This window comes from Barbus barbus (assembly GCF_936440315.1).
Source record: "Barbus barbus genome assembly, chromosome: 18".
Lineage (NCBI taxonomy): Eukaryota > Metazoa > Chordata > Actinopteri > Cypriniformes > Cyprinidae > Barbus > Barbus barbus.
In genome coordinates this window covers 28,758,326-28,819,859 of record NC_136746.1, presented here as the reverse complement: position 1 = coordinate 28,819,859, position 61,534 = coordinate 28,758,326, and the positions used below count along the sequence as shown (strand labels likewise).

At 35.1% G+C, this 61,534-nt stretch overlaps 1 protein-coding gene across 2 annotated transcripts; it reads left to right on the top strand.

The window, feature by feature from the left end:
- Positions 1-1,802: 1,802 nt before the first annotated feature.
- Positions 1,803-59,035, top strand: disc1 (DISC1 scaffold protein). Of its 2 annotated transcripts, none has more exons than XM_079439341.1 (14): positions 1,803-2,310; positions 9,840-10,657; positions 12,807-12,876; positions 15,663-15,816; positions 17,340-17,436; positions 17,616-17,818; positions 20,481-20,535; positions 25,776-25,878; positions 27,191-27,379; positions 38,006-38,066; positions 42,761-43,001; positions 46,563-46,607; positions 51,419-51,536; positions 57,316-59,035. In XM_079439341.1, exons 1-14 carry the CDS (start codon positions 2,223-2,225, stop codon positions 57,486-57,488), a joined length of 2,415 nt encoding a protein of 804 aa, XP_079295467.1. In that variant the 5' UTR covers positions 1,803-2,222; the 3' UTR covers positions 57,489-59,035. The 2 variants fall into 2 exon arrangements, with proteins under 2 accessions (XP_079295467.1, XP_079295468.1); XM_079439342.1 differs by lacking the exon at positions 1,803-2,310 and adding an exon at positions 5,070-5,272.
- The last annotated feature ends 2,499 nt before the right edge of the window (positions 59,036-61,534 follow it).

Here is a 61,534-nt window from a genome sequence, read left to right as displayed (position 1 = left end):
GAGACACACACAGGCCTCGAATGAGACTTTCCAGAGCACAACACACAGAGCGGCTCCGTTCGTCCGCTCTCTGCTGCTTCCTGCGACTGAACGAGACAGAAAGACACATCTCTCAGTTTAATGTTTATGTAAACGATACACTATACGTTTATTAAGAGTATAGGCAAAACCAACCAGTTACAAAACAGCTTCAACCCAGATAACACAACCAGAACTGCTAAAATCTGCTTTAAAGCTTAAAATATGATAACCAACATAACCCAGATAACAGGAAATGTTCTCAGAACTTTGGCAAGTGTTCTGCAACATTCTTAATAGAACATTCGTTCAAAGTTATCTAATACTAATTTATACATTATTTATGGAACATTGAAACATTGTACAGAAGTTGGAATTCAAATGTAACATTCCCGTAATGTTCGCAAAATAATCAAATGTTACCCAAACACCGTGTCCTAACTACACGTCTTTAACATTCACATAACCAGAGAAATGTTTTGTAAACATTTTTAAAACATTCTGGAATAATGTTTTCATAAAGGGAATTAGCTAAACGTTCTTAGAATATATTTAGTTTTATTTATTTTATGGGAATGTCTTTTGATATGTTACTATTGTTGCTGTAAATGTTTTATTACTTTATTGTATTGTTGAATATATAGCATAGATTTTACATTTATTGTCTTATCTAAAATAATTTTTCAATGTGTGTCATACAGTTACGGTTACCAACTAGCAGGTTTCTCTGAAACTGGTTCACAAAATGTTTTAAAAAATACATAAAAATCAAGTCGTATCTGTGTGTCTCAATTGCTGCAGGATGTGTCTTTTTACTTAATTATTTTAGCTCAATGTCTTTGATCAGCTGGCGTTTTGGTGGATAAATGAAGTCAGTCTCCTCAAGTTCACACATGGGTGTCCTAGCAAAGCAACCACAGGTGCATTTCAGATTTCATTTTCAACACAATATTTCACACAATGTTTTGTTTGCATCTTTATAATCATAGATACAAACTACTCACTCAATTTTTTGAGCTCAAAATTGGTCACCTATTAGATTTGCTTAGATCCAATGAGAAAGTGTTTTTATGAGGAGGGTACTTGTGATCTTACAAGGATAAATAAAGAACTGGGGCCGGTTGCAGACTGGACATACATTTTTATATTCAGTTATGAAAAGGTAGACTGCTCTTATTTGTATTGGAACAGTAAGAGTGATAACCACTTGGCAACTGCTAGTAAGTTTTTGTATAGTATTTTCTTTACTCTTTAACAAGCTATGTCTAAAAAGGGTAATATTTGAGGACTGAGATGTGGCAAAAGCGAAAAGAGAGAGAGGGCAAACATTTAGCATTTTAGGTCAGCATTGCCATCTAATCAGCCAATATTGTCTTAAATAGCCTGCATAGCACTTCATCTTTTATAACATGGGATTTTGTCCAAATATGTTAAATGTTGATTTTTTTTTATTTATTTTTTTTGTAAATGTTGCAACCAGGTGTGTGTGTGTGTGTGAGAGAGAGAGAAATTACAGTTTTGGACATATAAGGTAATAAAAAAATAAATAAATAGTAACTACAAATAAGCGTGTAAAACAAATATCTTAAAAAAGAATTCCATGTGGAGCATGCCTCCGGTTCTCACAACCTGTTTGCGTCTCTGTTACAATAAATGGCACTTGGTTTGGTATTTTGTCATGACTTTCAGACACTTTAAGATAAGTGGCATAAGTGTCCAAGTCCGTGCAGTGGATGAAGTTGATGGGAGTTTTGCTTTGGTGTGAATCAGAGTCAAATTCCAGCAGACGTCACAGAAACTCCTCTCGACACATAACTGGACAAAGTGCGTGTGATCCGGCTCTCTTCTGCTTTCTGACAACCCTGTGCTGTGGCTTCATTTTCCCAGAGGATAACGGAAATAAAACTAAGATCTTAGAAATATTTTCTCTGAATTAAACAGAGGAGCGCAAGCGCGAGCACATTGTTTCCTTCTCACAGGAAACTCGCCCTTCTCGTCGCAGAGTTGGATTTTTTGTGGATCTGTTTTATTCAAACGTCGATTAAGATCATATATCAGACAACCCAGCTATCTGCGGACTGTTAAGTGGAAACAAACAATGCATATTTCTGAAGGAAAGTGAACGGCGTTCGGTGCATCGGAGAATGGCGTTTAATTGACCCCGAATAACTATATTTGAGTGGATTGAGGGGTTTTAAACAGTCATGATGTTCGCAGGAATGATCAGGGTGGAAAACAACTCAAAAACTGCCACCGACTCCACGTGTCACTGGTGCACTGCTGTGAGGACAGGTAAGAGAATATCATCATGTACCTTATCACTGCATGGTTGGTCTGATGATAGATTTTTACTGCTGTCATAAATTGAAACACTAGCAATGAATTATCAAGATACCACGGTATTACTGTGTTTTATTGGACATGATAAGTACTGTTTATTGACGGTTGTACCATGGTATTCTTTAAAGTTGCTTAGCTTGTGAATACCATAGTAGTCTATTCCTTGATGTAGCTTGGCATTGCATTAAAATAGTTTAGTATACGTTACTGTAAACATTACTTTTCGAAGTTTTTCAAGAAAATACTATTTTAGTCTTTCTACCTCAAAATACTAATTCCAATTAGGATATGTGTGAAATTTACTTGAAAATGAAAGGCTATTTTAGTAGGTATATATGCTAAAAAGTCATCTAATTTCATGTTTGTATCATATACCCTAATGAATTGAGACGCTAACAAAAAAAGTAGGCCTGTTAAAGGTACCATGATGTTACTATGCTATATTGGACATGATATGATGCAAGTACCATGGTATTTTTTAAGGTAGCATGTGAATACCATGGTAAATATGGTAGTCATTAAACACCATTGTGTATATCAATGTCTTATGATAATGTTACCTTGTTTTTGTCCATATTATTGCCGTTTGATTAAGTACCATGTATTCAAAATCCCATGCTGTTATCATCACTCTGCCACCACAGTATTTTTTACTGTGACTAATGGGATGTTTTCTGAACATTAAGCCTCATGTTTTGATTTCTAATGTGTAATATGATCTTTGGGAATGCAGTACTTTCCTTTTTTCCTTTCGCTGCATTCTCTTCCCACATCAAAGCTCAGCAAACAGTGTCAGAATACATGAGGACAGAGCATCTGGTGGTTTAGCGGTTTAATTATTTTTAGACATCCATCAGAAGGTTAGATAAGTTTTCACTGAGTTTAACAAACCTTTCCAGTCATAACAGCCCTTTGCAATTCAGATCTGGCTTTCAGACATAATATTGTTGGTGCCCACAGGCAAGCAGCTCATGGAGAAACGTGAAACCCATGTAAACGCACTCGAGATTTAGTCCAAAAATGCTGCCTTGTCACAATCTATCTACATGTAGTAAAATAGTTATAGGACAGCTTTGCGAGCCTTGTTAGCAGTTGGCATGCAGCTAATTGGCATGACAGAGATTAGGGAAGACAGGCATCATGATTAGAGTCAGTATGAAGTTTCTTAGATGGGTGCATCTGTGTTGTCAATCTGTCACTATTCTGTTTTTACATCCATGATTCAGGTGTTAAGGCCAGTTTGAGCATCTTTATCTGTTTTTCAATGTGGAACGGCATGTAGTGCATGAAAGAGTTGTAAAGAAAAGTTCATCCAGAAATTAAAATACTGTCGTTATTGATTTATTCACCCTCACCTTGTTCCAAACTTGTATGTCTTTCTTTCTTGTGAAACACAAAAGTAGATATTTATCAGAAGTTCACACTGTTCTTTTCCATATTTTGAAAGCAAAAAAGGTCTAATTCTTGCTGAAAATGTTGTTTGACATTTATGTCAAACATATGTGTTTGGGACAACATGAGGGTGAGTGATGACAGAATTGTCCTTTTTGGGAGAACTATTTCTATTACAATGTGTTATTTTGATTCACAATGAAATGAAGGTTCTTGTTCTGTTTTGTCGTCAGATTTGTTGATGTTCAAAGCTGTTGATGTTCAAACAGTTTCCTCAGTTCACATGGTTTAGAGTGTGTGTGTGTGTGTGTGTGTGTGTGTGTGTCAAGTGATTTTCAGCTGTTTGTGTCTTCTGTGAACGAACAGGAAGTGCGTCGAGACTTTTGCCAGAACTTCAGCAGAAGTGCAGCTGCTAAATTTAAATACAGTACGGAGAGTCCTTAACAAAGTAGACCAGAAAATGATCCTGATCTTTGAGAAGTGGATGATTCATTAGTAGAGCTGGCACTTTAAGTTTTTAATTTGGTATAATTTGTTGTTAACATAACAAAGTTTATGCTTCAATCTCTATCTGTCTGTCTGTCTGTCTGTCTGCCTATCTATCATTCCATCTATGGTTCAATTGATCATTCTATGTAATTTTAATTACTTATTTTTATATTTTCAGTTTTAATTTTAATTTCAGTTTAGTTTAGTAATTTTATGTGCTTTTTAAAAAAAAAAAATTATAAGTCTAAATTTACAAAATGTCTTCATGGAACATGATCTTAATATCCTAATGATTTTTGGCATAAAAGAAAAATGTATCATTTTGACCCATACAATGTATTGTTGGCTCTTGCCAAAATATATTTGTAATACCCCGGCGACTTAAGACTGGTTTTGCAGTCCAGAGTCACATTTTACATTTATTCATTTAGTAGACACTTTTATCCAAAGCGACTCACAATTGGGGACTTGCAATATTAAAAAAAAATAGATTTCTAAATAGTTTTATTTTTATTTCAGTTAGGAATTTTAGAACTTCAACTTTCAGATATTTAAGTTAGTTGCAACATTTCATCCAACATTTCTTTTGTTTAGTTTTTAATCTAATATTTTATTTTATTTTGGTGAACACAGATGTTTTGGCTTTAGTTAACAGTAAAACACTGCTGTGAACATCGTGTTTTGGTTGTTGTGGGCACACAGAGAGCTGAGCTTGGTCTCACTGTCGACTTGACTGTATTTGTGTTAAAAAGGAAGGAGGAAAAGACTTGCATAAAATGACCATCGAACTCTCACTTCCTCAAACGCTGCCGTCACTGGACGAGTCACAGTATACATGCATGAGTAAGTGTGGTGAATCGGCTCAAATGGTGAAACCTTTCTGAAACAGATTGGCGTTTTCTCCTCTACATTCCCTTTTCCTCTTCATGATCTCCTCCGCATACCATCGTGTGTGTGAAACGCTCATGAGCAGCCAATGGGAGGCCAAGTAAAGCAGAAGTGTGTTTGGAGAGGGCCTCTCTAATCGACTAAGGTAAACACACATGCTTCTCTCACTGGAAAACCATGGCTTTTCAATGCATGTCAATATTGATTGAAGCTTGCGTGGTGTGTCTGTTAGTGGTTAATTAAACTGTTGATCAATAATTAGTGGTGTTTGTGAAGTCAAACATCTATTTCTCTTGCACATACTAGGTGTTTTCATATACTTTGAGGATGTGATTAAACCTCTTAGTGCTCTGGACGTAAATGATTTCTCAAATCATGCGTGTTGATGAGAAAAGCACCATTTTGACCTGTTGGACATAAAATATCCCACAAATGCACAATAAAGGAGGAATTGAATTCAGCTGAAAAATTGGACAGAACTAAGCTGAATATTGACACGTTCTGTAGAGCTGCTTTACAGCTCAATTGGTTTCCAAATTGATGAATGTCACTTTTCAATTTATTAATGTGAAGCTGCTTTGAAACTATATGTAGTGTATAAAGTGCTAGAAATAAATGCATCTTTGACCAGAATTGGCCATAATGTGGATTCTTTTCACTTGAGACTAGGGATGGCTCCATACCATAATTTTGGCTTCGGTACGATACCAGAATGTAATACCTCCGTATCGATACGTGACAAATAACCAGCTTCAAAAGATAAGTGAATTGAAAACAATTTGATTAAAATAATAATAAAAACGGATTCATATGTTAAAACTACAACAAAAAAACAACAGGGAACATAGGTTACATTTTGATGTTGGAGAAAAAAATATATATAACTGAAGTAATACAATGAAAATATATTCAAATCTTCTTATCTTTTCAGTGCAAACACATAGTGCAAACAAAATGTAACAAAAAAACCTACCGGGAACATAAGTTACATTAGTTTGAAGGAAAAAAAAATACAACTGAAGTAACGCAATTAACGCAACAAATGTTGCTTTATTGTAAAGCGTTATTCTAATAGTCAAAGTAATATTGACGTTATTATTTCTCTCTCAGATTGCTTTCAGATTTTAGACTCAGATAGCCAAAGAAAAAGCATTAAATATAAATCTCGCTCTCTTGGCTGCATGGCAGAAACATTCCCTTCATATTATTGATACTAAAATTAACATAACAAAACGCTTGCTTAATTCAAATTCAATTAATATTCGATCGTATGAAATGCAAGTGCATATATTACGTGACCAAAGCTTCACTGGTTCTAGTGTGTCACACATGCATGTTTGAGTTTACTGTATTACATCTGTATGTGCGTTGATCAGTTGTAAATAAGTTAAAATTAAAACTGAATTTATGAATGATGCACTCACCTGTTGATCTCTTAATTCTCTGAAATTATCAGGATGAGCAAGCGACAAGTGCTTAAAAAAGGTTTGATGAGTTGCCTCCTGTGGTGATTTATAGCAAAGCTTGCATAGGCCTACAGGTGCAGTAAAGTCAATTCATTCACCTTTGTCATCTGTTTTGTATGCAAAGTAATGCCATATTTCACTTCTACTGTTCTCTTTATTTATTAATTTCAAGCGCGTTGATAGAGTTTCATCCATCGCGTTGTTCTGTTGTCAAATTTACAATTTGGGAAGCACAGCCACCTACAGGGGCACTTCACAACAGCAGTGTATGAAATACCGTATTGAGCAAATTACGATATCATACCGTTTGGAATATAATATATACCGGTATTTTTCCAGTACTGGTATACCCCGTATCCCTACTTGAGGCTGTAAGAAATCACCTAACAGCCACCTAGCAACCATCTAGGTCTCCTTAGCAACCACATAAGTAATGCCCTTTTACTTTTGCATGGGTACCACTCATATATTTGTTGTTTTTTAGCATAGACACTTTTATAAAACAAACCACTCAGATATTTCCTGTATAGGCTACTTCTACTTTCTGCGTTTGATGTTTTTTTTAAAGTGGGTTTCTTTTGGGGAATCGTGACAAGCATGTGTCTTTACAGAGACTTGTGAGTGTTTCCTTCCCTTTTGAGGGGAAGCAGTCCTTTAGTGTGCTCAATGGTGTGGTGTCTACTAGTGATCTAAAGCTGAACTAGACAGTGTCTGTGACAGATGGAGGATGATGGTGTGTCTCAGTTGTGGTTGTAACGGGAGTGCAGGTGTTCACAGTGAAGGGCTGGGGTTTGTATGCTCATGCAAAGATGATCTACACGGTGTATTCTTCAAAATATCTTCCTTATAATGTTCCACAGAAGGAAAAAAATAACCAAAAGTTGTTTTGTGTAGGTCATAGCAAACAGTCGTTTTGGGTGAAGTACAGGGTTTTCCAAACTGAGGAACTGCAAGGGGTTTGATTTGATAAAAAGCTTGTGATTAATTTAATGATATAAATAAAAGTAACAATATAAAATTAAAATTAAATACAAAATCAGTCAAAATAAAACGTTTTATGCATGCATAAAACATGCATACTTATTGGTTTAAAAGACAATTAATATTTAGTCATATTTATTTAACTGGACTGACATAAGATGAGAACAAAATTTGAACTGAATTGTGTTGAATAATGAACTTTGCATCTACAATACATAACATCTACAGTGTTATTGAACTGAATTGAATCCAAATTGATTCAACATTGACACTAACACTATTGATTTCTGTAGAGCTGCTTTATAGCAGAAATGCATTTTTTCATAATTAATCAAATTTACAGCATAAACAATCTCAAACATAAATAGAAGTGACTTTAAATATGACTTACAAAAAAAAAAGTCATGTGACTATTAGCATCAGAGATCTGTAAGCATGCAAGTGTGTTAAATTAAATTATTGAAATATTAACTTCAATTTGCAATTTTATGTAAAAAGGGGTCGGGTAGCAAAGGTTTGGGTCGACTGCTCAATAGCCTCCTTTTGTTCAAGTCTTCAGAGGATGTGTCTCTCGCTCAAGCAGCTCTTCATTCAAACATTCTTTAGCAGTGACTTCATCTGCTCTTCATTAGCTCTGTGCCAATTATGGTGAAAGACTGCAATGCCAGGATATAAAAAGAGATTCTTTAGCATCATTTTTCCTGTCTTACATATTTAAGACTTATTTTGAGGGGAAACTATTTGCACACCATTTGACACTGTAGAAATCAGTCCTGCAGAGTTTAGCTCTAACCCTAATCAAACACACCTGAGCATGCTAGTCTTCAAGATCATTAGAAAATGACAGATATAGGGGAGTTTGATCAGGGTTGGAGCTAAACTCTGCAGCAGATTGGCCCTCCAGGGAAAGATTCTCTCGGGTCTCACAGTCGTGTGAATGGACTTTCTGTTATTTCTCACATGTGAGTGAGTTTGTGTGTTTTTGTTTGAAAGATCCGAACTGCAGCTGTTCTCTCGCTGCATTCGCTGCAGTGAGGGATTGTGGGAAATGCGTTTAAAGAGCCAATCACGGCTGCAGACAAAGAGACCGTTTGAGAGTTTTTCCACTGATCCCTCCCTTTCCCTCAGAACAACAGACCAATGTGTTTTGTGGACTATAGGGATGTGGAGGTTTTGGTTTCAGACTTGTTTTGGAGTTCATCATTTTGTGATGGGTTGTTGTCTATGCATTTGAACGTATGCATTTTGGCTCATTTTACTCGCCCAGAGGAAAGTTTTATTGCTCAGATCATGTTGCTTTCATAGTTTGGTAAGGTTGATCTCAATAAAGTATCAAATTAGTCACAATATTGTATAATTTACTATAAAACAACTCTTTAGGCTTCCTGCAAACACTATTTATTTTAATTTATTTAATGCATTTTAATATTTAATATGAATTTTAAAGTGAAGCATTTGTCATTTTCATTTAAATTTAACTTGACATAATAAAATAACAGACTAAAACTGAAATAAAAACTATATAGGCATAAAAAAGCAAACTAATAAAAATTACAAAAACACAACAATAACTAAAACTTTAACTAAAATGGAATATATAAAAAATAATGAAATTATAAAAACTAATTCAAAGTATTAATACACTATAATGGTATCTCAATTATGCTAAATGATACTGGTTCATATTGCTTATAGATTATAGATTACATATAATCGCTCTGTCGCTATATTTGTATAAATCTGAGAATCGTTTGCAAAAATTTCAGTCAGCGCATATAAAATGCATTGAAGTAAATTAATTTAAAATATTAAAATGTACAAAAATGTACAAAAAATTAAGTGTACAAATGTGCAAAAATATATATTTAAATGTAAAAATATTTTTTTTAAACAGAAAATGTACATTTTTAAATGTAAAAGAAACTTTATAAAAGTATAATATTTAATGATGACCATGTTATTAAAATGTCCATATTTTTTATATTTAAATGATATCTTTACACTGTTATTAAACTCTAGTTGTTTTTACTGTGCATTTCCTAAAGTGCCCATCAGTTTTCATTTCTCAACAGCTGTATTGCGTTTGACACCCTGATCACAGGGAGATATCAGAGCTGAAACACATGTCGGCAGCTGTCATGGCTCATTATTTGTTTACAGATATGCCATTGTGAGAGTTTACATGTTGGATATCCAGTTATAAAGCACCTTTCACGGTTTATTATCATGACTTAAGACGTTTAATCGGTAATCTGTTCTCAACAGGTGGTGTGAGTCCGACGGCGGCAGCGGGAAGCCATCGCAGGAGGAGCTTCAGACGGCCGGGATATATGCTCTCAGAGCCACTTAACCAGTCATGTGACTCTGAACGAGAACATTCACAAAGCGTTTCTGGCTCGTCTACTAATGAGAACACTCACAAGAGCGCTTCCAAATTACCCAGCAGCCCCAGTGAGCGATTGCTTAAGGAGGTTTTCGAGAGAGACGACGGCCGGGATTCTTCCGAAACTCACCGTTTGCGCGACGCTGAGGAAAATTCCCCAATGCCATCGTGCAGCGTTTTCAATTCCAGCTTCAGTTTCATTCAGCAGTCGCTAGAAACTAGTGATCTATTAGATGTGAGCACAAAGAAATCTGTGAGCAAACAATCTGAATGGGACCGACTGAAGCCTGAAACATCAAACTCTGGTGCTTTAGAAAATCACTTGAGCCAATCAGAGATCAGCACTGTTCCGATTAGCCAATCAGAACATGAGGTTTTCTCATTAAGCAATTCACCTTGCTCCATTGGTCAACAAAAAAGTATTTTATTGGACCGAGATCTGTGGCTAGCAGACCTGGATGTACAGATTTCGTCCTCCATGACGTCTTATGCGAAAGAAAGCATCCAGGACTCCGACTCTGCCTCTCTGGACACTGAAGTCACGTCTTCGTTCTCGATTGACTCGTCAGACTCGGCCTCCTCGGTCACGTCCGGCTACGACAGCGCGACCCCGTCCTCAGATCAGAGTCGAGACGGTCTGATAAAGAAGTACGAGGATGTTCTCCAAGACTGTCTGCAGAGCAATCGCACAAACACCAAGGTCAGTACGACACCATGATGTTTAAGATAGCTAAGAAATACATTTTACAGGATGTTTTATAGTCGACTATTGCTCATAAGACTGTTAGTTTTTATACTTGTTTATAAAGTTTTTTTCCAGTACAAATATCTAAACATTCTTATATAAAGATACATTTACTTGAAGCAAAAAGACTTTAGATATTAAGTCTTGTTTTCTGAAAAATGTATAAAAATTAAGTGAGTTTATGCTTAAAGCATGAACACACATTTGCCACTGGGGTAAGAAAAATAAACTTAACTCAAATGGAAAGTAATATAATTTTTTTTTTTTAACGACTTGATGCCTAAATGTCTGCTTTTACGTAAACCCTGTTTAAGTAACCAACATATGAAATAATTGTCAGAAAAATGACTACTTAATTGGAATAGTTTTATCAAACATTTAGACTAAATCTAAACAAAATTAGTTTTTATGTTTTGTATCTTATCAGGCTTTTATGGCTCATATATTCTGATATAGTGAGAATAAGGGAAGAAAAAACAGCTCATTTTTATTCAAATGCCCGAACTGAGCAAAAATAAGAAATTTGGTGCCGATGCTGATATATTTATTTTTCTCACAATTAGTAATGTGTAATGATTAATCGCGATTAATCGCATCCAAAATAAAAGTTTTTGTTTACATAATATATGTATGTGTACTTTGTGTATAAATACTCACACATACAATATATATATTGAAAATATTTACATGTATATGTATTTATATTATTATATTTCATAATATATATAAATATATTTAATATACAGTGGCATGCGAAAGTTTGGGAACCCCTTGCAGAATCTGTGAAAATGTGGATAATTTTAACAAAATAAGAGAGATCATACAAAATGCATGTTATTTTTTATTTAGTACTGTCCTGAGTAAGATATTTTCCATAAAATATGTTCACATATAGTCCACAAGACAAAAAAATAGCTGAAATTATTAAAATAACCACATTCAGAAGTTTGGGAACCCTTGGTTCTTAATACTGTGTGTGGTTACCTGGATGATCTACGACTGTTTTTTTGTTTTGTGATGGTTGTTCATGAGTCCCTTGTTTGTTCTGAACAGTTCAACTGAATGCTGTTCTTCAGAAAAATCCTCCAGGTCCTGCAGAATCTTCAGTTTTCCAGCATCTTTTGCATACACAACAATTAAAAAAGGTTTAAACATTCACTGATGCTCCTGAAGGAAACACGATGCATTAAGAGCCGGGGGGTGAAAACTTTTGAACAGGATGAAGATGTCCAAATTTTTTTATTATTTTTTATTATTTTGTTGAAATATCATATTTTTCCATTTAGTACTGCCCTTCTGACGCGACAGAAGATACTTGCATGTTTCCTGGAAGACAAATGAAGTACAATTTACCTTGATCTTCAAATTCAAATAGTTTTCACCCCCCGGCTCTTAATGCATCGTGTTTCCTTCTGGAGCATCAGTGGATGTTTGAACCTTTTTTAATTGTTGTGTTTGAGTCCCTCAATCATCCTCAGCGTGAAAAGGTGGATCTCAAAATCATACAGTTACTGCTGGAAAGGGTTCAAATATGCAAAAGATGCTGGAAAACTGAAGATTCTGCAGGACATGGAGGATTTTTCTGAAGAACAGTGCTCAGTTGAACTGTTCAGAACAAACAAGGGACTCATGAACAACCATCACAAAACAAAAAAACAGTCGTAGGTCATCCAGGTAACCACACACAGTATTAAGAACCAAGGGTTCCCAAACTTTTGAATGTGGTTATTTTAATAATTTCAGCTATTTTTTTGTCTTGTGGACTATATGTAAACATATTTTATGGAAAATATCTTACTCAGGACAGTACTAAATAAAAAATAACATGCATTTTGTATGATCTCTCTTATTTTGGTAAAATTATCCACATTTTCACAGATTCTGCAAGGGGTTCCCAAACTTTCGATCCCCACTGTATAAACATAACATTTTTCTTAAAAATATACATGCATGTGTTTGTATTTATACATAAACACAGTACACACTCATATATTATGTAAACAAAAACTTTTATTTTGGATGCGATTAATCGTTTGACAATGCTACTCACAATCTTTAACATTTTTATTTTTTTTAATGTTTGACAATGTTTTACCCTCTATAGATCGAGTCCATAATGATGAAGCTTCAGAGACTACAGCACAAAGCGGTTCTGGAGGATGATTATGACACAGGTCAGATATTTACATGCTCAGTGTTGGTTTGATCATTTATTTGATGAAGCATAATGGTTAGGTGTAAATATGAATTGATTTCATATTCCAAAATATAATTAACACACTAAGGGTGGGTTGCACCAACAAGGATTAAATTAAGCAAAGTTTAGTGCTAATCAAGGATTTGTTGATCTGGGTTTAATTTAAATCGAGTTGTTGCACCACTTAATTTTAAACTGAGATTAACAAATCAGGGATTAAAATTCTAACCTGCGATTAAAACCTCCATCTACGATTAATTTTCTCCGCCATGATGGATTCATCATGTAATTAATCAGCAACAGTTAATATAATTTATCCTCCGTCTCTGACATAAGTTGCTTTTGTCGAGAAAGGAACTATAAACTTGTAAACGGTCCGCCGTCTCTATAAAACGCTGTAGAGACCGTTGATTAAACGGCTGATCAAGCAAGCAATAAAACTGAGGCCGTGCATGCGGATTTCATAATCTTGGAAATATATATTTATTGTATCAATTAATGGAGTACAGGTTATGACAAACCAACCGAGATAAGAGAAATAACTGGCATGATAATCTATAGTTAGTAATCTAAAATTAATCTATCTTAAATATAAAATAAATCCAGGATCAAACTGATGGTTGAAATGTAAACCTGCTAATTTTTAAAGAAGGTTTAAAGTTTGGTGCATCAGAATTATTAGATAAACCTTGATTTAATCTAGATTTAAGATTAATCTATGTTGGTGCAACCCAACCTTTAAGACTGAAAAAATGATGTCGCCATTGCTTCACATTTAATCTAAAAGTATGATCACATTATATATGTGTATCTGTAAATATCAGCAGTTTTATGTCCATATAAGTCCACAGCTGATGACAGAACACAAAGACGGTTTCATCACAATCATGTGGTTCAAACACACCCAAACACTCCCAGCTGATAGTCTGTACTCAGCGATGGTGACCTTCAACCAAACCAAAAAACATTAGCTTGTGATTGCTGACTTGATAGCAAGAATATTCCCTTTTTACATCCCTCTTGTTTGTTGGATTAGCAGTGACACACAATCCACCTCGTCCGAGTCAGTGATTTTGAACATTTCTGTTCATACACTTCCTGCATATTTTCAACAGAAAGGTGCATTACCATTCTACTTATTTCATTTCAGTGGTTTATAGTATGCATACTGTGCACTGAACTTATTCAGAGTAAGATCCCATTCCAAATGTGTATCTTTGCATCAGGATGATTTTTTTGTTAACTACAAATAAAAACCATGAAAAGAAAAATTCCTTGAAATAAAATAAACATTAGCTGAATATAATATAATATATAAAAAACATAAATTTATTATTGTTATTAGTATTTTTCAGATTTTATTTCAGTTTCTAAGGCAACATTTCTCAAAATACTAAAATAATAAATAGAAATATTTAAAATAAATAAATAAATACAAGGAAAAATAAATAAACAAAATTGCAAAAGTTAATAAATACAATTTTAAAATTAATAAATACTATTTTTTTTAAATGAATAAACACTAGATTATTTTAAAACAGAAAATACAAATGACAAAAAACAACAAAATTACTAAACTAAAAACTTGATAACTTGAAAGTGAAAACAGACAGAAAATATCCAAATATCAACAAATAATATTTTATTAATACATGCAACAGAAATGATCAAAATATGAACACAAACTTTTGTAGTATGCTGTTTTCAAACAGTTTTAGTATAACTTGGAGATGGATCTGTGATTCAGTATTGAACAGCGCTATCTGCTGGTCATGAACGCAGGTATCACACAGGCCCAGTGTGCTGCTGTTCATGGAGTGAAGCAGCAGTGTGACATGCATTTATTTTACTGTGTAATACCTTCATCCTTCGCTTCATTACTCGCACTGAGTTGCTGTACTTAAAAGTACCCTCTATATCTTCAGTGTGTGTCTGGAGAATCTCCTTAAACTTCTTCTTTATCAGATCAGATGATTGACCGGCATTTGTCAGCTGGAAGTCTTTTTTCCCCCTTTTGAGCAAGATGAACCTTGTGACTTGCATAACTAGTCTTTTCCCAGACCCTGGTGTGTGTGTGTGTGTGTAATGTGGGTCAGTTGTGTTTGTTTTGTTTTGTACTGTCTGTCTTACAGACACACACACAGACACAGAGAGACACGCACACAGGGGGAAGTCGTGGCCTAATGGTTATAGAGTCGGACTCGTAATCCAAAGGTTGTGGGTTCGAGTCTCGGGCCGGCAGGGATTGTAGGTGGGGGGAGTGAATGTACAGCGCTCTCTCCACCCTCAATACCACGACTGAGGTGCCCTTGAGCAAGGTACCGAACCCCCAACTGCTCCCCGGGCGCTGCAGCATAAATGGCTGCCCACTGCTCCGGGTGTGTGTTCACGGTGTGTGTGTGTTCACTGCTGTGTGTGTGCACGTTGGATGGGTTAAATGCAGAGCACGAATTCTGAGTATGGGTCACCATACTTGACCGTATGTCACTTCACTTCACTTCAGACATTTCCTGCAGTGTCTTAGTTGCAGATTAGGAGAGTGCAAATGCTTTAAAGGGATTCGTTTTGGGCTGTAATCAATAATAGACAAATAGTTTAAATTTGTCGCACCAGGGTAGGCTACCTTATGTCTAGTATTTTTGTCATGTTTTTGGATTGATTTTGACCTAAATTGAGCATAAGCAGGTGTATATTTTTGTTTGGTTTACCCCATCAAAGAAAGACTGCTGACAGTTGAAGTCTAAATTGTGTTTGTGTGTTTAGCTGAGCGTTTTGGTAAGAAGCTAGAGGAACTGAGGAGAGAGCGAGCGACGCTTAAGCCTGGTTTACCATCCAGACATCCGGAGGTCACTGGATTTCTAGAGCGTCTCAGAACGGCCATCCACAGCGTCATCCACAGGACCGACACAGACCGCAGGTTTGGAAACATTCAACAACTCAACAAAGCTGCTTTATTTGATTTAAAAATACAGTCAAATCTGTAATATTGTGAAATATTACAATTTAAAATAGCTCTTTTCTGTGTGAATATATTGTAAAATATAATTTATTTCTGTGATTTAAACGGATTCAGAGTCACATGATCTTCAGAAATCATTCTAATATACTGATTTACTGCTTAAACATTTCTGATTATTATCAATGTTGAAAACAGTTGTGCTGCAAACCGTGATGCATTTAATTTTTCAGGATTCTTTGATGAATGGAAGTTCAAAAGAACAGCGTTTATTTAAATCTTTTGTCACATTATAAATGTCTTTAGTGTCACTTTTGATTAATTTAATACATCCTAGCTGAATAAACGTATTAATTTCCTTTTAAAAATAATTATTTTTGGTGCTAACACATCTGTATCATATCTAAACAAAATAATCCCTATATATTTATATGAATTGAATCCATTCTTCACAACTGAATTCTGAAAATGTCTTATTTCTGAATCTGACTGGATTTCCTCTAACACCACAGAACATGTCACTGAATTGTATTTGAGGGATGGTTTGTTGATGTTGGTTTCAGAAATAACCCGTTAAAGCAGGAAAGCACACAGGTGGGGCAGGAATGTGTCTAAACAGCACTTCCTGTTGCGTATTGTTTCCATATGTTTCTCATCGTACAGCATGGAGTCTGTAACTGAGCTCAGAGACACTCATCATAGGAAAGACACTAAAATATTAATGATCATAAGAAAAAAGCTGATTTCTTTTGTTAATATTGATTTATTTTTATATCATGTTTTCATTTTGATTTTAAAGTTTTAGTAATTTAGATTTTTTTGGCATTTTATTAGTTTTTTTTTTAAGTATGTCTATCATTTTTTTTTTAAATTAGGTTTACATTTTTAGTTATTTTATTGCTTCAAATTAAACTAAATGAAAATAAAAAAGTTGCCTTTATTTCAGTTTTAGCTTCATTAATTTTAGTACTTCAGCCTAAGCTTATTTTATTTCAGTTAGTTGCCAAGGCAACATTCTAATTTAAGATTTTCATTTTTATTTCAGCTTTATTTTAATGTTTACAACAGTTTTATTTTAGTATCACAAAGAAACTATTAGAGTTTTTGTTAATATTTTAAATAAGTTTTTATTTTCATATGTTTTGCTTTCATGTTAATATTAGTTAAAGTTTTAGTCATTTTGTTTTATGTTTCTGAAATTTGTATTACCGTAATTTTCGTTATTTTTAAATATGTATGTATAGTTTTTTCAGATTTAGTTTGAATTAATAAAGATAAACTTAATGAAATTGAGAAATGTTACCTTGGAAACTTGCAGAAGTATTTTATTTAAAACGTTTTTATGTTTTATTTTATTATTATTTTTTTATAATAAAATCATTTATTTTATTTCTAGCAATTGTAGTAATATAATAACCCTGGTTTAAAAAAACACTTTTCTAGTCACGTGGCTGATTATAAATATATTATATTTTTTCAAACAGGCGAAATGGTGAATTGAGTGGTGCTCAGGTATCAGGCAGCTCTCAGAGCCGGTTTCAAACACGAGAGAAACTGTTAGAGGAAAAACAGAGGATTCAGGTGAACAGAAATATATGATCATCACTGATATATGATTACTGAGTGCATGTTAATGACTGACTGTCAGCATGAAATCTAATTCCTTTTTAACTTGTTCTTTAACAGATCTGACTGATCTGTTGTCAAATCTGAAGCTTAGTAACACGTTAAGATGTTAAGTATGTGTTGTGCTTCTTCAGAAGGAGATGTGTGATCTTCAGCGGAGGCTGCAGGAGCTGCAGGAGCAGAGCAGAGCTGTGGAGGAGCAGCTGGAGCTAGAGGAGCCCTTCCTGAGAGCCTGTGATCCGGCTCAGCTGCGGCTGATGGGTCGAGCGCTGGAGGACATGATCAGCTCTGAACACCGGGCTCAGATCAGCGTGTCTCCACCCGCAGAGATCGTCAGGTGAGGGCAAACAGACCAGCAAAATATGAGGCCTCATATCTCATTTACACACATTCAAACCTGCACGTCAATAATGGTCAAGACGCTTGTAAGAGTATGATGCATTTTTAGCCTGTGTTTGAAAAAAGCACAAATGTAAATAAGGTTTGAGAAGTCAAATCATACAAGTTTAGAAAAAGTCAATGTAAATGATTCCTTTAACCTCCTAAAACCATTATAACTCACAGATTCTTGATTCTGTAAAACAGCAGTAACAGCGTTATGTAAAAAAAAAATTAAACAATAAATTAATAATAATTGTTATTTTTATTGATAGTTATTTTATTGTTAATGTATATTATTGATGAAAACAACAGCAGCAATAATAATGATTTATCATAATAAGGGTCTACAATTGAATGTTTTTTTTTATATTATTGATGATGATGACTGATATATTAACAGTATTAAAAAATATTTATTTTTATTATTATGGTTTTAATTTTGCAGGTACATTATTATTGATAATATAATAATAATTATTATTATTTATGTATTTATTTATAATAGGTTTTTTGTTGATAATATATATTATTGATAAAAACAACACAATCAATAATAATAATAATAATAATAATAATTGTTATTATTATTGATTATAATATTTATATTTTCTATTTACAATAATAAATCTATGTATTTCATGTTATTTATTTAAATATATTATAGTATGTAATATGCGTATATTAATTACATCTAATATTTATTATTATTATTGATGTATATTTATAGGTGTCTGTATATCAGCTATTTTGCAAAGACTTATGACGTGGCTTATTCAGCCAGATTTAAGATTCAAAGAGATCTTATGAATAAGATGCATTATGCCATCAGGGATAAAGGCACAATATGTAAGTTTTCTCCACTAGAGGTCACAAAAACAAAGACGAAGCTTGATGAGGCTATGAAGGCAGATGAAGTAATGAATTTATTTATTTTTTATTACCTGTACCTTCTACAGCTATTCAAACAGCGGATAAATTATACCCAGAATGCAAGCAAAGAATTCACGTGAGAGCTGTATTTAGTCAGCGAGTGCATGCAGTGAACAAAAACTCATCTGAACGCCTCTGATTGGCCTTTGCATTCATCAGCTCAACAGACTCGTGTGTGATTGGTTATAATGTGCAACACTGTAAAAACACACAAAAAAATAATTGCGCAACATTGAGCAGATTTAATGCTGTAGTCAACACTTTTCATTTCATTTTCTTTTTATTCGCGACTGCCGTAATGAATTTAGTTAGCTGTACAGCAGCATATGTGGAAACTGTGCGGGTATTAGTTTTTGGATATTTTGTTACAAAAATCTTACATATTGTGCCTTTAATAATGAATTATTAGTGGACGTTTGAGTATATTATCTGATTGTGATAGCATCAGTAAGAGCTGGTAATATTCAAATCTCTCTTGTTTTTGCTGTAATGTTGAATAGAAACCGACAGGTGATCGTTTAAAGATGTTAGATGAGTCAATCAGCATTCACTAGCGTTGACATTTGAGACTGACGTGGCTCCGTTAAATCTTCTCTTCAGTGGATTTAGTTTTTGGAGGAGTTTCAGTGGTGAAAAACAAAGGTCATCTCTAGCGGCGATGAAACGTCTGTCTCTGAGCAGAGAAATATTGAACTCTAGATTGCATGACTCTCACAGATTGATTTTGATGCATATGTAGATTTATTGGAGGTACGGTGCAGATTGTGGTCATAACATTGAGCCGAGCAAAACAAACCCCGCTGAGGGATTGATTTATTTTCTCCTGCACTGAGGGCCGGTTTAAAGCGAGTTTTGAGGAGAAGCAGCTGAGTCCACATGGATTCTCCATGCAATCCTCTCTCTTTTATTGTATTTTTACCCAGCCCTTCTGGAAATGAGACAATTTTCAGCACAGTTATGAATTTTTATTGCTTTCAGGCTCCACAGAGTTAATGCATTCAGATGCTGGTGCGGATGAATATTGGTTTTCTGTCCAAAAGCTGTGCGTAATGCTTAAGAAGGCTCTTGATGAGGAATAGCTGATATTTTAGAGTTGTTACTGACATCTAATCCACTTATTAAACCAGTATATTACCAGCAGGAGACGCTTTATCCACTTAAATAATTTAAGTGGATAAAGTTTCTGTTCAAATTTTGAATTAGATTTTATTTTTATATTTTCTGTTTTCACTTAAATTGGAAAGTTTTAGTAATTTTGTTGTATGCTTTTGTATTATTATTTTCTTTTTTAATAGGTCTGTGAAATATTACATTTTGATTCATTAGTTTTAGTACTTCAACTTGACCTAAATGAAAATGAGAAACTAGTTGAAATAAAATAGTAAAAGTTTCAATTGTTTAATATTTTATTTTAATTAACGTTTTATTTCAAGTAATGAAAATAATTTTATTTCAGATATTGAAAATGTTTTTTATTGTTTTAATTTTAGTTGCAGTTAATAATAACCCTAAATCACAGTATATTATGCTTCGATATTGTTTGCTTACCTGTATTTATTAGCGTTGTTTGCAAATTCAAGCATCATTATTACTATTCCTTGTATTTGCCGTAATTTTTAAGTGTTAAATTTACTGTTCAAATCTCATTTTCAGCATCACTGATATTTATAATTTCCTTTTATTTCCAGACTTCAAGAGCAAGAGCAAGCACTGAGATTATCCATCAAAGAGGCAACGGCTAAAGTAAGTCCACATTTTAATCACATATTAATCATCTGTTCTTGCCCTGGGCATTTTATTTTACTTTACTTTATTAACAAAATGTTTGTGGCACAAATGTATGTTATTTATTATTTGGTTTTAATATAAGGTACAAGAGAACAATTCTCTGATATCTCAGGTAAAATATTTATGCTGTTTGAAGGATGTTTAGATGTTGTTGTTTTTGTTTTTTACTGTAAAACTAGAAAATGATGCTGATCTGGAAGTGTACAATGGAATAGCATACCATCATGTTACTTACACTATTATACACCGTTTACATTTACATTTATTCATTTAGCTGACGCTTTTATCCAAAGCGACTTACAATTGCTATATATGTCAGAGGTCGCACGCCTCTGGAGCAACTAGGGGTTAAGTGTCTTGCTCAGGGACACATTGGTGTCTCACAGTGGATTCGAACCCGGGTCTCTCACACCAAAGGCATGTGTCTTATCCACTGTGCCATCACCACCCAGATTCTGTATTAAGATTCTGTATCCCACAGTGCAATGAACTTTCCAGTCTTTCTTTTCTATATCCATTTTAATGAATGAACCATAAATGATCTCAGATATTATTTTTAACTACTAATTTGTTTATACTGGCCGAAATAATTTTTTATTTCATAAAATTCAAATAAAAATATGAAATATCCATTCTGATAACTGGACATGCATCATAATAAGGTCATATGGCAACATTGTAGCATGCTAACATTTACAAACATATGATGCGATTTCAAGTTTACAAGTGTTACAAGCTGTTTGTGCATAGATAAGATCCCTGTTTGCAAAGACTAAAGTCTCAAAACCAAAGAGATATTCTTTATAAAAGTTAAGACTGCCACGGCTCAAAAACGGCACATGTAAACACACCCCCACATGTCTACGTCACAGTGTGTGTATATGCAATGAGGCGGAACTATTATTCTCGCTGTAGTGTTGTTGCCGCCGCCAGGCCGTGGAGACGCTGTGTTTCGTGGTGAAAGCAAAAGTACTTTGTTTGGGCTTCCAACGGAGGACACAACTAGAAATCAGTGGTTAAGTTGTATTTGCACCACTGTTCCAGAACAGTTCAACCCAAATATTAGAGTGTGTGCAGCGCATTTTATGACGGACTATTTCCTGAACCTGGAAGAGAGTAGCCTACAATGATAGCTGTGCACAAAGGCTGTTTCTATAAAGTGGGGCAATTCCAACTTTGCAAGGACAGTCTGGTGCTTCTGACTCACAGCCTGGAAGTACGACGATTCAAACGTGAGTTTTGAGCAGTGTAGAGTAGTGCTTGTTGTTTGTCGTGGTGATGTTTACGCGGCTTGATGCAACACACCTAAAAAGACAGTATAAGTCATTATAATCAGTAATTATGTCCCGACTGGATGCAACAAATGCCTCATTTATAATGGGTTTTATTGTTTTAGTCTCGTAACACATACACAGAATCACAATACGGTGAGGGGCGTAACATTTCTGTCACACACTTGAGGTATTCGGCCAATCACAACACACTGGTTAGCTGGCCAATCAGAGCAGGCCTCGCTTCTCAGTACGATGAGCTTTGTACAAATTGACGCGTCTCAGAAAGGCGGAGCATAGAGGAGCAACAATAATGTACAGTATGTGGAAAATAATGTGTTTTTTGAGCCTTAAACCGCATAAACGCATTGCGTTACACCATATACTGTTCTTTTTAGCAATGTCATATGACCCCTTTAAAAAAAAATCTGACCAAAACAAGTAAATGAATCTTCCTCAGAAGAGTGACAAAAATAGCGGATCACTGCAATGTCAGACTTATATTGTTGTTTGACCTGTTCATATTTAAGGAGAGAACTTTATACAAAAGTTGCTTATTATGATTTTCAAGGGTATAGAATTTAGTAGGGACGCTATGACGTGTCTTTACCGATATCCAGCGACTACTAAATTGTCACATACATCTCTCATTCGACTCCAATCTAAATGTATGCATTTAGCCCTTGTTTTGCGTGCTTGACATTTTATATAATATAATATTGCATTATATAAGTTACTTATATAAGTAGAGTGAATACAAGTACCAGCACTTCTCAGATGATAAAATTAGATGATAAAAAGACTTCTGTGAGATACAGTACTGTCAGGATCAGTGAATTGTGATGTGTGTGAGTTAGTTAGCATGGGTCGTTCTCCCATGATAATCTGAGACACAATGAGCTGCTTTCCTCCAGTGAGCAGCATGGGAAATAGTCAATTATCTCTGTGTGTGTGTGTGTGTGTGTGAGCTGGTGTTGGGGATCGGTGTGTTTTCACTGCGGGTGGAAATGAGAGGAGACGAGCTGCCTGAAAAATGGCACAGTGTGACTTTGCCCTCTGGTTCGCCGTTATCTGACGGCAGAGCCACGGAGCGTCTGGCTGCAGCACACAACCGCCTTCACATCGGAAGGACCAGTGTGGCATCTACTGTGGCATCTGGCCCACCACTAATGGCTTCCAGAATGTTCAGTGCCATACATTTGAAAAGTTTAAAAAGTTTGTGACACAAATGTGTCGTTTAAGATTAAAATTTTATATTTTATTTTATTTTTAATGTTCTCTTAACAAAAAAGTCTGTGTGCCACAAATATATGTTATATATAAGTTGATTTTATTTTATGCAAGATATCTCATGTGGCACAAATGCATGTTGTATTTAAAAAATATTATTTTATTTTATGTAAGATATAAATATTTATGTGGCACAATATATATTTACTAGGACTAGATGTTAGAATCCCTTGACATTCAGCAAGAACTATTGTTGGAGATGTCCTCTTGGATGGAGTTAAATTGCGGGGATGACCGCCTGGTGCCTCCAACACGACACATCATCAGTTGTGCACCCCGGCCTCATTGGGTGTTTCGGCCTTTATCACAATTCACCCTCACCCGAGGCTGGCCCACCACAGGCTGATCAAACCTGGGTGTGTGTCGCACCGGAGGCTCCATGAGGTCACTTGGGAGCCCATACAGTCTCCTTCCGCTTCAGCCACAGCCGGTGACTGCTTCTTTCGATAGCAGTTGCAAGGTCTTTGATGGTCTTCCGCTGAGCCTGTCCTCTGAGTCCAACCTCCTTTAACAGCTTTATGGTGGAACTAGCTACAAAACCCCTGCAGCCCACTTCCACTAGACGCACATTTACCTTCCATCCCTGGTCCTCTGTTTCGGTAGCCAAATCTGCATATCGCAGCCTTTTCCTTTCAAATGCCTCATTGATAGCTTCCTCCCACGGCACTGTCAATTCCACTATAAAGACATGTCGACAGGATTTGGACCAAAGGACCAGGTCTGGGCGCAGGTTGGTCGCTGCAATTTCAGGTGGGAAGGTAAGCCTCTGACTTAAGTCTACTCGCATTTCCCAGTCCCGGGCTGCATTCAGTGCGCATGAGTCTGGAGGCGATCGATTGGTCGAACATTTCACCCCTTCCCGGACGAAGGATGTTGGTTGGCAGAAGGTAGCCTGGGCTTCCAGGGGCATGGGGTTAATGGTTACCCTCTTACTCTCCAGTGTACCAGCCAGGCACTTCAGCACTTGGTTGTGGCGCCAAGTATATCTGCCTTGCATAAGGCTGGTCTTACATCCCACCAGGATGTGTTTCAGGGTTGCTGGGGCAGAACACTGGAGACAGGCTGGATCTTTTCCAAACCACAGATGTAGGTTGGTTGGAGAGGGCAGGACATCATATGTGGCTCTGATGGTAAAGCTCAACATATTGGACTCTGTGTTCCACAGTTCACTCCAAGTGATCTTCCTCCTCTCCACACCTTCCCACCTCATCCAGCGGCCTTGCTTGGCTTGGGACACTGCTCTGGCACACCTGTCCGCTTCTTCCTGGTGTCGCACCTCCTCAACCACCAGGCGCCGGCGTTCAGCTGGAATAGCCTTCTGCCATGTGGGTGTTGTCACCCCCAGTCCTAGGCCCCCTCTGCCTCGTTGGACTTGGCCCACTATGTCCCTATGTCTCAGAGCGGACTTTGCCTGTGCCACTGCTACACCTGGCCTCCACTTCCTCCCTGTGGCTAAGGCGGGAGCAGCCCCTCTGACGAAGGGATCCCGGGACTCTGTGAGGGTCATTTCAAGCCTTGCTTTAGAGCATTTGTACTCCTCCACCAGGCTTGAGATTGGTAGAGAGAGGGCTCCATTGCCATACAGTCCTATGCTGCTGAGGCATCTGGGTAGTCCAAGCCACTTTCTCACCTGCACATTCACCAATCGCTCCAGTCGGTTGGCTTGGGATAGGGTGACCTCATAGATGGAAATTGGCCACATGAGGCGGGGCAGCAGTCCGAACTGAAGGCACCAGAGCTTCAGCTTTCCTGGGAGAGCAGTGCTGTTGATCTGCTTCAGGCCACTGATGGTATCCTGCTTTAGTTGTTCCACCTGTTTGGTGTCTTTGAGATCTGTGTTGTACCACCGACCAAGGCTTTTTATGGGCTTCTCCAGGATAGTTGGCTCGCCATTAATGAGGAACCTCTCATTTACAATCTGGCCCTTGACAATGGAGATACTGCGGGATTTGCTGGGTTTAATCTCCATTTGTGCCCATCTGATGTTTCCCTGGAGTTTGTACAGCAGGCTTTTGGTGCATGCGTTAGTTGTTGTTATGGTCGTAATGTCATCCATATACGCCCTGATTGGAGGAAGCCGCAGCCCGCTCTTCAGACGTTCCCCTCCAACTAAGATATAAACATTTATATGGCACAAATGTATATTGTATTTAAGAATTGTAGTTTTATTTTATTTTTTTATTCTAAAGGTTCTCTTTAACAAAAAGTTTGAATGGCAAAAATAACGTTTTTATTTTATGTAAAATATTCTCTTTAAAATGTTGTGTTTTAAGATTTGTTACATTTTCTTTTCTTTTTTCTTTTCGTTATTTTAGAGCCTAAAACTTCTACATAACCTCTACATGCCCTTCGTCCTTTTAACATCTTAGCAGCTTCATTTTAAGAGTTTTCTAAATTTTTCTACTCATGTGAATATTAACATCTGGATATTAACAGCTGTTGTGCATTAGCATTTACCATTTATGGCTCAATCTGAAGATGAGAGTAATGTGAGGACCTAATGATGGAAGAAATGAAAAATGCTTCGCAATTCATATTTTCAACTCAATTTATTGATAGTTTTAACTTTAACCTCAGTAAATTGAGTGACTGCTCTTTTCCTCAGGTTTGTAATCTCTGTTTCTCGTGGTTCAGGTGGTGATGAGTCAGAGAATGGGCTCTAGTCTGCGACGGAAGGTCAGCGAGAGTGAAACGCAGCTGCTGGCCCTTCATGAGGCGAAGCTCACGGCCATCTCAGGTACCGCCGTACCTCTGCGCTCTCTCTGTGCTCATCTGAACCCGTCGCCTCCTGCGGCTGTTTCAAATGTCACTGTCACTTTGTTCTCGAGAGCACTACACAATACAGAATGACAGGCTCAAAGTACAGCCCGTCCTCCACTGGGATACTTTACAAACACTATTGTTCAAAAGTTTGGGTGCAGTAAGGTTTCTTAATGATTTTGAAAGAAGTCTATTCTGCTCACCAAGGCTGCATTTAATTGATCAAAAATACAGTAAAATTGTGAAATTATACTACAACTCAAAATAAGTGTTTTCTATGTGGATGTATGTTAAAATGTAATTTATTGCTATGTTCAAAGTATCATTACTCCAGTCTTCAGTGTCACATGATCTTCAGAAATCATTCTAATATACTGATTAATGATCAAGAAACATTTCTGATTATTATCAATGTTGAAATCTATGGAAGCTTATTTCTGCCAAAAAAATAAATAAAATAAAGGTGTTCTCTCACTATTTAGACTCTTGATATATAAACTGAATTTCATTTATTTATTTTAATTTTAATAATTTGAATTTCATTTAATTTTAAGGTCCTTTTAAAGTTTGTGGCACAAAAATGTGTGATTTCAGATTTTATTTCATTTTAAAGGTTCTCTTAGGAAGAAGTTTATGTGGGACAAATTAAGAGTTGTGAGATGTTTGTTTTAGTTCTCTTAAAAAGTTGCAATTATCGGTTTTATTTTATTCTGTGGCGAGTTTATGTTACAGCTTATGTGTGACAATTCTGAGACAAAAAGTTAGAATTATAAGGGAAAAAAGTCTGAATTGTGACCCATTTCAATGATCAATTTAATGCATCCTTGCTGAATGAAAATATAATTTCCCCCCGACAAAATCCCACTGACTCCAAAGTTTCTTATCTAGTTAATTCTTAACTAGTCATGTCTACTAAGTCAAGCATTGCTATTACGATTACATATACTTGAACAATCCCCAAACACTAAGTATTAAACTTTTGCATACAACTCCAAACCACACTTAGAAACACCCCAGCTACAACCTAGTGACTGCATAGCAACACCCTGGCAACTACCTAACATTGTAGCAGTTTCTTGGAAAAAACCTACTTTACAGTGTTTCTTTTAAACATCCCTATTTGCATGCTATCTGTAGTATGTAGTATGCAAAATTGGAATTAATGTGTCACAAATCATAGTATGCGGATGGTATTCTTATTTCTGGTGGCTTTTTGAGGTTTTGGTGTTTCGACTAATAGTTTTGATGTTTTTCATCTAATATCTGCTTCTGTTTGGTTCTCGCGGCAGGAAATGACTTCAGCAGCGCGAAGGAGCTGAAGGCAGAAATCAGGAGCGCGTATGGCGAGAGAGATCGTCTAGAGGGGCTGGAGAGGAAGCTGAAGACTCTGAGCACAGGAAGTGGACAGGATCTGAGCCGCATGAAGGAGCAACACAACCAGATCAAACTGGAGCTGCAGGAGAGAGAAGCCCAATACGGTGAGTAACACGGCCTTAATAAAGACTCAAGACCAGTTGATTTCTGCTGCCACAGGGGGGAGTCATTTCATCATGGAGATCCAGATACGTCTCAGATCAAAATGTAGATGTTTTCTTGGGTTCAGTATTGATTTATATAGACAGGATATCTCTGTTCCTCACATTTGCTGTTAGTGCCTCTCTGAATTGTGTGTTTTCAGTCACAATTACAGTATAAATTGTCCCTTGACAGTGAATCCTTATTGTATAATATGACAACAGCTTTGTTATTATTGATTATGTTGAATTAAACACAGCTGGGTGAATCTCACAAAGGAATTGTCATGTTTCACTGCAAAATTAAAAGGAAAAATATATTTGTAATGCATGCATAATATTTGAATATTTGCTATATTATAATATAATAAGAAAACTATTTGTGTTTTTTTTTTTTTGACATTTGCATGACAATTAAACTTTTTTTACAACATCTTATTACTGTAATACATGAATTAAAATCCTCCTATCCAGACACACACTTTATTTAAAATCAGCATGAATTAAATTGTGCACAAAAATTATTATAATGAATGAGTACTTCAGAATTTATTTATTCATTTAGCTTTTTTATTCAATAATGTCAATTATCCTGCAGGAGGCTTCATTTTTTATTTAATTTTTGTAATTTTTCATGGAAATCATCCTATCCAGATACATGTTTGTTTATTCATTTATTTATTTTTAAATCAGCAAATTAAATTCAGTGTATAAATACTGCCATAATGTCTGAATACTGCAGAATTGATTGATTTATTATTATTATCTTTTTAATATCTCGCAATTCTGACTTTTTTTTTCTCAGAAATGGGAGTTTACATATTGCAATTTAGTTTATTTTTTCCAAAATTTCAGACACCTGACAGCATATGCAAAATTCTGAGAAAAAAAGTCAGAATAGATAAACAGACAAACTCACATTTCTGAGAAGAAAAATCTGAAAAAGGTCAGAATTGTGAGAAAAAAAGTATATTTTTATTTCCATCTGTTAGAAACATTGATTAACATACACTGATCATCTCTGGATGCGGTACAGTGATGGTAAAACCATGGTTCTTCAAAGAATACCATGGTAATGTCCAAAAATAACATGGTACTACCATAGCAAGTTGAAAAAAAAATTGTAAATGTTCAAATCATCATCAGTCGCCAGTAAACAATGGTACAAAGTCAAAAACAAATTTTCACTGCAAGTTAGAATTTCTTACGAATCATGTTTTGGTCCCAGAAGTTTGAGCTTTTTCTGATGCATTTAGTAATTGTTTTCTGAGGGTGAGATCACGACAACAGCTCTTTGTTTCTGCACAAGCCGGGGCAAAGACTCATGTTTAAAAATACCATTTAATATGCATAAATAACTTCCTAATTACGCAAGCACCATCCCAACAGCAAACTGTAACCCCGGCGTGACAAGTGACGCACGCAAACCCTTTTCCTTATGCACAAAACAGTGATTTGATGGCAGTTATGTGGCAAATACGTGTGTCAGCATGTTATTACGCGAGTGGGAAGACAGGCTAATAAGAGCCTAGCAGGAGCAGCCCGTTCATGTCAAAGATCTTTTGTGTTCTGTATCATATTCGCCCGCTTTGCATATTTAGCATCAACGCTCAGGCTATCATTAGCTCACAATCTCTCTCATCCCGGTACAAAGACATGGACCAGCCGAGCTCTTTGTTGCACAAAATGTGTGTGTGTGTGTGTCAAATTAAGCAGACGAGTGTAAATCCCTCTAACGGCTGGCCAGATTCCCGTTGGCTGTCAGCCGCCGTCTCCTCCTGTTGTTGGACGTGTTGGGAACCGAATCAATGACAGGCCACCTCCCGCAATCTCCATCCTGCATGACCTCACGGGACACCAGAGCCAAGTCGAGAAGAATTTAATGTGCATCTGGTTATTATTGCCAACTGGTCATGTGATACCAGACCAGTGAATTCATCTAGTGAGTTCATCTTAATGTGCATGTAGTTATTATCGCGAACCAGTGATTACAATTAAAACCATAAGTGATTTGTTAAAATTACAAATGACTTGCTTCTTGCTTCAGACCAAGGCTGCATCTCATTGCTAGTATTACTTGATCTTAGTGCTGCGTTCGGCACTATAGACCATGACACACTCATAGATCGATTACAAAACTATACTGGTATTCAAGGGCAGGCTTTAAGATGGTTTAGATCCTACCTGTCCGATCGCTACCACTTTGTTCATTTAAATGGGGAGTCATCTCATTTATCAACAGTAAAGTATGGAGTACCACAAGGATCTGTCCTAGGTCCTCTGCTATTTTCAATATACATGTTGCCCCTTGGCAATATTCATTCATCACGAGAGTCGAGCTGACTGACAAGAAGAGTGAGGTGAGACAGACAAGACGATGGCGGAAGAGTTTCAAAACAAAATGCAAAAGCGCCTGTTTTAAAAATATTTTGGATTTTGAAAAGCCTTTTGACTTCTGCCATTTATCTAAGGTGATATTGGAAGTTTTTTAAACATTTGTTTCTTATTTATTTGGTTCCAAAGTGTTTACTGATTTTTATTTATTTAAACTGTGTAATTTCTTTTAATTTTACATCAAGGTGTATGCTGTGCCTCCAAGCTTTCTTATTCGTTTTGCTAATAAACGTTCTGCGTTTCTGATTTATTTGGTTCCACAGGTAGCCTATACAAAACTGAAAATCAGTAAACACTATTTAAACTTTGTGTACTGGAAGTTATTTGTTATTTTATATTAGGCATATAGCATGGTGTATTTTTATTCATTTTGTTAATAAAAGTTGTTCTACGTTGTAATTCAAATCAAGCAGTTGACGCCAAATTGACGCTAATTTAAAAGTGAAAGTAAAATGTGCACTGTGCTTTTACAAGCTATATAAAACCGAAAGCGAGAAAAAAGAGGGAAAGCTGTATAATGTACCTTGTCAGTGATTTCCATGGGACAGTACCATAGTACTATCTGTAAAGACCGCTGAAGGTTTGTGTTGACAGGACTCGCTGTTTCAGACGAGACTCATGTGATGCTGTTTACATCCATTAATGCTGTAGAGCTCCTGCTTTACTCTGATACCTCTATCCCAGGGAACAAATGAAGGTGCCTCGTTGTTGGGTGAAGTGTTTTGTCCATAGGAGGAGATATAATTAGAGGAGCAGTAAATGGAGCGGAGAATGTGAGCAGGTGACGGAGGCTTTCAGAAATGGGGCTTTGTGTGTGTGTTTGCTGTGCTTTATCTCTGGGTTTCTGCAAAGATTCACTTAACAAAATAAACTCTAATGCGTCTCCTTTTTTTGTTCGCTGATTCTGAAGAGGACAGACCTTTCATTTCATTTTGACGAGACTCCGATTGTGTTGAATGATTAGTTAGTTTGGGATGCAAAGCAGTGTTATTTTAGTATCATTGATATTATATTATAGTTTTTATTAATATATTGATATATATTGTTTTTGTTTTATATTTTTTGCATTTTCATTTTAATGTAAAGGTTTTGGTCAATTTATTTGTTTTTGTCATGTTTTTAGTTTTTAATGTCTGTATATTTTTATTAATGTTTTGTATTAGTTTTTTTTTTAACTTTATCATTAAATTTAAATGGCAGTTTTTTAAGTTTTAGTCATTTTAGCTTTTTGTAATTAGGTTATTTTTTAAATTCTATAGTTTTTATTAATATTTTGAATGTTTTTTTTTTTTGCCTTTCCCCAGATTTCTATATTTTTTTTAAGATATATGTAGTTTTTAAACATCTTTATAGTTGTTTTTTTGTTAAATATTTTTATTTCAGTTTTAGTAATTTTTTAAATGACAAAATTGCTTGAATTAAATACAATTAAAATTAAGCTTTAATAAAAAATAATAATTAGATATTATTTCAGCTACTGACCAATTCGCAGTTTTTTTTTTTTTTTTTTTAGTTAACATTTGTTTTATTTCCAGTAACAATTTTTTTATGGTTTTAGCTTTAGTTAATGATAATAACCCTGATGCAAAGCATCACTAGTACTATATTGTCCTTGAAAATCCCTCAAAAGGTCACTCAATGACCTTTTTGCCACTAGCTTAGCATATTGCTTCAAAATCAAAGCTCATTATTGTCAAACAGCACACCTGTTTATGCTCAAGAGGTCAAGTTTGGATGCTCCTTGTAACCACGGCAACAGTCTGTGCGTCTATAAGTGCTGACTAAGATGCTTTTGTGCATCTCTCTCCGTACTGTTGTGCTGAAACTCAGAAACTCCAACAGAGGCCCATTAATCACAGCCGCTTCTTCTGACTCAATTAAAACGACAGGCTATTCCTCTTATTGCACCAGCATTTCATGCCCACGCATCTGCATCTGCTCCGAACACACGGCTGCAGGTGTAGCGTCTGCTTTTGAGGCCTGTTAATGCTGTAAAAGAGGCTTTGTGTTCTTTTACGCACGGCGTAATTATTATGCATTATTATTTCTCTGAATAAATGCATGCGCTTTTTGCCATCATTAGCTCATGAGCGTCCTTCAGATGCATTAGCAGGATGTTTCTGTTTGTGTTCACACCACACTGCATGATAGTTGATTCTCAAGTAGTCAGAAAAGTGCTAATTAATTAAGTTATTTCACATTTTGTCACATCTGAGCTTACCTTATTAATGAGGCATCATTAACGATCATCTCCTGAAAACAAGAAAAAGACATGCTTATGACAAGCTTTCAGTTTTATTACCTCCGGGTGATCCTTTTATGACAATTGTAATGATCAGAATAGCATACCACCATAGTGCTCATACTATTTCTGCAGTACGCATACTGTATACAATATGTAAATGTGGTTTGCATGGGATATTGTTTGCAAAAATGTGCAATATACAACAACAAAGAACACTTTACCACTGTATGTTGTATTTCATGATGCAGTGCATTTAATTAGACGTTAAAGTTTAGGTATAAATTAATATATAATTAACATTTGACTTATTTTACTCAAATTTAAGGTCATAAAAGGTCTTAAATATCTTAAATGGTATAACAGAAGTCTTAAAGATGGCCTGATTTGATTATTAAACTTCAATGTTATTAAACTACAAAATATGAGCGATGCTTGCATATGGTTTACTTTTGATGAATTATGACAGTGTTTATTGATGGTTATATTGTAATATGTTAGAGATGGTTGAAAGAGTGTGTATTTTTCCCTCATCTTTTTAAATGAGCAGCTGGCATTTAAAAGCATATCAAAATAATAGTCCCAATGTATTTCAGGCTTGTTTATAATTAAAAATCGTTTTCGGAAAAAAAACTATTTTTAATTAATTTGTTACAAGAAGTAGCTAATAAAAACATATTGTTTGACATATTAACATTGTTATTATTTAACACTTTCAGTGTAGCACATATAGATTTGACTAATATACATAAGTATAGTACTTCACTAGTATAGTCACAATCCTTTTATCGCCTTACTTTAAATACTTTATTGTCATATTAGTAATATGCATTGATTTATTAGTACATACACCAACTTCAATAGACATGTATATTCAATAAAACAGTTATAACTTGCAGTTATGGGTGCCATTTTAATTACATAAAATAATTGTGCATAGTTTATTTTGAGATTTTATGGGTTTGTTCTCTATGGACAGGGTTGTTATTAACTAAAACTAAAATCATTAACAGTTTTGTTGCTTTGAATAAATGTTATTTGAAATAAAGTAAAGTAAAAAATATATATATACTTTTTTTTATTTCAGCAACACTTGTCATTATCATTTGTCGTGAAGTCGTGGCCTAATGTTAGGGAGTCGGACTCATATGTATATATATATATATATATATATGTATATATATATATGTATATATATGTATATATATATATGTATATATATATATATATATATATATGTATATATATATATATATATATATATATACAGTGCCCTCCATAAGTATTGGAACAGTAAAGACAAAATTGCTCTGTTGTCTGTGGAGTCAAGACATTTACAAATATGATTAAAAGATGAATATGAGACAAAACTACAGAATGCCACATTTTATTATTAGCCGTTTCAACACATAGATGTTTTACCAAATAAAAAGAACAGCACTTTTAGAGTTCATCCCACTCGTTGATGTGAGCATAAGTATTGGGACAGTTGAACATAAGGCAGATATAAAAGATTAAAAGCTATTATTTAGTTGCAGATCCCTTGAGCACAATCACAGCAGTGAGTCTGTGACCCATAGACATCACCAGACTCTTGGTCTCATCCTTTGAAATGCTTTTCCCAGCCTTTAATGCAGCCAATCCCAATTGTTGCTTGTTTTGGGGAGTTTCTGCCTTTACTCTCCTCTTCAGCTGGTGAAATTCATGTTCAATCAGATTTAAATCTGGAGATTGACTTGGGCAATCTAAGACTTTCCATTTCTTTGCCCTTATAAACTCCTTGACTGAACTGGCAGGGTGTTTTGGGTCATTGTTCTGATGCAATATGAAGCACTTCCCAATGAATCTGGTGGCATTTTCTTGAATATTGGTAGGCAAGATGGTTTTGTACCCTTCCAAATTCATTCTGCTACTGTCATCATACATTAAGTCATCAGTAAAGTTGAGAGGGCCTGTTCCAGAGACAGCCATTCATGCCCATGCCATGACACCACCTCCACCATGCTTTACAGATGAGGCTGTATGCTTGGGATCTTTGCAGTTCCCTTTTTTTCTCCACATTTTTGCTTTCCCATCACTTAGATAAAGGTTCATCTTTGTCTCATCGGTCCATAAACACAGTTCCAAAACTCTTCTGGCTCACCTTTGTGCTTTTTTGCAAACTCTAATCTTGTCTTTCTATTTTTGGTGCTGGTCAGAGGTTTGCATCTTGCTGTGTAGCATCTGTAATTCTGTGTCAAAGTCTCCTGAGGACAGTAGATTGTCAGAGCATCACCCCAGCTTTCTGGAAGTTGTTGCTGATTCTACAGGCACGTATTTTAGGGTTCATTTTCACAGCTTTTATGATTTGTTTGTCATCAACTACTGTTGTTTTCTCAGCCGATCAGGTAGTTGTTGGTTGCTGGTGGTTTCCAAACTCATGATTTCTCCATGTCCTTTGTTTTTGCTAGAGCTCTAACTGACTTCCTCTTTTCTTTTAGCATCTAAATTGCTTGCTTTTCTCTCAAAGTCTCATCTTCATCCTGGTTTGTGTGTTATGATCGATTGCAGGATTCAGAATGCAGAAGTAATGGATATAACTGATACGACACATTCCCTGCTTTTAATATCTGAAGAATTAATGCAACAGGACACAGCTGATCACTTAGAAAGACCTGAGAGGCAACTGCTCCAATACTTATGCTCACATCAGATAGAGGGATGAAACTCTAAAAGTGCTGAACTTCTTAGCTGGTAAAACATCTACGTGTTGAAACGGCTAATAATAAAATGTGACATTCTGTAGTTTTGTCTCATATTCATCTTTTAATCATATTTGTAAATGTCTTGACTCCACAGCCAACAGAGCAATTTTGTCTTTACTGTGTGTGTGTATATATATGTATATATATATATATATATATATATATATATATTATTATTATTTTTTTAATTATATTAGCATTAACAAAAATGTAATACACTGTGCAGGTCATTGTTTTTAAAATGTTTTTCTTTTGTTTTTCACTTAACATTGGATGACAAGCTGGATTTAAACTTGCAGCTCCCATATGAGCACCTCGGCTGGTGCATGTGCACAGACTGCTAGGCTGTGACTCCAACAGCATTGTATTTGCGTTCTTACACTATTTTCCACACTCTGATGGTTAACAGATTGCTGCAAGATCTACTGTCCAAAAAAAAACAAAGCATGCAGCACTTCTTCACTATGTGCCACTATCACCATCTGCTGCTGAAGAGACTTTCATCTCTGCAGTATGTTGTGAACAGCGTCTCGCACCATAAAGTCGTTGACTCGCTCATCTGTGGTTTGCTGGGTGAAGCTTATGGACCAGCAGGGCTGTGAAGTAACGAATTACAAATACTCACGTTACAGTAATTAAGTAGTTTTTTATCAATAATTGTACTTTGAGTAGGTTAAAAATGGTGTACTTTTACTTCAGTACATTTTAAGTGATGTATCGGTACTTTTACTCCGCTATTTTCCTCCGTTTGTGGTCGTTACATGCTTATTTTATCTTTATTTTTATCCATTAATGTGATTGGATAGATGAATTGGATCTTGTGACTTTCGTCAAATCAAATTGTGCATAGAAAACTTTAAACGCCAGCTGCTGTTTATCATGGCTGCTGGAAGTGCATTCTTCAATCATCAATTCAGTCACATCTTCCTCTAATATGTTAAGGTAAATTTCAGATTTCTGCTTACTAAATGATTTGTATATATGCTCGACTATCTACGCGGCCTGAAATTTGGTATGAGGTTACGGGTATTGCGTAGTGTTAAGTGCCACGTTCGGTAAATTCCCACTCCCTGCGCTGCCTCGTCTCTCTGTTGTGCGCTCTGCAGCAGTCACTTGGATAAGTCATTGTTGCTTGTTGAACTTGTTGACTTTTGATGAGTTTGAGCGCGTGATGCACGCTGTGAAAAAGTGTGTTGGAAACACAAATGATTTGTGGCGTTAATACACTGCATCTGTGTCAGCGCGTGATGTAATAAAACTGCAGCTCATTAATAAACTGCAACTCATTAATAAACTGCAACTCATTAATACAATCCGCCTTCATTTAGCAAGTGCACTCGCACATAAACAATTTTGAAGTTCAACACTTTTTGTTGCATTCAGTTGTGGATGCTGCTGAATGATTCACCGAGACCGCCGAGGCTCAGCAAAGAGACGTGTGTTTGTGTTTTCTTTTGAAAAAGTTTCCCAGAAATACTTTGCTATTTAATGCATTTTTCCTTAGAAATTGTTTTATCAACATAATTCGAGTAAATGTATAAAAGGTGTGGCATGATGCCATCCTTCTAGAACAATGTGCATTAATGTTAAAATTGTAACATAAATTATCAAGTTTAGTTATTCTTATTTCTTTTTTGCAAAACGCTGAAACTGGCAGCGTTTTTGAGAGAAATGGGCTCTCATTTGAACCCATATCATGGTGTGTGATGCTGAACTATGAGTTTCTAATGGTGTTTGTATTTGCACTATTCTAAACATTAATATTTTATGTGCAACAACAGCATGCTCTCAGTGGCCTTACACATGATTTTAAATCTATTTTTCAAACTTTATGATTTAAATGGGGATGATTGTACTGAGAATAACTTTCATAATTTCTTCAACTGAATACTGTTTCAGTGCTATTTTCATGTGTTTTAAAGAGTTGGCAGTCAAAATTAAAACTGCTGGGTGATAGATATTCTTCATTTTTTATGACAAACAAGATCATGTGAATTACAGAATGTACAACGTTTTTTAAATGTATGAATTGCAGTGTACAGCGTTTATTATGACGGGGTAGAACCCACAGCTCAGTACTCACTACTCAATACTCATGAGTACTTTTAAATAGGCTACTCTTTTACTCTTACTCAAGTAGTTTTTTGGACAAGTACTTTTAATCTACTCACACTACGTTTTTTGGAAGGTAATGGTACTTTTACTAGAGTATATTTTTTTCAGAACTCTTTCCTCACTGTGGACCAGTTGCTACTTAATTAGAACTTAATTTAGTTGCTACCGACATCTGGTGAAAATTTCAAGTCAACAGCACCTTTAGAAACATATTTCCTGAGAAAAATAGTGATGTGTTCGATACTTAATTTACCCATTGTGTATATGTGTGTGTGTGTATATATATATATATATATATATATATATATATATATATATATATATACTGTATATGCATGTATATGTGTGTGTGTGTGTGTCTTGGTTTTTATATTTAAATAAAATGTTTCAATAGCGAGAATTGTTAAGAACACTGTGTTTTACAAAGGCAATAAAATATGTTATAATATAAATTAATATTTTAATATTTAAATATTTAATTGTCCTTGAAACTTGATCTGGATATGAAGAGTTCATTTGCCAAAACTGATAACTAATTTTTTTTTATTATTTTTCAGAAATCACGTTTTTTTATTGCGTATTCCAAGTAATATCAGTCAAACTGCAGTTGAGTTGTTTTGATTAAGTAATAATAACTTTAAACAAATACAGGTAATTTACAAAATTAAAGTTAATTGAAAGTATTTTTTTTTTTTTACATATTAAAAGTTGGTTTTATAGCAAAAGCAGATAACTCCACATTTCATGTTTTACACTGGTTTAATCTTTGTAATCTCCTCAGATGACGATGTAGATGCCTGACAAACGTTGTTGTTGTGATCATAGATTTATGGATGTGATTACACACGATACACAGAGCTTTTCCCTCACCATTGTAACGCGATGCTTTAGCAAGGATCCATGAAAACGTTTCGGCTTTTATTTCAATCAGCTCCTTTTTTTTTTTAAAGTGGCGTTTATCGGTTTTTGCAAATGAAATCTTCATATGTTTTCATGAGTTTCATCCAGCATAAAATGACAGTCTTGCCTGGACATGAATATGTATAATATGCCAGCATCTCTCTCTGATGTGCATCATGTTTTTCTCCTCAACAGAGCGCAGTTTAAAGGAAAACACTCTGAAGTATATTGAGCTTCTGGAGGACAGACTTCACAGGTAATGGATATTTCCCATCTCTCTTTCACACAAACAGCCCCTCGTGTTGTCCCTTGGGTTATTTTTCCTTATTATTTAAGCAGTTCACACTGTCTGTCCTTGTTTCGATTCTGTCTCTCTGGATGTTGCAGCGTATTAAATCATTCAGGTCTGCGCTGACTGCATCAGTCTCTTTCTGATGAGCTCGTCTTCATCTGCCCAAACTGACATCTCAAAATGAACCTAATGAGATGAATAAATGGAGATGTGGACTGCCACTTTAATAAACTGTCTCACTAGAAAAGCGTATTTGTTCTGAGCACTCTTGGCGCATTTTTGCTGTGTTTAATGATTTTTAGAGCCACTTGCAGACAAAAACAACCACTTAGACAGAAAACTACTAAAAATAACAAACAAAATTGCTAAAATTTTTACTAAAATTAAAATATAAAAATAATTCAAAAAATTAATAAAAACTGTAATAGTATTCCAGTGATACTAAAAAAAGACTATATTAACCTGAATATGCTTGAATAAAGCAAAATTATATGAAAATATAAAAATAATACTAAATGCAAATAACAACTGCAACTAGCTATTATTATTATTATTAATATACCAATTATTATTATTATTATATCAAAAAAATGTTTATTTTTATAATTAAAATAAAAATTTTGCATAAAAAATATAAAAATAAGTATAATGCTAAATGCTTAAATATTATATATAACATAATTTAGCATAGGTTTTAATTCATTATTAATAATTTAAGGACATTATTATTTATTTAATACATTTATACATTTTATCATTTTATGTTGTAATATTTTGTTTGTTGGACCCCCTTGAAAACGAGATCTCAAGGGGCTCAAGGGTCACATCTCAAGAGGCTATCCTTTCAGTAAATTCAAATAATTAAATTTTGTACGAGAGACAAATATGGGACGTCATTTGATGTAAAATCTGGGTCCTGAAGCAAAACCGTTTGAGAAGCACTGGTTTAATTAATGAGAAAATGGGAACACAGTCCCGCCCTGTTATTTCTGACCTTGTGATATTGAGTCCACATGATAGGAGGACCAGAAGCTGTAAATTTCATGCATAGTAATGAAGATGAAAGGTTAAACAAGTGTCAGACTTTCCTTTCGCCGAGAAATCCAGCTGTAAATCTCCACGAGCGCTGCTGTTTTATTTAGCATCTCTTTCGACATAAATACGACACAAATTGGTATAATTGAATGAGTTATTAGTTGCCGTACTCAACCGTAGAAATGTAGCATTCATTACATTTCAATAAAACACTATGGGCGGCCATCTGGAGGGAAGCGTGGCATATGGTTTACCATTCGCTCCTTTGCAAAAGCACATGCTCGGATGCCAGAAGCGCTGTCTGTTGCCAAGGTGATTACTGTACGGGTTGCAGAGGAGGGGCCGCGGTGCGGGACTCTCTCCGGAAACCCTCGCTTCTCACTTTCCTTCAATTTTATTTTAGCCGGAGTGATTGTTCTCCTTGTTACTCACCATGGAAACCTGCCTGCGATGACTCCGAAAGCAGGCAGACATTAGCCGGCGGTCGCACTCAACCCCGCCATGGGTTCTTTTGTTAGCTGCGCTCAAATAAATGGACTCCCTTTTTTTTTTTTTTTTCGCAAATGGGAAAATTAAAGGAATAGTTCAGCCAAAAATGAAAATATACCGTTCGCTCACTCTCATGACTTGCTTTCTTCTGTTCAAAAATGTCCAGACTGCTTGTTTTCATACAGTGAGAGTAAATGAGGAAGTACCTTTTCTGTAATTTTATAGCGTTTTGTCACTATATGCATGAAAAAAGTAATGTGAACATTCTTTTAAAATGATTTTTGTGGTCGATGGAAATTTTTTTTAATTAAAAATGTTCATTCTTATTATTAATATAAAAAAATTAGGCAATATATGAGCTAAAAGTTTGGAATAAATATTTTTAAAATGTTTTTATACTCAGGAAGTCTGCATTTATTTGGTCAAAATACAGTAATATTTTGAAATATTATTGCCATTTAGAATAACAGTTTTCTATTTGAATATTTTGTAAAATGTAATTTATTCCTCTGATCAAAGTTGAATTTTCTGCATCATTACTCCAGTCATCGGTGTCACACGATCCTTCAGAAATCATTCTGTAAAGACATATATAATGTTACAAAAAATGCTATTTCAAATAAATGCTGTTTTTTACTTTCTATTTAACAAAAGATCCTGAAAAACTAAATGTATCTTAGTTTCCACAAAAAATATTCAGTAGAACAACTGTTTTCAACATTGATAATAATCAGAAATGTTTCATATTAGAATGATTTCTGAAGGATAATGTGAAGACTGGAGAAATGATGCTGAAAATTCAGGTTTGATCACAGCAATAAAGTACATATTACAATATATTAAAGTAGAAAACCGTTATTTTAAATTTAAATAATATTTTTACTGTTTTTTGTTGTGTTTTTGATCAAATAAATGCTGTTTTGAACACCAGCACCACAGTCAAACGCGTTTCTCACACTCACAGCCATTAAAAAGCAATAGTTGTGGGATTTGAGGGTGCAAAATCAGGTTATCTGTCTCATTTTAGCACTGACTGTCACCCCGTCCATCAGGGGATTCTTTTGTTTGTGTACATGAAGACGTTGAGCTAATTGACTGGTTTTCCCAACATGTGGGTTGCAAATTCAAAGCACCACTAGCCTTTTTTCCTGCGGGAGGAACCTGTCAATCAGATTACTGTCTGTTTGATATCAGAAAACGCAGATAGATGATTGTTGCTCTTTTCTTGTGCTGCCATCAATCATTTTCATTTCTTTAAAACATCAATTATAGCCAAAAGTCATCTGGTGATAATCACCAGGGGCTAGCTATACTGAGCATTTGACAAAATAACACTAAAAATAGCTTACTGTATTCACTATTATACCCTGCAGTGATGTGTGCTGTTAATTTAAGCAGCATTCTAACATGTTAAATTCTACTGGAATCTAACATTTTAGCAACATTCTAAAATGTCAAATTCTATTGAAATCCAGTGTTTTGGCAATATTCTAACATGTTGAATTATATTGGAATCCAACATTCTAACACGTAAAAATGTATTAGAATCCAGCATTTTAGCAACATTCTAGCATTGAATTCTAATGGAATCCAACATTTTAGCAACATTCTAACACATCGAATTCTATTGGAGTCCTACATTTTTAGTAACATTCTAAAACATTGAATTCTACTGGAATCCAACATTTCAGCACTGTTCTAACATGTCAAATTGTATTGAAATCCAGTGTTTTAGCAACATTGTAACGTCGAATTCTGTTGGAATCCAGCATTTTAGCAATATTCCAAAACATCGAATTCTGTTGAAGTCCAGCATTTTAGCAACATTCTAACATTCTGAATGGAATCCAATATTTTAGCACTGTTGTAACATGTCTAATTCTATTGAAATCCAGGGTTTTAGCAACAAACTCACATGTCAGATTCTGTTGGAATCCTACATTTTAGGAACATTCTAACATGTCAATTTCTATTGGACTCCATTATGAGTTGTGCAAAGATCCTTAATGCACCTTTATTTCGCCATATCAGCTCTTCATGATGCAGGAAACCAAACACAAACATGTAAATGAATCTCTGTGGGTTTGTGAGGCAGCTGAATGAAGCCGCCAGGAGGAGCAAAGCAGGGATTCTGGGGAGGGTACAGCATTGTCCGTTATCGCTTTCGGAAGCTGTCTGTCTCTAGAGACACAGGTGTGAAGATCGTAATTATCATCCTCTCTGTGCGCTCTCACAGTTTCATGGACTGTAGGAAACAGCAGGGAGCTTTAGTGTCTCTATATAGTAACATATATGAAGTTGAAGCCAAAGGAGTCCAGTCTGTTGTGGTTCCTCCTCCAGTGTATGTCTATGAGATTTTATTTAGTCTGCCAGGTAAATCTGACTGACACCACTAATGACATGGCATTAAATTGGATACCTTCTAGCATTGAAAGAGCTGAAACGTCCTGAAATGTCTCCTGTCACCTGTATTATTACTTCACCCTTCATTGTCACATGATCCTTCAGAAATCATTCTAATATGCTGATTTGCTGCTCAAGAAATATTTCTGATTATCAATGTTGAAAACAGTTGTGCCGCTTCATATTTTTGTAGAAACCATGAAAATTCAAAAGATTTATTTATTTGAAATAATTTTTTTTTATAACATTATAAACTGCTTTACTGTCTCTTTTGATTATTGCATGAATAAAAGTATTATTTAATTTAGTTTTTTTTTTTTTTTTTACTTTTGACTTTTGAATGATAATTTACATCTAAAATTCAAGAAACTAACGTTATGGTTGTTAAAATGTAATTTCATGCTATTTTTAGATATAATTTTAATGCAGATAAAAGGCGATGCAAAGTATAAATGTCTAATTTCATGAATATACATCCTTTTCATTGATGCAAGTTAAGTCTCATTTTTTCATATAATGCATGAACTAATGGCAAGACTCCATTAGTGTGATTTATCAGGTTTGACAGTAGTTCAGATCACTCAAGGTATCACTTCCTCTATACTAGAGATTTGTCCATAAACTCGTCCCAATAAGTATTAGTGCAGTTAAGATTTAAAAGTGTCTGGATATCATTGCATGTAATTGAAACTCATCAAAGCAAGTGTTATTAATTGTATTTCTCTCTGTAGCTGTGGAAGTCCAGTGCTGGAACACATTTGGGAGGCTGATTTGGAGGCTTGTCATCTCCTCCTGAAAGGCCTCGATCAGCGCACCTCCAGCATCTCAGAAACGGAGGACCTTCCCTCCATCCCTGGATCGGGTTCAGATGTCCTGCCGTTCACTAAAGAGGAAGCAGACTGTGCCATGTTGACCGCTCTAGGGGGGCGCTGGTGTCCCGAGGCCGACCTCCAACACTCAGAGTTCACTAAGGTAAAGCCACAGCACATTAAATATCAGCAAAATGGACCAAAAGAATTACTTATTACATGTTCATGCTCTAAAAATGTTTGTCTTTCTAGTCTTTCACTTTCAATTTTTGACTAAATGCATGTAGACCTCTTGGCAAGTATTGGGTAGAATTAACCCTGTAAAGCCTGAAATGAAATAGTTAAAAAAATCTGTTTGAAAATGGAAGTTTATTTAACCTTTAGACAAAATCTAAAAAGATCAGTTTTTTGTTGAGTATCATATTTAATACATCAGGCTTTTATGGCTCATATGATATGATATAGTGAGAATATGAGGGAAAAAACAACAATATATAGACAAAAAGCGATGAAATTCTGATGCTTGTAATGCAAATCAATGAGACCTTTATAGCGGATACTTAGATAAAATTATAATATGTTTTAGTAAGATATTTAAATGATCCAAATATATAATGCAATGCAATCCAATGGTGATTGAGAGATGAAGAAATAAACGCTCCTCAGAAGATGTGAGATGTTTTGTGAAGCTTGTGAAGATCATTCCTCCTCTGAGGAACAGACAGGGCTCTAGACTGCAACCGAAGTGGTCACATTAGCGTAAATGTTTTTAGAATATGCAAGTTAAAATTTGACGTGGTCACATTTGAGCGAGTGCATGGTCTGCCTGGCTCGAAAGCATCTGCTGCATACAGCGTGCATTACAGAGCTGCGGTACATTATAGCAAGAGTAAATTTCACTGATCACATGAAGAGAGGCGCTTTCAGTGCGAGCGCTTTGGGTGCAGAGCCTGGTTTATACTCGCTGCGTCATGAGGAATATTGAGGAAACGATGGCGGGCGAAGACTGCTTCTTAAACCAGAGAAGGTGAACATGTTGGTATTCTTGTGGAGAAAAACATGTTATCTTTGCTGTTAATCTCACGTTACGCTACGGAGGCTTAATTTTTTTATTTTTTTATTGGATTCCTCAGTTTGCTTAACACTCTGTAATTAATTAGTCTGTATATAATATAGCATGTGGTGTATGCCATGTCTCATCTTATTCATTTTTGTTAATAAACATTATGTAAGCTCATTTTTTTAATTAAGAATAACAATAAATCCATCTTTTCTTTTAGTCATAAAAAGGCAAAGGTGTATAGATGTAAGCAAAAAAAATATTTTCTTGTAAAATGTGGCAAGATCGTGAATTCAATAAGCATCCGCAGTTCTGTCGATTTGTGCTACCCTGTCAGATTTTGCTACCTCCCATTAAAAAAAGTAGGTAGTACAGTAGTACAATGAAAAATGCTACCTATCAAATTATTTTTTATTAATGTCTACACCTACCCCAACTCTAAACCTACCCTTACAGTAATGCAAATTCAGTAATTATGTGTTGTTCAGGGTTATGTCTAGAAAGGATACAGCTACGGCCCGGAAACCAACAATAAATATTTTTTTTTCTACAGTAATGTAAATATACAGTAAATGACGCAATATTGATGTGTGCATGTGCAGTAAACCCTGGTAGGAAAATCTGACGGGTAGGATAAAATGACAGGACACCGGTTTATATCAGATTATATCATAGCAAAAGAGGAACTCGTTCACAAAATTCCAATCTCAAATACTACTACTGATGAAGAAGAACCGGTTGAATGATAACCACTTACAATATACCGTACCATATAATTATGAAATATGATAAAAATTAATCAGCATGCATTGATTAATCCCACGTTGTAGCAAAAATAAATTTGACCAAATTATGTGCTGAGAAAGTGGGAAGAATGAGTCTAGAGCCCTGAACAGCGAAAGTAAAGCTTCTGTGAACAAACGTTCCTCAAAAGCTTGATGATCAATGGTACTTTGTTAAAAAACGTGATACTTTGTTAATGTAATAATGTACATCATTTGTATAGTTTTGACAATTTTACATATATATGTGGGTCATCTTTGACTGACGAGGACAGCACTACCTCAGACTGGAACACAACTTGTGCTTTATGAAAGACTCACGAAATGAGAAACTAAAAATAGAAACCCCTTTCCTTCGGCTCCCTCCATTTCCATAAAAACCTTCCATTTGCTGAATGACTCTAATTTCCACTTTGTTCTCCTTCTTCCTTCGCTGCTCTCCTCGTTCTTAACTTTCTCTAAGTCGTTCTAATATCTTTCAGCTCAGCAGGGCTCTATTGTCTCTAAGTGCATGGCTGTTTTTGTCTTTTGTGTGTTGAAGATCAGCCACTCCTCCTAACGCTCCTGCAGGACTCTGAAGGTGAGGTGACGCTACGTCTCCCACTCACTGCTCTTCATCTCCCTGCTTCTCTCATACCGTATCTGTGCGTCTACACAAGCCTACACAGCATATTATTAATGTTATATGTGTATTATTTGTCCAAAAAAAAAAAAAAAAAATTCTTATTATTATTATTGGACACACTTGCACATATATTTAATTTAATTTATACAATAATTCTATATTTAAGTGAAAGTGTGTTCGAATAGCATAAAATATATACATATGTGACCCTGGACCACAAAACCAGTCATAAGTGTCAATTTTTCAAAATGTAGATTTCTGAATCATCTGAAAGCTGAATAAATAATCTTTCCATTGATGTATGGTTTGTTAGGACAGGACAATATTTGGCCGAGATATAACTATTAGAAAATCTGGAATCTGAGGGTGCAAAAAAAATCAAAATATTCAGAAAATCGCATTTAAAGTTGTTCAAATGAAGTTCTTAGCAATGCATATTACTAATCAAAAATTAAGTTTTGATTTATTTATGGTAAGAAATTTACAAAATAACTTCATGGAACATGATCTTTACTTCTAAATTTTTGGCATAAAAGAAAAATCAATAATTTTGACCCAAACAATGTATTTTTGGTTATTGCTACAAATATACCCCAGCAACTTAAGACTGCTTTTGTGCTCCAGGGTCACACATAGATGTGTGTGTGTGTGTGCGCGTGCGTTTTTGTGACAAATGAGGACATAAATGTGTATAATGACACAGGTATTACAAGGTGAAGGTGACTTTTCAGGACATTTTTTTTATTCTTGTTGGCCTGCAGCAGCCGTCTGTTTCTTACGAATATATTGCTTTAGCAATAAAACATTGACTTTTTGACAAGCTAAATATGATTTTAAACCAGGTCAGAATCTAATAAACGAGGCAGTGGTCTACGCCCAACCAGGGGCACTTTAATATTGCTCCTGCCGACAGGAGATGATAATTAATACTGTGTCATTTAAATCCCAATCTCTGAGACATGAGGCTGTAATCTGTTTTTCCTGAGGCCGGCTCCCATCAGCTCGAGTTGAACTAATAGATCTGCCACTGAGTGCTAATTATTGTCTGCTTTAGCACACAACTCCTGAATGCAATCATTACCCACACAGATGGGCCGAACACGTTCAATTATTTTGCTTCTTGTCAGCAGTAATGACGAGTTATTGCGCACTTCCCGTAATGTCAGTGCGCTGAGTGCTTTTTAATAATAGATGAGGTTTATTGTTTTGTTATAATCTTCTGCTAAAGTGACTCATTCGTACTCCTGTGTCTTGCAGAAATTAGAGGAGTTTCTCTTCTGTTTGGAGGACGTGTCTCCTGAGGTGAGTGACGGCCTTCGATCTGCTGTGTTTACAGGAATCTGATGTTAAATGTGGGTTGTTAAAGTTCATTCAGATGTTAAACACTGTCATCATTTACATTTCTGTCTGTCCGTCACACAATGCCATCATTTGACTTCAGGATGTAACTTTATAAGTTGCTTGGGCTTCTTTTATGGTGCATTTGGTCATTTTTTGATTTTGACATCCCCTTTTTTATTCACGTTTGTAAGAAATAAAATTGTGTTCGGAATAACATTTATAATAATGTTATTTTATAATAATAATATTTTGTAATGTGCATTCAATGTGCTTTTTTTTCTAAATTTTCAGTTTAATTTTTTATAATTTTGCAATGTGCTTTTAACATTTTTTATATTATTATTTATGTTTTTATTATTTTTTTTATTTTACTATTTAGGTTTAATTAATGAAGTTTTCCCCTTGTTTTACTATTTTAGTTTTAGTTCAGTTTTAATGTTTTCAGTTGTTTTCCATCTAATATTTTAATATTATTTCAGCTTTATTTCAATTAAGAAAAATATTTGTAATATGTATATATATTTTTTATTATTATTTAAAATATTTGATTAGTTTTCATTAATTTAGTTGGATATTTTAGTACTATAAATTTAAATGAAAGTGAGATTGTCTTAGCAACAGGTTGAATTAATTTATTTTTCATTATTTTATGTCATTTAACATTTTATTATCATTATTTCAGGTATAATGCTTTTTATAGTTTTAATTTAATTTTAACTATAATATTCCTTAGTTAAAGCAGACTGGTCTCACAATCAGCATTAGAAAGCAACATGCTGGTTGATCACTTTTGCATAATACCTACAGCATTGCATTGTGAGAAATGGGAAAATCGAGCCTGTAATGGGGTTTGCATAAGCAGGGATTTTAATTAAAGCCACCCTGACCTCTCGCTCAATACTTGAACTTCAGCACCTGACAGTGTGAACAATGTTCAATCGATAAGCAGCCCATCAATCTATCTGTTCAATGCATCAAAAACATTTAGAAATTACAGTCCTTCTGAACCAGGAACCAGAACAACAGACCAAAGATGTTGATGAGGGCTTAGAGAAGTCACTGACACACATAGTACATAAATTCCAAATATTAATTTCAATAGGAAATATCTCACATAGGACAGAATTGTGTTTGCCAATCCATTGTTATAAGTCTGATATGGTCTGGCTTGCATATGGTTTGGCCAGGTCTGTAATTAACTTTAATAGATAAGGCAGACCCTGTGTCTGGACCAAGAAAAGCATTTGTTACAGCAGCAGAGAATTAACAATATAGTCACTAGTTTTTGGACTTTATAGTGGATCTTGTTTTATAGCAAAGTCTTGAATGATCAGATATCACCAGAAATGATTATCAGTGTAAAAATGATCTTAAATGCTCTTTATAGACAGCAGCTTGACTCACATTTGATTCCAATGCAGTTTGATGGATTGGTCCACATTGTTATTTTTGTATGTATTATAATTTATATTCATATTTTAAATATTTTGTATATATATTCCGTTTTAATTTTAATTTTATTATTCATTTTAACTAATAAAATTTTTAGTAATTTTGTTATGTGCTTTTAACATTTTTATTTGTTTTTAATATATTCTATTTAGGTTTCATTTATTTTTATTTCAGTTTTAGTTTGAGTAATTGTAGTGCTACAAATCAAGCTTATTTCAGTTAGTTGCCAAGGCAACATGTCTAATTTTGTTTTACATCTAATATTTGTATTTTATTTTATTTCAGCTTTATCTCAATTAACACTTTTTTTTTAGTTAATGATAAAACAGATGGGGCTGTAAGATGTTGTCTATGTAGGGAGCTTAGTAGGTTTTAGAACAGTTTTATCTTCTCCATTTCTTAAGCTTCTATAGTCATTATTATTTATATGCTAATATAGTTTTAAGCAATATTTTGAATGAGCTTTTTGTTTTCATTTTAGTAAAATTTTTAGTTATTTTGTTGTGCTTTTGACATTTTTACTAGTTTTTTATATTACTATTATTGTGATTAATTTATTTTTATCCTTTTTTGTTTTACTATTTTACTATCAGTTTATGTTTGTCATTGACTTATTTATTTATTTTTTCAGCTTTATTTAAATTAACAAAAATATTTTTAATTGTTGTCTAGATGTTTTCCAGGTAGGGAGCTCAATAGGTTTTAGAGTTTTATATTCTTCATCTTCTATAGTCATTATTATACTATTATAGTTTTTATTCATATTTTTTTTCTCTTTTTTTAATTGTTGGTAATTTTATGTGATTGTGACATTTTTATTATTATTATTATTTTAAATATTACTATTTAGGTTTAATTTATTTTTATATATATTTTTACATTTTACTATTTAGGTTTAGTTTAAGTTTTAATTTATTTCCAATTCACAATTTTAGTGTTTCAACAGGGCAACATTTCTAATTTCGTTTAGTTTGTTTTCATCTAATATTTATATTTGATTTGATTTTAACTTCATTGCATTTAACACAAAAATGTCTATAATAGTTTTGGTTTTAGTTCTAGTTAATGATAATAACGCAGATGGTGCCATGAGATGTTGTCTAGGTAGGGAACTTGGTATGCTTTAGGACACATCTTTGTCTTCTCCATTTCTTAAGCTCATATAGTCAGTGCTAGAGGACCAAATCTCTTCTTAAGTGCATTTGATATGATCAGAATTATACTGATCTTTCCTTTGTGAAGGATTTCTGTAGTATTATGCCTCTTATGATTATCACAAAGGTACAATTTTTGCAGTCTATATGCAGTCTGCGTCCTTTTAGACGCAATAAAGCGATCGCGGTGACCTTTAAAAACATTCGCCCAGCGTGATTTCCATTACGGCTCAATAACTGTATCGCGCAGGCCTTTCTGTTGAAGGCTGTTGTTCTCGAATGCGTCCCCGGAGACTCCAGCCTCATTCAGAAGTGTTTTAATTCGCCCGCAGTGTGAAGTTAGCGTCTATAAAAGGTGTTTCATTAGCTGGTGTGGGGGGTCTAAGAATAGACCGCAGACCTCATTAAAGCGACACGAGGCCGTTCCTGAGAGAACCGGGCGGCCGTGAGTCAGTCGACCACCTCAAGACACTCTCTGACTCTGAGCGCTGGAGAAACAGTGAATCACGCTTTGATGGAATTGGGACGGAGCCGACCGTGCGGACCTGTCCCACTTACCTGGCTGCTGCTAAACTGTTGGATGAAGTCATTAGCGCGGCGCGGTCGGTTCAGGACTCTGATGAGGGGAAGAGGAACTGACAGCCGTGCTCACGTCTGACCTCACAGTCGCTAACGGTTTAATGTCACCATTTATACTTCCCTGCTTTAAGATTATGGATAGTTTCACTGTTTTCAGTGACTAACCCAGTTAGCACACGCTTGTCTCAGAGATGCTTCATAAAGATCGTCTGGAAAGCATCAGTCTATTTTATCCCTCATTTTTGTGCACAAACCATACAAATCAGTGTTATTTTAGTTTTATTTAAATACTATTATAGTATTTATTAATATTTTGAATGAGCTTTTTTATACTTTTTATACTTTTCATTGTTAGTTTTACAAATTTTGTGCTTGTCATTTTTCTTAGGTTTTTTTCATATTTAGTTTTTAATATTTAGCTTTTTGAAATTAAAATGTAATTATTTTAGTACTTAAAATGATTTTGTCTATTAGTTGCAAAGACGACATTTATATTTTATCTAATATTTAATTTTTTCAGATTTAAATTAACAAACAAATATTTTATCACTTATTTTGTGCATAAACTATAGTATTATTCACTTTTCATTTATATTTTAGTTGAAGTGTTAATAAGTTTGTGCTTTTGTAATTTTTATTAGTGTTTTAATATTTCTTTTTACCTTTATTTATTATTATTATTATTAATATTAGTTTTAGTAATTTTAGCATTTCAACTTATTTTATTGCAGTTAGCTGCAAAAGCACCCTTTCTATTTTATTTATTTTTTTAAGTTTATATTATAATATTTATACTTTATTTCAGCTTTATTTAAATTAATAAAAAATATTTTTAATAGTTTTAGTTTGCTTGGTGCTTGTAAAATATAATTTGGAAAGCATCACAATCTATTTTATCCCTTATTTTGTATTTAGAGAGAGAGAGAGAGAGAGTATTTTATATATTTATAAATATTTTAAATTATTTAATTTTATGTGGGTTTGTCCTTTTAATTCGTTTTTTTTATTTCTATCTAGCTTTTTTGTTTTAGTTACTCCCATTTCATTTATTTGCAAAAGTAATTGTATTTTTATTTTATTTCAGTTTTATTTAAATTTAGCGCAAATCTTTTTGAATACATTTAGTTTTAGTTAACAATACAAATCATCTCTGAAATTCTTATTGGCCAATGGATGTTTGAGTTTTGTTTCCAATTTTGCTTTCAGAAATCCAGTTTGCTGTGTTCTAGCTTGATTTTCTTTCTACACCCTTAAAACACTTCCTATATTTTGGAAAATTTAAACTCAGTTTTAAGCTCTGTCAGAGCTTTCTCTAGCAAATAAACAAACCAGAAAGAACAGATTCACACACATTTAAAATCATAAATGCTGTGAAACATCTTCTAAATGTCGTTCTAACTGCCGTCTGTTTTCCAACCATGTATTTTAATGACACTGCCGATAAAAATAACATCTTCCAGATGAAAATGCACACATTTTGGTGCCGTATGTGCACTAACAACCATTATCAGCATATTGGCACTACACTTGAGCAGCTATAGATGTGTGTGAGCAGCAGGGTTTAATGGGTGTGTGTTTGTGTCTCAGGATCTGTGTGGAGAGACGACAGAGCTGACGGAGCGCTGTGAACTCATCAGTGATCGCCTGCATTACCTGGAAGAGCAGCTTCAGACCGCCATAGAGCAGCACGACAAGGACCTCACTCATATCCTTACAGAGCTCTGTGTGTCCGCATGTACTGTATATTAGATAATTCACTATTAATAGAGCTCATATTTAGTGGTAGGAGTTTGTTCAAATCACTAACCCTGAGTATTACAATGTAACTCGTTACTAAGTAATCAGATGTACAATTTTGACCTAGCGGACGATAAAACATTAAAGTATCCCATAACCCCAAAATCAAACCATAAGCGAGAAAATCAGATCATATGACTATTTTGACTTACACATAGAAACCCATAGCAACCACCCAGAACACCCAAGGAACCACCCTAAAGCACCCTAGCAACGCCCTAGCAACTACCCAGAACACTCCAGCACAGCAACGCCCTAGAAACCACCCAGAACATCTTAGCAGCACCCTAATAATGCAATTCCCAAAAAAACACCCAGAGTGCCTTAGCAACCACCCAGAACATCCTAGAAAGACGTTAGCAACCATCCAGATAACCCTAGCAATGCAACACCCTAGACACCACCCAGAGCGCCTTAGCAACCATCTAGAACATTCTAGTAACACCCTAGCAATGCCCTAGCTACCACCCAGAACACCCCATTATAGCAATGCCCTAGAAACCACCCAGAGCGCCTTAGTAACCACTCAGAATATCCTAACAATGCCCTAGCAACCACCCAGATCACCCTAGCAATACAAACCACCCAGAGCGCCTTAGCAACCATCCAGATCACCCTAGCAATGCAACACCCTAGAAACCACCCAGAACATCCTAGCAATGCCGTAACAAGCACCCAGAACACCCTAGCAACCACCCATATCACCCTAGTAACGCAATGCCCTAAAAACCACCCAGAACATCCTAGCAACCATCCAGATCACCCTAGCAATGCAACACACTAAAGACCGCTCAGAGCACCTTAGCAACCACCCAGAATATCCTAACAATGCCCTAGCAACCACCCAGACCACCCTAGTAACGCAACACCCTAAAAACCACCCAGAACACCCTAACTATGTCCTATCAACCACCCAGAGCACCTTAGCAACCACTCAGAACATCCTAGCTTCACAGTGGTGACTTTTGCCTGTCCACACGCCACACCTCAGAATATGTAGTTTTAGTCAGTTATTCTGAGCTCATTATGAGTGCGTCTCTAATGGAAGTCTTCAGGGTTTCCTCAGGTCGCTCTGATTGGCTGATAGGCTGGAATGAAATGATCTGTGTGCTCCGTTCTCATGTTCTCGGTTGGGCCTAATAAAAATCACTTATCAGTGCTTCATCATTCTGCTGTCACTTACAGCCACAGGAACACGTCTCTCACGCTCATTAGAGCCACTAATGTAACTTTAACCCTCTGAAAGAGCTGCTTCACGGAAGCCAGACAGGAATTAAGGATAAACCATTTCTTCCTTTCTTTTTGAGAGATATTGAATATGAGGGATGAGATTTGAGTTATTATAGAAACCCAGCGCTCAGCAAAGGTTGAAAGGAGGCGACAGACAGAGAAAAGGGAAATGGAGACAGACTAGTCGGCCCGTCACTCTGAAGTGAGATGAAAGCGGTAAGATGAAGGGAAAGGTTGTGACATAGTGCGCTGTTATCGCTCTGACATCTTCATATTTCTGGCCACCTGTGAGCCGAGCGAAGCCGAGCTTTTGCGTTGACTGAGAGGAAAGCGTATAGATGAGATTGATCTGAACATCCCATCTTGTTCTGCTTCATTTCATCCAACTTTGTTTGACTTTGTTGCTCTATAGCAGTAGTTCTCATGTGTTTTTGCTTCAGGATCAAGGTTTACATTAGACATCGAGGGGCACTAATTATTATTATTTCATGTCAGCCAGTAGTTTACTGCACATTCACAAAAATTGTGGCTCACCAATTGAGAACCAATGCTTTGTGTGCTATCTGTCATATACATGCGCGCGTGTGTGCGTGTGTGTGTGTGTGTGTGTGTGTGTGTGTAATTTTTTTTAAATAAGTATTAAATAATTTATATTTATTTGTAAAATGTATTTTAAATAATTTATCATTTATTGATAAATACATTATTATAATTAATTATTTTATTAAAATAATATATACGCACAGACATGTTATTTTTCTATTGTAATTATTTTGCATTATTAAATTATAATGAAATCTAATAATTTATATACACAATTTGTCTATACAAATATTTATTTAATTATTTGTAAAATGTATAGTTAATCATTTATATATTATAATTTATTCATTCTAATAATTTATTAATAATTGAATAATTATTTATGATATATAAAGTAGGAATATCCCACATTATTGCATTTTTTTAATAAAGATAATTATTTTAATAATGAATTATTTTTAATTATTAAATGATTTAACAAAATTTTATATTAACATTATTTATATATAAAAAATAAACACATTTTATAATTAAATTTTAAATCATTACATTATTGTTAAAATAAATTTGTTTTAAATTAAATTATTTGTATTTTAACTTTTTAGGCATCCCAGGCTTTTAATGGTAAATGAAAAACCACTGCTATGTGAATGAAGCACTGCATTAATCAACCACTTAATGAAAAATGCCATCATGCTAATGATTTGTTGGCTCCATAATGTCTCGCACTGTTGAAGACACAAATCAAACCTTGACAGAATATTATCTCAGAATCATATGCTCAGATATGCGAAATATAAATCAGCCAAACAATCTTACATAATCTTGTTCATTTGGGTGTTATGATGGAGTTTGATTAATCGGCTCGAGCAAATGAAGCCTCCTGCAGTGTCTTGTCTCATAGACTTTCATTATTTGTGCATGAGGTTTGGTTTTCATGTAACTTGAGGAACACACAGCGCTGGTTTGATTGCACTGGTTAAGCAGGAAGATGAGCAAATAAACACTAATAAGCTGAGGTTTGTGCCTGAGGAACTTCATTAGATCCGTCCATTCAGCCGGAGGGAGATCTTACCGATCCTCTTTCATAATTCATGAAGCGCTCTTTAACGGCTGCTTAATTATGAATGGGGACAATCTGGGGCCATTTGGAGAGCAAAACGTGCCCGTCAGGCCCCATCTGCCACAAGAGGCGTCCCTTTGATTCGCCACTTACACCGGACGCTCGGTCCCACTCGGACGACTTAAACAATCCAGCGCTGATGAGGGCAGAGCCCATTCTCATGAAACCTGCATAAATTATTTAGGCGAGATTGCTTGAACTGAACGCGGTCCGTCGGGGACATGAACCGAGCTTTTGAATTATGAAGGGTCGTTTGGGGGAGGAGACGACCGGCGTGATCGTATAATTGTGAAATCTATGTCAGGCGGTCAGGCCAAACATCATGAAATCTTTTTAAGATTTATGTAATGTGTGTAACTGAAGAATGAGGTGAACTGGGTCCAAAATTATCTTTCATACCACACCAGCTAATGGTGGGAGAATTGAAAAATAAAAATTATAAATTGTTTTATTATTATTATTAATAATAATGCATGGCTGGTAAAACTTTTATGTATATATATATATATATATATATTTATGTATATGTATGTGTATATATATATATATATATATATATATATATATATATATATATATATATATATATATATATATATATAAAATATATAATTTTTTTTTTAATTATATATTCCAAATAATTATATTTAAATCTTATTTTAAATTATTTCAATTTTTATCTTTATAAAAATCATGCATAATGCATGGCTTGTAATTAAAATTCATTTTTAATGAAATAATTGTATTAGTTTTTTAAAGAAATGTACTAAAATAAAATATACTATAACTATCATTTTAAAATAATTGTATTAAATTATAATAATAATAATATCTTTACAGAAATTGTATATACAAAAAAATAATAAACAGTGCCTTGTGAAAGTATTCATACCCCTTTATTTTGTTCACGTTTTATGTTGCTACCTTATGTTAAACTGCTTTAAATGACTTTTTTCCCACATCAATCTACACTCCATACACTATATTGACAAAGCAAAAACTGAATGGTCTCAACTTCGTAAATTTATTAAAACAATAAAATAAACTGAAATAAGTAACTAAATGTTTAGCTGAAGCACCTTTACAACCTTTGCTCATCAGCATTTGTCTCCTCATCTCTTCACCTCTCAAGCTCTGTCAGGTTGGATGGGGACAGACGCACATTTTCAGGTTTCTCCAGAAATATTTGATTGGGTTCAAGCTCAGGCTGTGGCTGGGCCACTCAAGAACATTCAGAGAGTTGTGTATAAGCCACTCTTGCTGTGTGCTTAGAGTCATTGTCCTGTTGGAAGGTGAACCTCCTGCCCGTCTGAGGTTCTGAACGCTCTGGACTGGGTTTTCATTAAGGCGGTCTCAATATTTTGGTGCATTGAGCTTTTCTTCTACTCTGACGAGTCCCTCAGTCCCTGTCGCTGAAAAACAGCCCCACAGCATGAGGCTGCTAGTAACAGCACACTTTACTTCTGGGATGGTACTCTGCAGGTGATGAGTAGAGCCTGGTTTGCTTCAAACATGATGCTTAGAATTGATGTTCATCACACCAGAGAATCTTGTTTCTCAGAGTCTGAGGACCCTTTAGGTGCTTTTTCCAAGTGTGTTTCCATGTGTCTTCACTGAGGAGAGGATTGAGTTTGGCCACACTGCCATAAAGAGGTTGCAGTGTTGTAGTGGTGTTTGTCCTTCTGTAGATTTCTCCTATCTCCACATATGATCATGGAGCTCAACTAGAGTGACCATCTAACCAAAGCCCGTCTCCATCAGTTGCTCAATTTGGCCAGGAGGCCAGCTCTAGGAAGAGTACTGGTTGTTTCAAATTTATTCCATTAAGGGTAACAGAGACTCCATGCTTCTGCGAACCTTCAATGAAGCAGAATTTTGGCTGAACTCTTCCCCAGATGTGTGACTTGATGCAATCCTGTCTCTGAGCTATACAGGCAGTTCTTTGGCTTGGTTTTTGCTCTGATATTATCAGCTGTTAGACCTTTTATTAAGATGCATGTGCTTTTCCAAATCATACCTATTCAATTCAATTAATACACTCGAAGTGTAGTTACATCTACAAGCAATATGAATGCTCTTGAGCTAAATTTCAACTGTCCCATATAATACTTATGCAATAGAATAATTTAAGTTTTTTATTTTTAATAAATTTGTAAAGTTTTGTTTTTTGCTTTACCATTATGGTGTATGGAGTGTAGATTGATGTGGATAAAAAGTCATTTAAAGCTACTTAACATTAGGCAGCAACATAACAAAACATGACAAAAAATTAAGGGGTATGAAAAGTTTTTAAAATTGCGATTTTTCTTAAGTGTATTTTTGTTTCTATTACAACTGAACCCTGAATTCTTAGGTATATTAACATATTTAAAAACAACAACAACAAAAATAGGCATCCCAGGTAAACTTCTGAAGTAAATACTGTTAGACCTGTGGCAGATTTAGTATTTAATTTGCAGACTGTTTTTGTCTTTGAATCGCTTGTGGGAGGGTCAGACTTTTGTTCTTACAGCTTGATTAAACTCATGTATTATGTTGTAGTTCTAATAAATAATAATAATAAGTTTCATTTATATAGCCCCTTTCCCAAGCTCAAGGATGCTTCACAATGACAAAAGCAAATAAACAATCATGTCTTACATGCAGTTGCATACCACAGTAATAATACAGAATAATAATCACAAAATAAAGCTGTCTGGCTAGTTACCGACTGATTTCTATTATTTGTGGATGTTGGTGTGTGAATGAGTAGAAAACATTTGGTGATATTTTCTTTAACTCTAATGGCCACTGTCCTTAGAGAAGGAGGTTCAGGAAGTGAAGGCTGCTCTTCAAGCGATGCTGTCACAGCTGGAGGAGGAGGAAGAGGAGGATGAAGACAAGTATTGTGATGTAGAAGAAGAACAGGTTGAAGATGAAGAGCTAGAAGAGGAGCATTACTTCAGTGACAGCTGGGAAATCTGAACAAACTCATGGTTTATATTTATATTGTATTCCCGGTGCCTGTGCAGGTCTGTTTTCATACTGTCATCTTGCACTGAGCTTTCGCACTTAAAGAGAATAGTTTATCTATTTTTGTTTCATTTACTTGCCCACATGTCATTTCAAAAGCACTGTACTGAACGTTTACTCTGTGCTGCATTTTAGTCTTTTGAAGGTTGACTACACAAATAAAATAAAATCTTGAAGACAAGATCAAATTTTCGTTTCATGCAAGTGAGAAAATAAAGTGTTTGGAACGGCATGTGGGTGAGTAAATACTGACAGAAATCATTTTTGGGTGAATTATTTCTTAATTAGGACCTCTAACCATGTGTATCTTGACAGGAGTTGCCTTAAAATATAAATCGTGTCAGTGTTGCCAACCACTATTTTATTTTTATTCTAATCAGTTAGTGTTTATTTATTTACTTACTATATTTTGCAGCTGTTTATTGCACATTGCTTATTTCATCACAAGTTATTTTAGTATATTTAAACTGCATGGCATCCTATTTATTTATTTAAATCGCTTTGATTATATCATTATTATTTCAGAAAAAAAGTATATACATAAAAAACTTTCTGGCACCAAACTTTTTTTTATAGATCTAAAGACCAATGAACGCCTAAAGCCTAAATCAGACGTAGTAAATGGAAACGTACCTGTCATTCACACTGTGAGCTCAGGATTGAAATGTAGCTTTTACGCCGTACGACTGAACTCTGAACAGTGTTTTCAAGTTCATGACAGAAGTTTGTGGTGCTTTGATCAAACCACTGTATTTCAGCCCTGCTGATGTTCTGTGAATTATAAGGGTTATGTAGCATTTAGTGCTATTTTTTAAATTGTCTCCTTATTTGAAGCAGCAACAGGTGCTTTTTTAAAGTCTTAATGTTTTACTGTTTTTGTCTTTGTTACCTGTGGATTTCACCTGTAAGCAAATGTCATTTGTTTGTACTAATCATATGAATGTATATTTGCATGTTCATCATCTGGTTTTACTCACCACTATTTTTTATCTTTTTTTCCCCCAGAATTTAAATTGTTAGTATTATACATGTTTTTAAATACATTAGATGCCCCTGTTTAAATGCCTTTTGTATTTTTTCCAACAAAACAAGTTTAGTTGTAATAATAATAAACACCACTCCAGTCCATCATGTCTTGAGAAAACAAAAACTGCATGTTTCTAAGAAGCAAATCCACCATTAAGATTATTGTTGTTTCTGGCTACAATACGAGTCCATAATAGCGAAGTCTATCTCCTGTTGTCTCTCACATGAAAATCCAGCCACATATTTGCGTAGAGCTGTTTTGTCTTGTAAACGCTGCTGTGCAGATTTCTCTTCTGATTCAGGCCAGACCACTTTAACACTGGAAGAAGCATTATTAAGTATTATGGACTTGTATTTTAGCAACGGTTTGAAGTTAGAAACATCTTGCCAGATTTGTGACTTATAAACACGCAGCTTTTGGCTTGACAAGATGTTAACTGATAGACGAGGTGTGGGTTACTTGTGATGTTTTTATCAGCTGTTTGGACTCTCATTCTGACGGCACCCATTCACTGCAGAGCATCCATTGGTGAACAAGTGATACAATGCTACATTTCTCCAAATCTGATGAAGAAACAAACTTCTCTACATCTTAGATGGCCTGAGGGTGAGCACATTTTCAGCAAATCCTAATTTTTGGGTGAACTATTCCTTTAACACTCCATCCCAAACCCTTGAGTTTGATCAGATGAGCGTCACGTCGTCACTCAACAATGAACACATCCAGCAGAATAATAGTGCAGGTTTATGAGCGGCACATGCATCAGCTCGAGGCGGATCACATGCTGCACCTGTAGCGTGGATGGGTACAATCTTGTCTCCTAATTGAATCTTTGTTTATGCCACGTTGCTGCTGCTCAGGTGGATTCGTTTAACCCTTCTCTATGGAAGCAGATCGGTTGGTGTGTTTGCGGTACACACAACATGTAGAGATGCTTCTTATTTTACATTTGTTCACTGAAGGAAAATTGACTGAATTAAATGTGAAATATGCTTGTAGCTTCATGTGAATAACAAATGTTGACGTGATTCTTATTTACTTAAAGGGATAGTTCACCCCAAAAGTTAAGTTCTGTCTGTATAGACCGCAATGCAACTGCAATGTTCCCAGACCCAGAAACGTAGTAAGGACATCAGTGGCTCAACTTCAATTTTGCGAAGCTACGAGAATACTTTTTGTGTGCAAATAAAACAAAAATAATTTATTTTACAATTCTTCTCTCCGAGTTACCGTCTTCCGTCATTTTGGAGAGTACTACGACGCATGTGCTTGCTTTCTCCTGAACGTAAGCAACACTGATTACGAAAGCACAAAAACTGAAGTTGAGCCACTGATGTGATGTCACATGGACCGTTGTACCGATGTCCTTACTACGTTTCTGGAGCTAGGAACATTTCAGTTGCGTTGCGGTCTATGGAGGGTCTCAAGAGAACTCTCAGATTTCATCAAAAATATCTTGATTTGTTTTCCGAAGATGAAACGAAGGTCTTACGGGTTTGGAACGACATGAGGGTGAGTAATTAATGACATAACTATCCCTTTAAATGTACTTTTTTGTTACGTTATTTATTTTCTCCTAAATAGAGGAAAAAAGGCCGGGTGTGGCCTTTGTTTTCCTGTTGTTTTCATACTTGCTGAAGACTAGAGAGAGCATCAGTAGGAAAATAAGACAAAACCCCAGTCATTTTAAGCAATTTTTAAAAATTTTCCTGGCCAGGACACGTCTTGGAAAAAGGAGATCTCTGGTTAGCCTACCCTACTTTTGATGGTCTAAAATGCTATTTATATGCTGTTTCCTACTATCTCAGTTTAGTATGCAGATATAACTGTGTCATCCATTGGTTGATCTAAAAACTGACTGTGAAAACGAGTTTAAATGCTGGAACTGTCACTGAGCCACTGAAAAAGGTGTTATTGATTTTTGACTCTACCAATGGCTTGAGTTGTGGGCGGAGCTACATGGATGTCTGACCAATGGAAGATGGGGAGCGTTTGGGAAACCTACTCAGCATTGTTATTTTACCATTACTTGTATCTCTTCTTAATATTTTTGATTTTGCTTTTATTTTCATTTTAGTTTGTTTTAGTAATTGTGTGTGCTTTCGTGATTTTTAGTATTATTTAATATTTCTATTTAGCTTTATTTTTTATTTCAATTTTAGTAACTGTAGTGCTTATTTTATTTCAGATAGACCTAGTTACCAATGTAACATCTCTAATATTCATTTTTTTTCATCTAACACTAGTAATATAATATTTATGATATATTTATAATATTTATGTCAGTTAACATTTTCAGTTGTTTCAGTTTCTTTTTCAGTTAACAAAACAATTTTTGTAAACTATTAGTTAATAACAACAACCCTGCGGCTCAGGAATGACCTTTAAATACCTTTAAATTGAGGACCAGATAAATCTAGATCAATTAGATTTTTCTCATCTCTCAGATATCCGGAGTAAATTAGTCTAGTTTCTGAACGAATGTTAAATTTGTAAATCAAATATTTTCGGGGCTTGACAGGCCCTGATTGTGATTGAACACAAGGAAACATTTGAAGGGAAAAAACACTGAAATGACCATTTAATTTAAAGAGAAAGTGTGCAAGGACTTAATGAGCGTTCAGAAGGTCTTAAGCAGCCGAGACGAATGATGAACCACAGAGCAGAAATGCTTTCCCCTCATTCTTATTCCGTCATTCTGCCAGTGGAAATCACACTTAATTATGAGCACAATGCCAGTGGGAGCTGCGCCACACACACACACGTCGTTTAGGGCTGGATGAGATGTGACAGGCTGCCTGCTAATGGCACAAATCCTGAGCTGCAGGACTGAACTGCCATTGTTTCACCAGCGGCTTCCTTCCTTTACCGTTTATCTCCGCTTACCTTCGAGTTCCTGTGGAACGTGAGAGAGACTCATTATTGCTGCTTCCTGCCATAGAAATGAATAAAACAGATAGATTAATCAATT

Bases quoted from the DNA above. Each gene is read 5' to 3' on its own strand.
- disc1 (XM_079439341.1), top strand. From the start codon at position 2,223: ATGATGTTCGCAGGAATGATCAGGGTGGAAAACAACTCAAAAACTGCC. The intron at 46,608-51,418 runs GTGAGTGACGGC...TTTGTGTCTCAG, and splicing joins TGGAGGACGTGTCTCCTGAG to GATCTGTGTGGAGAGACGAC. The intron at 51,537-57,315 runs ATATCCTTACAG...TCTAATGGCCAC, and splicing joins GCACGACAAGGACCTCACTC to TGTCCTTAGAGAAGGAGGTT.